This window comes from Moschus berezovskii, chromosome 4 (genome assembly GCF_049115385.1).
Source record: "Moschus berezovskii isolate FMDL1 chromosome 4, NW_MosBer_1.0, whole genome shotgun sequence".
Classification (NCBI taxonomy): Eukaryota; Metazoa; Chordata; class Mammalia; order Artiodactyla; family Moschidae; genus Moschus; species Moschus berezovskii.
The window spans coordinates 67,897,549-67,969,637 of NC_142463.1; the positions used below are offsets into that span (position 1 = coordinate 67,897,549).

The 72,089-nt window shown below is 39.2% G+C and overlaps 1 protein-coding gene across 1 annotated transcript; it reads right to left on the bottom strand.

The window, feature by feature from the left end:
* Nucleotides 1-910: 910 nt before the first annotated feature.
* Nucleotides 911-30,269, bottom strand: GBP6 (guanylate binding protein family member 6). The gene is made up of 11 exons (XM_055403150.2): nucleotides 30,113-30,269; nucleotides 24,768-24,976; nucleotides 23,850-23,977; nucleotides 18,223-18,332; nucleotides 17,843-18,039; nucleotides 7,848-8,093; nucleotides 6,285-6,565; nucleotides 5,381-5,593; nucleotides 4,296-4,398; nucleotides 3,764-3,957; nucleotides 911-2,083 (listed from the first exon to the last, which is right to left on the bottom strand). Exons 2-11 carry the CDS (start codon nucleotides 24,955-24,957, stop codon nucleotides 1,862-1,864), a joined length of 1,884 nt encoding a protein of 627 aa, XP_055259125.2. The 5' UTR covers nucleotides 24,958-24,976; nucleotides 30,113-30,269; the 3' UTR covers nucleotides 911-1,861.
* Nucleotides 30,270-72,089: the final 41,820 nt, after the last annotated feature.

A 72,089-nucleotide genomic window follows, 5' to 3' on the forward strand; every position in this document is an offset into this window, starting at 1 on the left:
CAGAATTTTCTCTGGTCAGATCCTGAGACCTGGCTTCCACTCCAACCATGTTGTGGACTGAATGCTTGTGTTCTCCAAAATTCATTTGCAGAATCCCTAACTCCCAATGTACTTGGAAGTGGGGCTTTGAGAGGAAATTAGGTAATGAGTGTGGGGCCTTTATGAGTCTGATTAATGCCCTTATAACAAAGAAATATGAGGCATTCCTTCTATCACTCTTCCAAAACTGTGAGGACACAATAGGAAAGTTGCCATCTGTGAAGCTTCAAGAGGACACTTAAAAACAACCCAGCAGTGCTGACACACACTTTTGGACTTACAGCCTCCAGAACTGGGAGAGAGAAACATTTCTAGTCTAAGTCATCCAGTCTGCATTAGTTTGTTATACAGCCTGAGCTAAGACAAACCACGATTCTCATCACTATCATGTGGGTACTTGACTTTTGATGTTTAAATGCCAACACCTGGCTTCCGTGTATCAGCGTCCAACAGCCCCAGCACTGTCAGGGCAGCCGGTTCTTCATGGTACATCCCTCATTCTACTCTTGCCTGCAGCAGAGAGCCACCAATGGACTTGCAAGCATGATGGAATTCCTCTCACCAGGGCATATTCCTAATGTTTAGTAATTTTCTTCCAACATCTTACAAGTGTACGTCATAGAAAGTAAAGGCAAAGAGTCGGACAGAACTTGGTGACTAAACCACTACTGCTAAAGGTTCCTCTAGCTGAGATATCAAGGGGTAACAGCAAAGTTTATACCTTATATTTGAAGCAAATGTAAGGGATTAAAAACCAAACCAAGATGAAAACAAAACTAGGATTCAAATTTTATGCCTTCTAGTGTTTTGCTCCAACTCATTGAACAGGCTAATATTTCTAGAAACAATGAACAATTTTATCATCTAACAGTCAATTTCAAATTCCATTTATTATCATTTTTAGTATTATACTTTATTCTTTCTTTGTTATTTGAGAAATGACAATAAAGCTTTATAGAAATGAAAAGATAGACGATATAATGAAAAACATGTATCCCTTCCACCCTTAATGCCAAGCTGTCCCTCCCCAGAAGAAACCAGTGATATCAGTTCTTCAAGAGACATTCCATGCATCCATATAAATGAGTGCATGTAATAACTGCAGTTTTTATGGTGAACAGATAATGCAAACTGTTTTCTACCTCAGTTTTTTTCATTTTACAATACATCTTCAAGCTTTTTCTATATTTATGCAGATAGACTTCCATTGTCGATTTATTTACTGGCTACATAGTATTCCAGTATATGTACATGCAAAATGTATGTTATTAATACCACCTATATAGATAGATATTTAAGTAGTTTTCAGTCTTTTGCCATTAAAAGAGATGCCTCAATGGACCTCTTGTATGTATATGTGCATGAAGCAGTAGTAGTGCTAGTTGCTCAATCATGTCGAGCTCTTTGCAACCCCATGGACTACAGGCTGCCAGGCTCCTCTGTCTATGGGATTCTCCAGGCAAGAATACTGGAGTGGATTGCCATTCCCTTCTCCAGAGAATCTTCCTGACCCAGGGATTGAACCTGGGTTTCCTGCATTGAAGGCAAATTCTTTACCATCTGAGCTACAGGGAAGCTAAATGTGTCTGTGTGTGTGTGTGTGTGTGTGTGTCATTTTGCACACATATATTTCCTAAAAGTGAAGATGCTGTATCAAAATGTCTATGCATTTATTCTATCTAAGGTGGGCCAGGCACTGATGTTTTTAGTAACCATTTATTATATTTAAAGCCTTGCTAAATGAAAGTGAAAAGCATTCACACCAAACATAGGCCAGAGCATATACATACATTATATATCTCTAATTTCTTTAAAAGGAGATCTACTTTTTAAATAGGGAGCTCACGCCGCTCACAATCTGACCAAGAAGTTTGCCTGGAGCACACAATACTGAAGCAATCTCTCTGCCAAATTTGTCCAAGACTAGTGCAACCCAGGAAGTATTATCATTAGTATTATCAATCATATTTCTCAAATGATTTATCTCTGCACTCATCTTCTCAGATTCCTGTCTAAATCCTTCTTCAAGCAGAAGTTTCTGGACCTAAAAAAAAAAAAGAGTGAGGAGAGGAGTAAAAATTTTAAATTCCTATTTTTCTCGAGGATTATATTTTCTCAAACTTTAAAACTTAATCAAACTGTCTTTGTTTTATTCCTAAAATTGTTCTCTCTTACTCAATCAGAAAGTGAAGAAGAACCAAAGAGCCTCATGATGAAAGTGAAAGAAGAGAGTGAAAAAGTTGGCTTCAAGCTCAACATTCAGAAAACTAAGATCATGGCATCCGGTCCCATCGCTTCATGGCTTCATGGCAAATAGATGGGGAAACACTGGAAACAGTGGCTGACTTTATTTTTCTGGGCTCCAGAATCACTGTGGATGGTGATTGCAGCCATGAAATTAAAAGACACTTGTTCCTTGGAAGGAAAGTTATGACCAACCTAGATGGTATATGAAAAAGTAAAGACATCATTTTGTCAACAAAGGTCCATCTAGTCAAGGCTATGGTTTTTCCAGTAGTCATGTATGGATGTAAGAGTTGGACTATAAAGAAAGCTGAGTGCAGAAGAATTGATGCTTTTGAAATGTGATGTTGGAGAAGACTCTTGAGAGTCCCTTGGACTGCAAGGAGATCCAACCATCCTAAAGGAGATTAGTCCTGGGTGTTCATTGGAGGGACTGATGTTGAGGCTGAAACTCCAATACTCTGGCCACCTGATGCAGAGAGCTGACTCATTTGAAAACACCCTGATGCTGGGAAGATTGAAGGCAGGAGGAGAAGGGGATGACAGAGGATGAGATGGTTGGATGACATCACTGACACAATGGACATGGGTTTGGGTGGACTCTGGGAGTTGGTGATGGACAGGGAGGGTTGGCGTGCTGCAGTTCATGGGGTCACAAAGAGTCAGATAGGACTGAGCGACTGAACTGAACTGAACTCAGTCATGGAAGGAAAATTTTGTAAACAAAATATCTACCAGTTTGGACCTGAACATTAAGAGAAACTGTAGTTTACAGCCTTGCTACTACTCATACACCATTGGATTTAGCCTGTGAAGCTAAGCCTGACATGAGGACAAATACATGTTCTAGGCAAAAGATGCCAGGTATGATTACACTAAGTCTCAGCCCCACTCAGGATGGTATAGTCACCCAAATCATAGACATCTGTTCTAAACACACCCAGATGGACAGTGAGAGAATTTCCCTTTTGCCACATGATAGCTTGGGTATCCACCCCTGGAGACAATGCAGCATGTTTAGAAGCTGTCCCTGCCCTGTGTTTTTTAAGTCTGGGCATTGCTGATATTCTATGTCAGCAGAGATCCACCTCAGGGCTTTTGGGTGGTAGCAAGGTAACTGGCAGTGACCCTCATAAAGCAAACCAGTTAAACACATGTGGTTGGAATATCCATTTAACCAAGCCTCATGAGATCATTTTAAAACTCCCGAAATTTTATAATAGGGTTTATAAATACAAACCCTATTTATATTCTCTGATGGCTTGCAGAGGCCCTACGCCTCTTGAAGTCTCCAGCGTCTACTTACAGAGTAGAACTCAAAGACTTTGGAAGGATTCAAAGTCTTTGGGGTTTTAATGAATCACAGGCAGTAAAGGGAATGGTGCTTCCCTCCATGGTCTTGCTGTAACCTTTGCCCATCCCTTCCTGAGGTCCCAGGGCAATGACCATCGAGCACGAATAAGGTCACAGCCTGACTTACCTGCAGCTTATGCTCCAACATCATAGTCTGCTCTCTCAGTAGGTTTTCTCTTTCCCTCGCCAGCTTCCCTGTCAGCTGGGCTATGTTTTCCTGGAGACTCCTCTGTTGTGCCTCCATCTCCTGCTGCTGCTCCTGCAGTTTCCGTCTTAGCAGCTCCTGTTCATTCTCAGCTATCTCTTTCTTGGCCCGCTCCTCTGCCCCAGGAAGGTTTCAGAGAGGGAAGAAAATAAGGTAAGAATTGACCTCTACCCTCCTGACCTCAGAGACAAAATAAAGTTGGAAAGGGAGGTGGGAAATCTCTGAATTCCTTGCCTTGTCCATATCACCAAGAGCATATTCCAGAATGTGATGGGAGTCTGCCTGCTGTCTAACCCCATTGTGATTGCATAATTCCTTTCCCTGTTTTCTGATGTAGCAGAGTTGTTCCACAGAGGGAGAGGACGCTCCTTGTACCAGGGCTTTAGTCTCACACCTGTCAGAGGGCACTGCCCAAGTCTACCCATTCCCCTGTGAGCCAAACCCTACCCCGTACCTGCTACAGCCTTCTCCCCATCAGTGAGGGCTTTATCTGCTTGCAGGATGGATTTCTCGACTGCCATCTGTGACTGCAGAAAGCTCTGGAGGACCTCATTTTCCTGAGGAACCAAGGAGGAACACAGAACTTAGATTTCCATTGGGGAAATTAGTGCAAAAACAATCACGTCCACATACTTTTTCTTATGTTTAAAATTCCACAGTAGTTCCCTACAAGTCTAAGCTCCTTAGAGTGACCTGTCTTCCTTCCGTCTCCCTCCCAGTGCTACTTCCTTCTAGCCACTCCAGACTCCAGCCAGTCAGAACTATCTTCAGTTCTACAAACCCAAGATCTCTGGTACTTTTATATATTTGTCTTCCCAGTGTGAAATATTGCCTCTAAACTGTGCTGTTGTTTTCCTCTGCTACTTGCTGGCTAAAACTTATGGCAACTTTGTTTAACCTGCTAAGCATCTCAGTTCAGATCTTTAAGATGATGACAATAAGTGTAGATGCATCTTAATGTCATTTGAAGGATTAAAGAGTCTAAGGAAAGATCCAGGAATACCATTCCTGGGCATATACTCCAGGAAAACCAAAATTTGGAAAGACACTTGTACCCCCAGTGTTCATTGCAGCACGATTTACAATAACCAGGCATGGAAGCAACCTAGATGTCCATCAACAGAGGAACAGATAAAAAAGATATACATAAATAGAATATCACTCAGCCACAAAAAAGAACAAAGTAATGTCCTTTGCAGCAATATGGATGGACCTAGAGACTATCAAATTGTGTGAAGTAAGTTAGACACAGAAAGCAAATATCATATGATATCACTTATATGTGGAGTCTACAAAACCAACCAATATAATATTGTAAAATAATTAGCCGCCAATAAAAAAAATTTTTTTAATTTAAAAAATAATAAAAAGGTACAAATGTAGTTATTAACGAATTTCATACAATGAATCTTAAGACCTAAAACTTTGATGATATCCCCAAGTTCTCTTATTACCCACACTTGGTGTTTTGCTCTCTGATTTTCAAGAGACCCTCTGGACTCTATTCTGTAGGCTCCCCATGCTCCCCTTGTTCCTCACCTTTACTCCTTTCCTGGGCACTTGGCAATAGTCCTGTTGTAATCTTTCCATTGCTTTCCTGTAGAGTTTGTGCCCTCCAGGAACAGAGAAAGCACCTGCTGTTATACTTTCCATTAGGGCCTTGGAAAGCTCATCAAGTTTAGCCTGGCAGTATTTGATAGATGCCTCTTCATTCTGCAGCATAAAACCCTCCTTCTTATTCTTTATGACTTCCTGCAAGGGAAATATAGAGAGATGTCTGCAGAAAAGTGAAGAAGAGGAGATAAAATTTCAAAGAATCTAGTAGAAGGATTGGTCTAACTGCTGTCCTTATGAGAAAAGTATTTTTTTTTTTTTATCAAATAAAAAAGCAATCACAAGACCTGATCTATCACAACCCTGAAAACTCTCTGATAGAGCACAGGAAATTTTCTCAACCTCCCTTCAGGTTCTTCATCTGAAATGTTGGAGTAGCATTATCTCTTCTCTGTGTTTTTTTGCAGTTGCAACATTCAGTGTTTCTACTTTCAAAGATATGGCAAGGAGCAACCTAAGTTGAAATTGGCTTGGAATAAGAGTCTGATTAGAAAAATTTTAGTTCCTGATCTAAGAGTGTGTTCAAAAGAGAAAGAAATCAACTTAAGAATGACTTGTGCATGTGCTCTAGACAGCACTGGAATCTGCAGAAGCATTTACTTCAAAAGGATATCTATACTGGTTCTACAGCAGAGATGAGAGACATTTCCAGATAAACTTCCCAAGATTTGGTAGAAAAAAGAAGAAAATGTTGTCCTTTCAAACTCTATCCCTCATGTGAACACAGACTACTTCATCCTTGAGTGAGGGATGAGCCATGGGGACCATAAGGGCACTGCTAGGCTTCATTATTCAAGGGGGGGGAATGGTAAATACGAAGACAAATTACCACAAGACCCCTCTGGAATTCCTGATCTTTGTCCTTGAAGGAGCGCTCCATGAAGATGGCAATGGCTTCCCTCTCACAGGCTGTGTGCAGCTCCAGCAGCTCCTGGAGCATGTCTGTGGGTAGGTTCAGTCTCTGGGTCATTTGCTCACTGTAGTGGTCAGCTGCCTTCTGCACAGCTGCTGAGTTCTCCAGCTGGGCTAGAGTTGCCACTGCGTTCTCCAAGCAAGGTACAGCTCCGGTATTGATGGTATCCACATAGGTCACAACCAGAGTCCTCAGTCCTGAACAAGTCAGGACATTTAAGGGATAAATATTATCAATCAATAGGCATCAAGATTCTGAGACTACATTTTTAAAGACACACATGCTCACACACACACACACACACCATCCCCCTTTCTACTATCACTACCTTCATTTTCTTACTGACTTTATTTTTATGGTTTTCCAGCCCACAGGGCAGAAAAAATTGAAAATCTACCTCTATGTAACAAACTAGGAGCCATTTGAAATATTAAAAGCAAAATAGATTGCATAGGTATTAAGATGAGACGGTATATCAGATTATATTTACTCACAATTCTGAGGCTTTGAATGGATTTTTCAGTGATTTATGGACTAGTATTTATTTTTGGTCCACTCTAATCTTCCAAAAAACTAAAAGACACTTTAAATTAAAAGATGCTTGCTCCTTGGAAGAAAAGCTATGACCAACCTAGACAGCATATTAAAAAGCAGAGACATTACTTTGCCAACAAAGATCTGTCTAGTCAAATGTATGGTTTTTCCAATAGTCATATATGAATGTGAGAGTTGGACCATAAAGAAAACCGAGTGCCAAAGAATTGATGCTTTTGAACTGTGGTGTTGGAGAAGACTCTTGAGAATCCCTTAGACCTCAAGGAGATCAAACTAGTCAATACTAAAGGAAATCAGTCCTGAATATTCATTGGAAGGACTGATACTGAAGCTGAAGCTCCAATACTTTGGCCACCTGATGGAAAGAACTGACTCATTTGAAAAGACCCTGATGCTGGGAAAGATAGAAGGCAGGAAGAGAAGGGGACGACAGAGGATGAGATGGTTGGATGGCATTACCAACTCAATGGACATGAGTTTGAGCAAACTCCAGGAGTTGGTGATGGACAGGGAAGCCTGGTGTGCTGCACTCCATGGGGTAGCAAAGAGTTGGACATGACTGAGTGACTGAACTGAACTGAATCTTCCAAAATATCTTTTGTATTCTACTTGCAAAGAACAGTTATTATATAGGACTTCAGAAAATGGAAGATTCTGTTTTTATACCCTGATAGTTTTTTTCAGTAGAGGAATTTTTCAGATAAGTGGAAGCCACAGATTTCAGTGACAAAACTTGCCATTTAGGGAAGGGATTTGTAAATTCCCCAAAGTAAGATAATTATGAAGCATACACATTTCTTCATGGAATATGAGTGTCTGTAAAACCCAAATTCCATATAGAATCAAACAAAAATACTGAAAAACACATTATATAAAATATTCAGCACACATCAACCCCCATGGAATCAGGGAAAAGAGACTCACGATTCCCAGTGACAGGGATCCCCTCTTTGAGGGTCTTGACTTTTGCATTGGTGAAGATGTAAGAACAGAAGTTGTTTGTTTGTTTCAGGAATTTAGGATCCAGTTGGTCTTCAGACACATTCTCAATATTGTATAGGAGTTCTTTGTCATTTGTTGGCGAGTCAAACACAAAACACTTCCGTGTTGGAAAGAAATGCCTGATACACTCTCTGGATAGATTGGATGTTCTGGCTTTGGGATTCCTGCCTGAAGGACAGAAAAACAGATTAGAGTGGGAAGACTTTTGAAACAAGGGAGCTCATGGTGTTCAGGACAGGGATTCACGTTTCTATGCTGTCTTCTATGCTAATAACTTATTTAACATACTCAGCACGTCCTCGCACATAAAACTTACACCATTGATATAACTCTGGAGAGAAATTTAGGGAGACATCTGATTCAGTAAAAGAAACCTAAAACTGATATCCGCAGACCTGCATGCCATAGAGCCATTGTCTCTTAGATATCAGTTTTAGGTTTCTTTTACTGAATCAGATGTCTCCCTAAATTTCTCTCCACACGACTGAAGTGACTCAGCAGCAGCAGCAGTCTCATGTAGGAATTGAGCTGTGAGACCAAGAAGAAGAGCCATAAATAAGGGTTAAAGGACAATATTTGAAATATTGGGAATGACACTGATTATTTAGGGAAAACGATTTTGATGCTAAAAAATACTTGGTACAGAGTTAGCTAATTTTTAGCAAAAACCTCTGAAGGGTAAATATAAGTTAAAAGCAATTTTAAGATGTCACCACTAATCAATCAACTCTTTGACAAAAGTTATTATATTTGATCTGACAGTTGGCCTCTTCTGACTAGACAATTTCTCAATAGATATTTTGAGAAAGCATAAATAGAAAAATTAAAGCAAGAATGAGTAAATGAGAATTGATATCTCTCTCAAGGTTTCATCAGATACAGCCACTGTAAATGTAGCCCATAAAATAATTCATCAATTTGTAATTAAAGCACGGGTAAATATATGAGAATTAGGAGAAAGCTGGGATGAAGAAGGTAAAATGAATGTTCTAAAAATTATCAGAAATATTGAAAAAGCATAGATTGAAAAGACATACACTTCATTAGGTTTATTTAGAATATTAAGTCATTTTTTACATGATATTCCCAGGTGGTACTAGTGGTAAAGAACCTGCCTTCCAATACAGGAGACGTAAGAAATGTGGTTGGATCCCTGGATCGGGACGATCCCCTGGAGGGGACAAGGCAATCCACTCCAGAATTCTTCCCTGGAGAATCCCATGGACAGAGGAAGTCGCAAAGTCAGACACGACTGAAATGCTTAAGCCCAGCACTATACAGGATTAGAAAGATCCCTGTTTGAGAATAAAATCTACCTATGTGAAATGCACTTTTTTTTAAATTAGATAGATGTTTCATTATAATTTCATGCCTAACAAGTATCTGGTCAGTTGTTTTCCTCAACAAAGAAAAGCAGAAGCCAAAATAGGGAACACAAGCGTCTGGTCTTTAGAAGGCTTTAGGACTCATTGTGCTGCTGCTGCTGCTGCTAAGTCACTTCAGTCATGTCCGACTCTGTGTGACCCCATAGACAGAAGCCCACCAGGCTCCCATGTCCCTGGGATTCTCCAGGCAAGAACACTGGAGTGGGTTGCCATTTCCTTCTCCAATGTGTGAAAGTGAAAAGTGAAAGTGAAGTTGCTCAGTCGTGTCCGACCCATAGCAACCCCATGGACTGCAGCCTACCAGGCTCCTCCATCCATGGGATTTTCTAGGCAAGAGTACTGGAGTGGCTTGCCGTTGCCTTCTCCGATGACCCATTGTAATCTGGTGCTAGTTTACAAATGGTATAAAAAACAAAACTGGTTTTGAATAATTTCACTTTACCTTACACTTTACTTTTCTTAAATGAACAGAGACTCCAGTGGCTAGAGCTTTGCAACCCACTTTCCAGCCACGATTCCTACAAACTTTGATCTAGTCTCAAGTACAAATGCAACCCTGTAGTGGGAATTCCTAATAATGTAATTTCATAGCCTTGAAAAATTCCACAGAAATAGCACCTGGAAAAACAGCATATATTAAGAAACTGAATTAATGATTATCTATCATGTTTTTCTTAAGAATAATCTTCTTATTACAAACCCCAAGGCCAGACCCAGTAGTATGACTGGGATCATGAAAGCATAGACCTTAGGATCACCGGGTCGGCATTAGGCATGAACGCTGCCTATGCACTTGCTGATTGTTCCCGAGACTAGTCCAAAAGGGAACTGCCTGGGGTAAAAACAAGGAGATCTGGTCTATCTCAGTGTAGTGTCTTGGGAAAGATAAGATCAAAAATAGTCTTGTAGTCTGCAATTAGGAATAAAAGCTGGACTCAGAGTGGACTCTGCACCTCAGTCCAATAGAGGTTGCATGTCCCCTGACCCATTGCACCAGATTTCGTGTTCTGTCTTCATTCTTGTCACTCGCTCCCAGACTGTTAGGACAACAATTGGCCCCTAATGTGGGGCTGGAGCAAAAGACTGCTAGGACTGAAAGTGAAATTACAGAGACACAGAACCTGGGAGAGTTGAGAGGCCTCTGAAAATTCCTGCTGGTAAATCTTCAGGTATTTAATCAGGGTTAAAATGGTAAAACTCAGCAGTGGCCACAGGACTGGAAAAGGTCAGTTTTCATTCCAATCCCAAAGAAAGGCAATGCCAAAGAATGCTCAAACTACCGCACAATTGCACTCATCTCACACGCTAGTAAAGTAATGCTCAAAATTCTCCAAGCCAGGCTTCAACAATATGTGAACTGTGAACTTCCAGATGTTCAAGCCAGTTTTAGAAAATGTAGAGGAACCATGTATCAAATTGCCAAAATCTGCTGGATCATCAAAAAAGCAACAGAATTCCAGAAAAATATCTATTTCTGCTTTATTGACTATGCTAAAGCCTTTGTGTAGATCACAACAAACTGTGGAAAAATATAAAAGAGATGGGAACACCAGACCACCTGACCTGCTTCTTGAAAAATCTGTATGCAGGTCAGGAAGCAACAGTTATAACTGGACATGGAACAACAGACTGGTTACAAATAGGGAAATGAGTATGTCAAAGCTGTATATTGTCACCCTGCTTATTTAACTTCTATGCAGAGTACATCGTGAGAAATGCTGGGCTGGAGGAAGCACAAGCTAGAATCAAGATTGCCAGGAGAAATATTAATAACCTCAGATATGCAGATGACACCACTCTTATGGCAGAAAGTGAAGAAGAACGAAAGAGCCTCTTGATGAAAGTGAAAGAGGAGAGCTGAAAAAGTTGGCTTGAAGCTCAACATTCAGAAAACAAAGATCATGGCATCTGGTCCCATCACTTCATGGCAAATAGATGGGGCAACAATGGAAACAGTGTCAGACTTTATTTTGGGGGCTCCAAAATCACTACAGAAGGTGACTGCAGCCATGAAATTAAAAGATGCTTACTCCTTGGAAGAAAAGTTATGACCAACCTAGATAGCATATTAAAAAGCAGAGACAATACTTTGCCAGCAATGGTCCATCTAGTCAAGGTTATCGTTTTTCCAGTAGCCATTGACGCATGTGAGAGGTGGAATCTAAAGAAAGCTGACTGCGAAAGAACTGATGCTTTTAAACTGTGGTGCTGGAAAAGACTCTTGAGAGTCCCTTGGACTGCAAGGAGATCTAACCAGTCCATTCTAAAGGAGCTCAATCCTGGGTGTTCATTGGAAGGACTGATGCTAAAGCTGAAACTCTAATACTTTGGCCACCTGATGCGAAGAACTGACTCACTGGAAAAGACCATGATGCTGGGAAAGATTGAAGGCGGGAGGGGAAGGGCATGACAGAGGGTGAGATGGTTGGATGGCATCACAGACTCAATGGACATGAGTTTGAGTAAACACTGGGAGTTGGTGATGGACTGGGAGGCCTGGTGTGCTGCAGTCCATGGGGTCGCAAAGAGTCAGACACGACTGAGCAACTGAACTAACTGAAAATGGGAAATGTTGAGAGTGCAGAACACTATCACTCATGTATTTGTTTATTAAGACAGCTCTTGAAAGTGGGAGGAGCTTCAATTAGTGAAGGGGGATTATTAGAATTGTCACAAGCTGTGGATAAATATTGCTGCTGGTTCCCATCAATAGGGACCTTGGATTTAAAAGTCTGGGTAAAGGTTGGAGCCAAGTTTAAAAAAGAACATGCAAAAGGAACTCCACTCCCTATTTCTATTTGGAGTGTGTGGGCATTAATTAAGTCAGTACTGGAACCTTAGCAGACTTCTGATTCTTTTGATGAAAATGATGATAATTCTCTTGAAAAACCTCAAAGGTCAGAGTATATGGAATCTGAGGGAAAGGGCAAGCCATCTGCAAAACTTGCTCCTTTGGCTCCCGAGGAAGATGATGAGGGATTTTTTTCCCTCTGTCTCCTCCCCCTTGTCCTCCAAATCAATATAGTGAGGACAGTCACCAAATTATGTTCAATCAAGGTTATATGCCAGGATTGGCACTGGGTGAAAATCAACAAGGAAGAATTTGTCCTTTGACTACTCAAGATTTCAAACCGTCCCCTTTTCACTAGTAGCCACTGCTCCTATTAATCTTCCTCCACCCACACCTCTTAATTGGAAAACAGATCAACTTGTGTGGATAGAGCAGTGGCCTCTAAAACAAACAAACAAAAAAATGGAGGCTTTACGTGAATTAGTTAATGAACAACTTCACAAGGGACATATTATTGAGTCCTTTAGCCCCTCGAATTCTCCAGTGTTCATTATACAAAAGAAATCAGGTAAATGGAGAATACTTACTTATCTGAGAGCTGTTAATGCTGTTATTGTTCCAGTGGATGCTTTGCAGCCTGGTCTACCTAATCTTAGTACAATTCCAAGAAATTTGCATTTGTTTGCTATTGATCTCAGAGATTGTTTTTTCAATATTCCTTTACATCCTGATGATAAACCTGGATTTGCCTTTTCAGTTCCTTCCATTAATTTAAAGAAGCCACATAAAATATTTCAATGGACTGTATTACCTCAAGGTATGCTTAACAGTCCCACTATTTGTCAAAATTTTGTAGCCAAGGCTTTACATCCAGTGCGATAGCAATTCCCTCATGCATATATCATTCATTATATGGATGATATACTATGTGCCTTACCTGAAATTGATAGCCTAAGGAATGTTTTTAAAGCTAAAGGAATGCTTGGAATGTGCTGGCTTATATGTTGTTCCTGATAAATTACAATACACTGAACCTTTTTAGTTCTTAGGAAATAAAGTCACCCATACTGCAATCAAACCAAAAGATGCAGGTACGCAGAGACTCAATTAAAACTTTAAATGACTTACAAAAATTACTAGGAGATGTTAACTGGATTCGGCCTAAGTTAGTGATTCCAACTTATTCTTTATCCCATTTATTCTATTAAGAGAAAATCCAGAGCTTAATAGCTCCCAACAACAAATTCCTGAGGCTGAGACAAAGATAGCAATTACAGCACAAGCTGTATAAAACTGCCAAATAGACAGAATAGACCCTTCAGAGCCTCTTCAGTTGTCTTCCCTACCCCCACTCCCCTACTGGGTTGATTATGCAAACTCCTTTAATAGTTGAATGGATATTCTTAGCTAATTCACAAACAAAATCTATTACCCTTCACTTAGGTGTGGTAGCAAATATAATTCTAAAAGGAAGAGAGTGTGTTCAACAGCTTACTGGACATGATCCCTGCCTTATTTTCACTACACCAACCTTCAAGGAATTAAAACATTCTCTTCAAAATTCATTATCCATTATCTTGGCAACAAGCTTTAGCTGTCCAATATGTAGGACATATTGGCAACCGCTATCCTGATTTGCCTATCTTGCAGTTTTTAAAGCAAACAAGATGGATTTTGCCTAGAATTACCAGTGTCAACCCCATTCCCTCCGCTCCTCTCAATTTTACAGATGGCACTAGCTGAGCGAAAGCAGGATATACAGGTATGTTTATGCTAGTAATTGAAACACCTGGATATTCTGTACAACAAGCAAAAATTCTAGCTATTATACACATATCACAAAATATTCCCCAAGCAATTAATATCTTATCTGATTCTCAATATTCTGTACATGTCACTAAACATATAGAAACAGCAACTATTAAGGATACTATCCCATCCACATTGTATACACTTTTTACAAATTTACAACAGGTGATTCGACACTGACAGTTTCCATTCTACATTACTCATATTCGGGCTCATACTGTTTGACTAGGGGCTTTAACAGAAGGGCATACTCAAGCCGACGCCCTTTTATTTCCAGCCTTTACAGAGGCATCAGCCTTTGATGACATGACACATTGTAATTCAAAATATTTAAAAACCAAGTTTCACATCACTTGGGCTCAAGCTAAACAGACTGTGAGGACTTGTCCTACATGTCAGATGGTTGCAATAACCATGTCTCCAACAGAAACTGGGGGAATTAATCCTCGTGGCCTGAGGCCAAATCAGATCTGGCAGATGGACGTAACTCACGTTCCATCCTTTGGAAAGCTTGCTTATGTACATGTCACAGTTAATATTAACTCTAAATTTATCTGGGCAACTGCTTGCCCTGGAGAATCTACAAGACATGCTATTTCACATTTGTGTAGCTGCTTTGCTACTATGGGCCTTCCACAAAATATAAAAACAGACAATGGCCCGACTTACAGTAGTTCTGCTTTTAGGGATTTTTTAAAGGCTTGGTCTATAAAACATCATACAGGAATTCCCTGTAATCCCCAAGGACAAGCTATTGTAGAACAAGCTAACAGATTCTTAAAGAAACGTTACAAAAACAAAAAGGGGGAGATAGAATGTCACTCCCACCACAGCAAAAATTATATAAAGCATTATTTACTTAAAATTTTTTGCATCAAGATAATGATTTCACTGCAGCAGAATGACATTTTATAAAGGAACAAAAAGAAATTCACCCCAAACCACCTGTTTGGTGGTATGATCCAGTAACACACTCATGGCATAGGGGGCATCTGATAACCAGGGGAAGGGGTTTCGCTTGTGTTCCACCAGGTGATTCAGAAACACCCGTTTGGATTCCCTCACGTCATCTGAAACCGTATCATGAGCCAACTCCCATGAAAGAGATGATTCACATGGGACGTAGAGCCCCCAGTTATGAGTTTCAGAAGCCTGAGTCTGAAACAAACAAAGATAACAATTCCCCTCCCGTCGACTCATCAGAACAAGATCCCCACTTGGGGACAAATTAAAAGATTAACACAGAAATCAGAGGAGATCTTAGAAAATGAAGGGAAAGCTGTCACTCCTAACAACCTGGGTGTTGCCATGTTAGCTCTTATCACCACCGCAGCGAGTATACCCCTAGCAACAGCTGAATCTAAAAATTATACTTATTGGGCATGTATACCTAACCCCCCATTACAAAAACCTGTTGATTGGGGGTATTCTGTGATCCCTGTTTATGTTAATGATTCTTCCTGGATACCAGGACCTGAAGATACACGCCTTCCTCTTTTTAAGCAAGAGGAAGGGACTCCATTCATTGTTGCTTATGGGTATGGATCCTGGCCAATTTGTGTAGGACCAGCTACAGGAAGACTTAAATTATCATGCAAGCCTGGTTGTTAATTCTTTAAATAGCAACTATACTAAGATTTAGCTACATCCTCTCTCTGGTCTGAGTTTTGCTTATAACAACTCTGCTACCCGACAATGACACCAAATCAGACAGACCTTTAGGCGAGCATCTCAAGCTACCGGCTGAAAAACAAGATCGTATTCAGTGGGATAATTGTTGTGGAACTGAGTGAGTAATTTTGATTAATGGTTCCTATGGAATTGTATGGGACTGGTCCCCTAAGGGGTAGGCAGTCTCTAATTGCTCTCATCAAAATCAATCCTGCAATCCTCACAAAAGGCTGTGTTGGAAGCTGCATAAAGTCTTTCACCATACTAATATTACCACTCATTTAGATCATCCAATTATATGGCATGGTAGTGGCATGTCTCCCCTCTTCCCACAATTGGATCAAGGAATAGGGCAAGGAGAGATTTGGAAATTGGCTTTAAGTCTTTAAAAATTCCAAATTTGGGACGGATGTTATTCCGATAAAACTAATTATTCCTTGACATTTAATACCAGTGCAAACTGGACATTTCATATTCAGGATTGTGTGAGAGATCCTTATGTGCTCTCAAAAGGAACAATTTCTATCAATGAAAGTGTATAAAGAACTTTCTTGCCAGAATTACAAATTATATACTTGCTTAAATTCTCCACTTTATAATTCTAATCACTCATTTGTTATATGAAGAAGATGAGGAATATGGCTTCCAGTAAATCAAACCAGACCTTGGGAAGGCTTTTCTGAAACACATCCTCTTATAAAAGTTATAAAGAAAGTACTACAAATTCCAAAAGGTTTATTGGACTCCTTATGGCAGCTATTATGCGAATTGTTACCGTAGCCACGACAGCAGCAATAGCCAGGGTGGCACTTCAAACTATGTAAACGGCTACATTTGTACAGCAGTGGCACCAAAATGCAAGTTCTGCCTGGGGAAGTCAAACCCACATAGACCAAGAAATTAATGAACGATTGATTGATTTAGAAAATGCAGTTCTCCTACTATGGAACGAAGTAAAAAATTTTAAATTACAAATTCATCTTAAGTGTGATTGGACTATCTCTTCATTTTGTGTCATACCTCATAAGTATAATCAAAGTGCATATACTTGGGATCGATTATCTAAACATTTGAGAGGACACATTCATAATAATCTATCCTTAGATATTTCCCAATTACAGGCTGCTGCTGTTGCTGCTGCTAAGTCACTTCAGTCATGTCCAACTCTGTGCGACCCCACAGACGGCAGCCCACCAGACTCCAAAATCCCTGGAATTCTCCAGGCAAGAACACTGGAGTGGGTTGCCATTTCCTTCTCCAGTGCATGAAAGTGAAAAGGGAAAGTGAAGTTGCTCAGTCGTGTCTGACTCTTAGCGACCCCATGGACTGCAGCCTTCTAGACTCCTCCGTCCATGGGATTTTCCAGGCAAGAGTACTGGAGTGGGTCACCAGTGCCTTCTCCGAATTACAGGCTACTATTTCTAATATGCAGAATGCTCACTTACAATTACTCCCAGAAACTGATTTATTTGAATAAATTGAGGAAAGCTTACATAAACTTAATCCCATGATGTGGATTAAAACTTTAGGAGGAAGATTGCTTGGTACTATACTATCAGGATGTAAATTTTTAACTGTTTTGTGTCTAGTCCTCAGATGCATGAGAAAAACCATCTGAGAACTGATGAAAAAGGAAGTTGTTCAGATGGTGTATCTACTCCTGCAAAAACAAAAAAGGGGGCGATATAGTGGGAATTCCTAATAATGTACTTCACAGCCTTGAGAAATTCCACAGAAATAGCACCTGGAGAAACAGCATATATTAAGAAATTGTGTTAATGATTATCTTCCATGTTTTTCTTAAGAATAATCTCCTTGCTACAAACCCCAAGGCCAGACCCAGAAGGGAGTATGACTGGGATCATGAAAGCATAATAGACCTTGGAACACCGGTCAGCGTCAGGCATGAACGCTGCCTATGCACTTGCTGAGTGTTCCCGAGACTAGTCCAAAAGGGAACCGCCTGGGGTAAAAACAAGGAGATCTGGACTATCTCAGTGTAGTGTCTTAGGAAAAATAAGATCAAAGATAGTCTTGTAGTCTGCAATTAGGAATAAAAGCTGGACTCAGAGTAGACTCTACACCTCAGTCCAATAGAGGTTGCATGTCCCCTGACCCATTGCACCAGATTTTGTGTTCTGTCTTCATTCTTATCACTCGCTCCTGGACCATTAGGGCAACACAGTCCCAAAGATGATAGACAGTGTTTAGTAAATCCCACCCTCCACTGGACCATCCACTGCCCGGTCTTGCTCTGATACCTGGAATCAGCTTCAAGGCATTCTCTAGGTATTGATCTTCTGTGATAGGGTGACCGTTTAACTTCAGCTCCAGGGTGAAATCCCGAACAGCCCAGATAAAGTCTGGAAAGAAACTCACAAACTCTGTGGAATCTTCTACTCCATCAGGACTTGGAGAGGACTTGGCCTGGATAAGTTCTGTGAGCTCTGTCACATAGCTAGGACTTGGTTAAAGAAAAGCAACCGTCTCCTCACAATTCCTACATTTCCCTAATTAAAAAGTATTATCATCACTCCCCCTCTGCTCCACCAAAGGCAACTAAATGACAGGGAAGGAGAAATGACTCTATCATTTTCATCAAACTCGGTGAAACTTGGAGGTTCAGTTTCTGGAAGGATACTGCAGCTGTTCCAGGGCCTGGTGGTTGATGGTGCTCGTGCTATTGTAGACAAAGGTGCTACATAGAAGCACAGCCAGGGCAAAGATCCACGAATCGTTCTTAGGGTCACCCTAGAAATCACATTTCAACAAGAGGTTTAAGAGTTTACTCCTAAATTAAACATTCATTCATCCATTGATTCTATCATGCTTTCATGTATTATTTCAGTTAACATACTCACCACGCATAGACACTATTTGAAGACAGACTCAAATACAGATATCAGCTTTGACAATTACAAAGACATTGTTTATGTTTGTGATTTTTTTCATATATAAAGTGATTCTAATCTTCATAAGACTTTCTTTTCCCTCAATGGATGAAGGAAAATAACCTATACGTAATAATAGTACAGTACTTGGTATGTAACTATGTATTCAATGGTGAGTGTTAGCACTTATTCGTTCCACACATATTTATTAATCATAACTCACATAAAATAGACCATAGTTGGCATAACTGAGTTTTTAAATTATATTCAATCAATAAATATCTGCAAAAGTTACTCAATACTTTCCCACTGTTTTTAGATTTCAAAAAGCAATATTAAAAATGACAATTATTCTTTTCAGGATGCCTATTTCAAATAAGTGACAAACACCCATAATAATGAATGCAGCAAAGATGACAGTGTCTATGGAAAGCTGATATCTTAGTAATGTCTGTAAGCAGTGACACTTATAGCTATAACATTAAATTAAAATTCATGTCTGTGAAGGAAGAACCGCACTATGAAAGTTGGAGAAAGAATGTGACATGAAAGCTTCCTCCAAGTCTTGAACTGAGTATTAAAGAATTGGTAAAACGTGGACTTCAAGAAATGAAGGTGTACTAACGCATACATATGGAATTTAGAAAGATGCAAATGATAACCCTGTATACAAGACAGCAAAAGAGACACAGATGTATAGAACAGTCTTTGGGACTCTGTGGGAGAGGGTGAGGGTGGGATGATTTGGGAGAATGGCATTGAAACACGTATGCTGTCATATGTGAAACGAATCACTAGTTCAGGGTCGATGCATGTTATAGGATACTCGGGGCTGGCGTGCGGGGATGACCCAGAGGGAGGATAAAGGGAGGATAAAGGGAGGAGGGAGGTGGGCGGGGGGTTCAGGAGGGGAAACTTATGTAAACCCGGGGCAAATTCATGTCAATGTATGGCAAAACCAACCAATATAATATTGTAAAATAATTTGCCTCCAATAAAAAATAAATTAATTATTTAAAAATAAATAAATAAATAAAAAGTCAGACACAAAGAAAAAAAAAAAAGGCTTTCATGATCTAGATTACTGTGATGGTGTGATCACTCACCTAGAGCCAGACATCCTGGAATGGAAGTCAAGTGGGCCTTAGGAAGCATCACTATGAACAAAGCTAGCAGAGGTGATGGAATTCCAGTTGAGCTATTTAAAATCCTAAAAGATGATGCTGTGAAAGTGCTGTAGTCAATATGCCAGCAAATTTGGAAAACTCAGCAGTGGCCACAGGACTGGAAAAGGTCAGTTATCATTCCAATCCCAAAGAAAGGCAATGCCAAAGAATGTTCAAACTACCACACAATTGCACTCATCTCACACACTAGCAAAGTAATGCTCAAAATTCTCCAAGCCAGACTTCAGTAGTACATGAACTTCCAGATTTCCAAGCTCGACTTAGAAAAGGCAGAGGAACCAGAGACCAAATTGCCAACATCCATCGGGTCATCGAAAAAGCGAGAGTTACAGAAAAACATCTACTTCTGCTTTATTGACTAAGCCTATACCTTTGACTGTGTGGATCACAACAAACAAGAAAATTCTTCAAGTGATAGGAATACCAGACCACCTTATCTGCCTCCTGAGAAATCTGTATGTAGGTCAAGAAGCAACAGTTAGTACAGGACATGGAACAACAGACTGGTTCCAAATCAAAAAAGGATTACGTCAAGGCTGTTTATTGTCACCCTGCTTATTTAACTTATATGCAGAGTACATCATGTGAAATACTGGGCTAGATGAAGCACAAGCAGGAATCAAGATTGCCGGAGAAATATCAATAACCTCAGCTATGCAGATGACACCACCCTTGTGGCAGAAAGTGAAGAAGAACTAAAGAGTCTCTTGATAAAAATCAAAGAGGAGAGTAAAAAGTTGGCCTAAAACTCAACATTCAGAAAACTAAGATCACGGCATCCGGTCCCATCACCTCATGGCAAATAGATGGGGAGACAATGGAAACAGTGAGATACCTTTGTGACAGCAGCCATGAAATTAAAAGATGCTTGCTCCTTGGAAGAATAGTTATGACCAACCTAGACAGCATATTAAAAAGCAGAGACATTATTTTCCAACAAAAATCCGTCTAGTCAAAGCTTTGGTGTCTTCAGTAGTCATATGTGGACGTGAGTTGGGATATAAAAAAGCTAAGTGCTGAAGAATTGGTTCTTTTGAACTGTTGTTGGAGAAGACTCTTGAGAGTCTCTTGGAGTGCAAGGAGATCCAACCAGTCCATCATAAAGGAAATCAGTCCTGAATGTACACTGGGAGGGCTGATGCTGAAGCTGAAACTCCAATACTTTGGGCACCTGATGCGAAGAAGTGACTCATTTGAAAAGACCCTGAGGCTGGGAAAGATTGAAGGCAGAAGGAGAAGGGGATGACAGAGGATGAGATGGTTGGATGGCATCATTGACTTGATGAAAATGAGTTTGGCAAGCTGTGGGAGTTGGTGATGGACAGGGTAGCCTGGCATGCTGCAATCCATGAGGTTGCAAAGAGTCGAACACGACTGAGTAACTGAACTGAACTTAACTGAGTGTGTATCTGCTAATCCCAATTCCTAATTTATCCATCCCCATTTCTTTCCTCTTTCCTCTTTGGTAACCCTAAATTTGTTTTCTATGTGTGTGAGTCTATTTCTCTTTTGTAAGTAAGTTCATTTGTATCATTTGTTACACTCCACATGTAGGTGATATCATATATTTGTCTTTCTTAGCTTACTTCACTTAGTCTGATAATCTCTAGGTCATCTATGTTGCTGCAAATGTAAAAAACAGACACCCTCATAGAGTTTTCCAAATGCAGCATATTCCAATTTTTCCAAGTTATTAAGAGACAATAAGTCGTGAATATTTATTTACAAGATTAATATTTTGTCAGAAATAAGAAATAAATTTAAAAAACATTTAATAATTCTGTAAACATGTTTTTTAGGAAAATGGAAATGGAATTTTAATTTTTATATAGCTGTTTATTACCAATGCTATCCTCAGGCCAGCTAATTTAAAAGTAAAACTTCCAAGATTAGGAAACTCATATACTTGTTAAATCAATGGATTGATTAAATAAAATATAGATCTTTTTTGTCTAGATAGTCACTGTAATTATAGCTTGCATATTCTCTAATAAAGTGATTCATAGAATTAGGCACTACTCTTAGTATTTCATTTTAATGTGAACAATAATAATTAAGATTGTATCACACTTTTTCTCCAATTTAGCTGTTTTTAAATATTTGCTTTCTTTTTAATATTTGATTAGTTTTTCAGATGTGCCTCTTTATAAGTTTTAAAAACATTAGTTATGATAGAGTCTGAAACTCAAGAGCGTGAAATAAATGAAGATTTTATTTATGTATTAGCATCAAAAAAAAAAACAGAAATGAAGGTGATCCCATAGACAGAAGCACTCACAGAGGCAAAATTAGAGATGGGAGAACACTGGGGTCTTATAATTAAAATAGAATTATTTCATTTGACTGGAGCAGAGGGTGAGTGGAGAAGTGAATTTGAAGCTCTAGTGAAACCTGATGAAGGGCCTTAAAGGCCAGGCTAATTTGTTTGTACAAATCATAGCATTTTGTAAATAGTAGCATAAATCTATATTTTATTTCTACTGTAGAGGGTGTGTAAAGCTGCTGCCTAGAGCAAATGGAAAAACTGATTTATGTCAAGACAATTCTATACGGGAGTTTAGGGGAAAATAGTCTATTCATTACTTTATTTCCCCAAAACCAAGTCTTAGAAAATAATCAATTAGAAGAAGAAGTGGCATTTATGGCAAACAATCAATTATTTCAACAAGACTATATCATTGTTTGATATACGACTTTCAAGATAAAAACAGAATTTCTAATTCTCCTTTGGGAAGAAATATAAAAAGCTATAGAAATTTAGGTACTATTTCCAAATAAGTCTAAAGTTAATGAAAAAAAAGAAATATAACTTCTTTCATCCATTAGTAGAAAGCTAAAATACCAAAAAATCCATCTCAAAATGTTTCTTGTAGGACAAACATATGTTTTCTAGAACCACCACATCTAGGGGTATCTCACAGCTTTCTAAAATGCTCTGTGAGCAGTTGATGAATTTCATCATCCATTCCGTTCCATCGCTCAGTCGTGTCCCACTCTTTGCGACCCCATGGACTGTAGCCTACCAGGCTTCTCCGTCCATGGGATTCTCCAGGCAAGAATACTGGAGTGGGTTACCGTTTCCTTCTCCAGGGGATCTTCCCGACCCAGGGATCGAACCCAGGTCTCCCGCATTGGAGGCAGACGCTTTAACCTCTGAGCCACCAGGGAAGCCCGATGAATTTCATCATAGAACATGTAAACTCATCTCTTAACTCCAACCTTTAAATACACTCTTCATCTGATAGCTAAGAAGATGAATCAAAAATCCTTCCTCTCTCCCAGGTTGATGTTTTCCCTCTTTTTTACCAACATACCTTTACAACTTCACTGTAAGTGATAGAAACTGTGAAGGCCTGCCTGGATCACCTTTCAAGACTGAAGGACTTATTCCCCTAGCTGTTGAGAGTGCCAGTGAAAGAGTCTTCGGGTGTCAGCCCTATTAATTAGAAAGGCTCCCAAAGTAACTTTTCAATAATTTACTAGCACCATTGTCCCAAGTCAGAGCAACTCAAAAGGACCATTCTTGCCCAGATCTTCCAGGGAATTGACAGGAGTTGGTGATTGCAATGTAGTTAAACTTCTTCCTCTGTCCAACCTGCTTCTTTACCAATCATCCTTTATTAAATCTGACTGCACATGTGTGGTCTTTGAGAACAAGACCTTTACTTTGGTCACTGATATCTACCTTATTTGGGCTTCCCTGGTGGCTCAGTTGGTAAAGAATCCACCTGTAACGCAGCAGACTTGGGTTTGATCCCTGGGTCAGGGAAGATCCCCTGGAGAAGGAAATGGCAATGCACTCCAGTATTCTTGCCTGGGAAATCTCACGGACTGAGGAGCCTGGTGGGCTACAGTCTGTGGGGTCGCAAGAGTCAGACACAACTTAGCAACTAAACCACTAACACAATCTACCTTATTAAGTCCAAAGGCCTAGAATTCAGCAGTTCAATAATTATTTATTAAAAGAAATCAAGTCATCCATGCAGAGCCAAGAAATAAAATATTTTATTTAATATATATCTAATATTCTTTCCTAGAAGTGGGATTCAAACAAACCATAGTTAACCTCATTTACTATAGTTGACTTCTGGATTTTACAAATAGACTACAGCAGCTAAAGTTCTATGATCATCAAGCAATAAGGAGAAAATCCAGAATAAAAAGGATTTATCTATGACCTTCCACCTCACCTTTTCCACATCCCCCAAGCCCTCGGTGTCCAGAAGGACCAGAGTGTGGTTTGGCTTGGAGGGGTGGGGCACACACCACATCCAGATGCCCTTGGTTTCAGACTGCACTGTGGAGCCCAGAGGGAAACCTGCAAAGGGAGGGGAGAAAGGAATATTCAATCACAGCAGATAATCTAAGCCGCCAAAGGGTTACAAAGTCAGACTTACTAGAATGAGAGTACCTTAGTACATATGATGGTGCTGTCTCTATCTCACCAAGAATGCCCTACTTTGTGTGTTCTCTGTTTCAATGGGAAGGGGATATTAATTGCGATAATGATGCCAGCAAGGGTTCAGCATGGAGACAAAGAGGTATCCATGAATCAGATAAAACAGAGGTTATGGCTAACTGTAACAAGAGCATTTTGAAAGAATGGTGAGTTTCAAAAGTGGAGAAGTGGATTACAGTGAGATATGGGCATGGAAAAAAGTAAAAAAAGAAATTGAGATTGTATTTTTTCCAGAAAAAAATATTTTTTAAAAAGTGGGAGAGTTTGAGAGTTTTTAGCCATAATAGGATATGAAATCCAGGAAGAATTTTTAAGATGATAGATAATGAAACATCTTTATATGTTGTTGAGAATATTCAATAAAAACAAAATGTTTTGAAAGTGAGAAGACAACTGCAAGAGCACAGTATTTAATCAGGTAAGATAAGGTAGGATTTTTGCATATGTTGAAGAAATTTTGCTTTACAGGAATAAAACAGAGAACATGATAATAGATCACAATAAGGTAGTGATTTAGTGGTGAGAATTAGAAGTGGAAGATTGGCTTATTCAGAGGAATTTGTTTCTCCCTTCACATGACCAGAAAACTAAGAAACTAAGATGCCAGCTAGAATCAAACAACTGGACTGTAATGAAGTACAAAACTCACCATGGTTCTGTCCTGCAATACGGTTCATCAAGTAGGATTTGCCGGTACGATACAGTCCTACAATGGCCACCACCACCACTGGCTGAGAAATCTTCTCAAGAGTCTGTAGAGCCTTCTGGTTCACTGACAGAATCTCATTGTCATTTTCCACCAGACAAATGGGGCCCATCGTGTTGGGTCCAGATGCCATGGCAACCTAGAAGAGCTTTCTAGTAGAAATAAGATTACATGTAGAGTTATACAAGGCATCTGTCAACTTCGAATTTGGTAAGACTTCTGTACTATTCATGAGACAAAAGGGAACCTAGAATTAGCATACTACAGAGGTTTTCCTCCATCATTTCTTCAAATCTCTGATGATGTTTTTAATGAAACACAAATTATTATCACTATCTATAATTTTACTTTAATAATAACAATGATAAAATTCAAGTTATTGTTACTATGCACTGAAGGCCTACAACATACCAAAACCCCAATCCTAAAGGAAATCAATCCTGAATATACATTGGAAGGACCAATGCTGAAGCTGAAGTTCCAATACTTTGGCCACTTGATGCAAAGAGCTGACTCACTGCAAATGACCCTGATCCTGGGAAAGACTGAAGGCAGGATGAGAAGGGGATGACAGAGGATGAGATGGTTGGATTGCATCACCGATTCAATGGATATGAGTTTGAGCAAACTCCGGGAGATGGTGAAAGACAGGGAAGCCTGGCATGCTGCAGTCCATGGGGTTTCAAAGAATCAGACATGACCTAACTACTGAACAATGAACAATGATACATAAAATACATGCGTGATGCTGTTCAGTAGCTCAGTCATGTCAGACTCTTTGTGACCCTATGAACTGTAGCCCACCAGACTCCTCTGTTCATGGAATTTTCCAAGCAAGAATACTGGAACATGTTGCCATTTCCTACTCCAGGGGATCTTCCCAACTCAGAGATTGAACCCCCTGTCTTCTGCCCCTCCTGCATTGGCAGGCCAATTCTGTGCCACTGAGCCACCTGGGAAGCCCACATAAAGCACAAACCCAGCTAAGTTCATATTTAAAAGAACCAACCATGCTATTCGCCTGCTATTCAGCCTCATTCAGCAATCTCTGGGGATCAGAGAAGAGCTGAAAGTTGAGTAATCATCAATGACCAATGATTTAATCAACCATAGTTATTGAATGAGGCTTCTATTTAAAAAGCTGGAGAAACAAGCTAACTAAAATGATTTAGAGAGCTTCTGGCTTGATGAACATGGAGGTTTCCAAAGGATAGAATGTCCGGAGGGAACATGGAAACTCCACACCCCTTTCTTGCTGCTGCTGCTAAGTTGCTTCAGTCATGTCTGATTCTGTGTGACCCCACAGACGGCAGCCCACCAGGCTCCTCTGTCCCTGGGATTCTCCAGGCAAGAACACTGGAGTGGGTTGCCATTTCCTTCTCCTACCCCTTTCTTACTTTTATACATTTCTTCTCTCTTGCTCTTCCTGGGTTGTATTTTTTTTTTTAAATAAATCAGTAACCTAGCAGGTAAACTATTTTTCCTGATTTCTGTAAACCATCCTAGCAAATTATTGAACCTGAGGAGGAGATTGTGGAAACTTCCACTGTATAGCCAGTTAGAAGCCCAAGTGGCAACCTAGACTTGCAGTTTGTGTCTGAATTGGGGGGCAGTCTTGAGGGACTCAACCCTTAACCTGTGGACTGTGGAGTATGGACTAACTCTGAGAAATGAGCGTGTCAAAATTGCTTAGTATGATAATATGCCCACATAAGTGATGACCAGAAGTGAAATATGGAGAATAGAAATTTGAGAGGAGAAGCTGAATTTTTCCTTTTCAGGGTAAAGACAAACAGTAGATGATCAGAAGCCCCGAGGAGAAACTCTCTGGAAAATTAAGATATTTTAAAGCAGCACATATATGGGAAATTTGAAAAGACACACACAGGCCCAGGGGAAATGCATAAAAGAAAAGCCTAAAAAAACTTTATTGTTTCTCTTTAGCTTAATTCCAAACCTTAGAACCAAGGACAAATTTAGTGAAAGACTTCCTTGGAACAAAACTGGTATACAAAGAATTCGAAATGTGACTGGTTTTATAAATGCCCAACATCACTAATTACTAGAGAACTACAAATCTCCAGTATTTGTTATTTCTGTTTGAGGTTTTTTTTTTTTCTTTTAATAATAGCCCTTCTTTTTGACCATTTATTTTTTTTAGAATCTTACAGAAAAACCTGAACCAACTTTTTAGCCAACCCAATATATTTAGAGAGATAAAGTAAATGTAGCAAAAGATGACCACTAGGTAAATCTAGATGAAGAGGAAATGGGATTTCCTGTAACTGTTTTCCAAGGTAAAGTTTGATTTGAAAAATTAAATATTAAAAACACTATTATACCATGGATCTCTTGACATATTTTTGGTTGCTATTATGCTAAAAGTTCCCTATAATATCTATGCATGTTTCATTATCAGAATATATAAGCATGATATTATATTCAATTATCTAAAATATTGTTTTATATTTACAGGTCAAGCATTCTAGATACATTTAATACTATCAAAAGATACGTCAAAAACCAAACAAACAAACAAAAAATCACTCTATCAGTTACTGTTCATGCAGTCTTAAACAAGAAGCCCCACCTAGCTAAACTTAAGTTTTTAAGGATAATTATAGGGGTAATGCGGAGAAGGTGATGGCACCCCACTCCAGTACTCTTGCCTGGAAAATCCCATTGACAGAGGAGCCTGGTAGGCTGCAGTCCATGGGATCACAAAGAGTCGGACACGACTGAGCGACTTCACTTTCACTTTTCACTTTCATGCATTGGAGAAGAAATGGCAACCCACTCCAGTGTTCTTGCCTGGAGAATCCTGGGGATGGAGGAGCCTGGTGGGCTGCCATCTGTGGTGTCACACAGAGTCGGACACGACTGAAGCGACTTAGCAGGAGCAGCATAGGGGTAATGTGAGAAAAATTATAGATCCAGTATGGTGGATGTTTTAATAATAAAATTAGATACTATAAGCTTGTATCTAAGCATAGCACACAACACAAAATAGAATTTCAGAACGTGTTTGTTGAATTAGATGAAGATTTATCCACAAAAATTGCACTGAACAGATTGGTTCATCGGGTTCGGCATTTGAACACGATCTGTGAACTCTAGATTACTAAGAAACAAGGTCTTCAAATAAAAAATTTTTACCAAAGAAAAGCTGCAAGCAATTTCATACATTGCTCCTGCACCATTTGCTTTTGTCTACTTCTTCAGTGTGGGAATCAAGAATACAAAGGAAAACAGGATCTTCTAACAGCTACATTATAATTTCTAGAACTGTCCAGTTCCCTCCTTAAAGGGAAGACTACAGGAAGCTGCAGGAAAGTGTGAGATGAACCACTGCAAACAACTTTATATAAACCAGTTCTGTCCTCCCCTCAATAAATCATTCATCCATGCACTGTCTGTTGTGTCTCTTGGGCAGCTCCGTGGACTGTAGCCCGCCAGACTCCTCTGTCCATGGGATTTCCCAGGCAAGAATACCGGAGTGGGTTGCCATTTCCTTCTCCAGGGCATCTTCCCAACCCAGTGATTAAACCCACATCTCCTGCATCTCTTGCTTAAAAGGCAGATTCTTTACCACTGAGCCACTTAGGAAGCCCCCTACACAGACTTCCCTCGATGAATATTCTACCTCTAATCAAAAATACCCCATCCATTCAATGATAAAAATAAGAAAAAAGATGAAATCAAAAAACCCTACAGGGAAGCCCCCACACTGTCCTCTGAGTGTGTCCTTTTGCTTTTGCCTCAGTAAACTGCTTCTTTGTTCCCTTTGCTCAAAAAACAAAAAAGCAAACAAATAAACAGAAAAACCCACAGATCTGTAGATCTCTGATTTCTTACTGTGAATGGGCTACAAAATTCTGAACTTCAAATTAACAAAGTGCAGCTGTTCAGTCCTACTCAGGATTGGTTTTCAAAATTTGATCTACAGAAGAATTATCCAAAGAGATTGTTAAACCCAGATGGTACAGATTTTTTTTTTTTTTCACAACCTGATTTCAACATCTTGTTAAGTAGTGAATTTGAAGATTAATGATTCTCCTTAGCATAGCTGCATTTGTTCTTAAAAGTATATATATATATATTTTTTTATTTCTAAAAAAGAATTTTATTAAAAAAGCACAAATGCAAAGAAATGAACAGAGGAAATTTATGCGTCGAACCTGGACTGGTCACTTATGATAATATACATGCTACAATTCCATTCTCTCCAATCATTCCACCTTCACCCTCTCCCACAGAGTCCCAAAGACTGTTCTAAATGCCTATGTCTCTTTTGCAGTCTCTTATACAGGGTTCAGGTTACCATTTTTCTAAATTCCATATATATGCGTTAATATACGGTATTGATGTTCTTCTTTCTGGCTTACTTCACTCTGTATAATTGGCTCCAATTTCATCCACCTCATTAAAACTGATTCAAATGCATTCTTTTTGATGGCTGAGAAATACTCCATTGTGTATATGTACCAAAGCTTTCTTATCCATTCATCTGCAGACGGACATCTAGGTTGCTTCCATGTCCTGGCTATTATAAACAGTGCTGCAATGAACATTGGAGTACATGTGTCTCTTTCAATTCTGGTTTCCTCGGTGTGTATGCCCAGGAGTGCGATCGCTGGATCATATGGCAGTTCTATTTCCAGTTTTCTGAGGAATCTCCACACTGTTCTCCATAGTGGCTGTACTAGTTTGCATTCCCACCAACAGTGTAAGAGGGTTTTTTAAATGCTACAAATAGCTCCAACTTCATAACCATGAAAAGCAAACCAACAAACACAACAGATGGGAGAGGAGAGAGAGGAGAAGAGAACGAAAGTTTTGATGAGATTTTAAATCTTTAATTATTAAACATCAGCTATGTGGGTACTAAATTTATCTGTACATAGATAAATTTTCAGAGCCCTCTCTGTGAAGCTTTCTTAAGTGTGACTGATATAAAGATGAAAAGAAATGATCTTTTTAAATGATAATTGCCTGTAACCTCCTTGGCAGGAAATATCTTGTTCTCTGAATTCAAATGCCAGCCACAGAGCTTGACAAAGAAGCAAGACTGGCAAAATCCCGAAAGGGCTCTTTCTAGAAGCAGCACATCAGGAAGACAGTGTGCCTGTCACTTTGCAGCCCTACTGATCCAAACAGAGACGCTGTAGCTCCCCAAAATAAAGCCAGCTGTAGACCTCTGCACTCCAGACAATAAGCAATCTGCCCTTCTTCAATTGTCACACTGAATCAGAAATCAATCTTAGACAGCACATAAAAGACGGACATACCTGCTCCACACTCCAGGAGTCCAAGAATCGTTCCAGGCTCCTCTCACCCTTTGCTCACTTGCACCTTCCACTCCTTTGTCTCTCCTTTATCAAAGCCAAAGGAGACCGAGCAAGCCAGTCTTCTCTTCCAGTATAGTGATGTGTTTAAACTGAAACTGAAAGTAATTCATGCTCTTTCTGAGGTAGCAGAATCATGTCAGATCCTATGACTACAGCACAAATATGGGTGTGTGGAGCAGAGTGAGAGGAAATTAGAAAAAGCCAGTCCAGAATGACTGAATTAGGATTGCAGAATGTGAATCTTAGCACATTCCACCACTTTTCTATGGTGGAATTTCAGCCACGTTAAAGGCTTCCATGGCCTCTCTTCTCTCCTGGGTGTAAGATTGCTTGAAGTGAGTGAAATTGAGCTGTGTAAACCAAGTATATTTCAAGCACTTTTTTCTCAGCAAAGATTTCTGGGTACTGTGTTAGTGAAGAACTCTTAAACATTTTAAATCTGTTCCTTAATACATATATTTAATGAAACAAGTATCTTTTAAAATAAAAAGATAAGTAAAGATGAAAATGAATAACCCTTCATGGTATTATCCAAGGTGCTCACTACTGGCTGGACATTTTCATACTTCCCCAATACATGGATCCTCTACTAACATATAGGTATCACCCCCCCTTTTTACAGAAATTTAGCCAATTGGACCAGTTTCAAAGGGGTTTATTTGATCAGGTAAGAAAGTGATTGGGTGTACCTGTTTGTTAGTGAGGAAGGCAACGGAGCCATGTAGAGAGAAAAATAGAGGTTTGGTAGGAAGATGCCCAAGGAAGTCAGGCTGTGAGGCTCCTTCCGCCTGATCGCCATTGTCCTCACCATTCTCCTTGTCTATGGATACTTTCCAAAAAAGGCCAGATAGTAAACACTTTAGAATTTGCAGGCCATAGGTCTCTGCACAACTTTTCAGCAGAAGCATACATAGACAAAGATAAACAAATGGGTGTGGCTATGTTCCTATCAGCCTTTATTTATAAAAGTAGGCAATGGGGCAGATTTGGCCTATGGCCATAGTTTGTCCACCCCTGGTTTAGTTAAGTATGCTGCTGCTACTGCACGCTAGGGGTTGTCACCTTCTCATGTATGGTTGTCTTACAGGATAAATGGAATGGCCCAAATCCAAGGTCTCAGGCTGAGTGTCTACTTCTATGGCAATTTGGGTCTAAGTATCCTTATCATTTTGGAGCAGAGAGACAGAAAAGGAATATGCTTTCTGTCCATCTGCCTGAGCATCATCCAAGTGAGTTCCTGCCTGGGTCCTTCAGCCATGCATCCACATGTCTACACAACTAACTGTCCAACTCCCAACAATAGCACTGCCAGTAGCTCCTAAACAGGCCTAAGAGAAACAAGGGTGATGGCAGAGTGGTAATGGGGAAGAGGCTGGTTTGGTCGTGGGAGTTCTGTTGCGGGTCTACCAGCCTCTTTGATCGAGTGAGGAAGCCTAACATCTGGGAACATGTCAAGGTGATTTCCTCCAGCCTGAGTAAGCTGTGCTTTGCTGAAATATATACAGACTCTCCTGCCTGCATTTGCTAGACTGTTCATTCCAAGCACAGATTAAAGAACATAGTTGCCATGGAAGCAGCACAAGGCCAGACCTAAGATATAAAGACTTCAGACACTGCCACCATGTGGCAACTCAAAATCTTGATCTATCCAGTAATATATGAATTTTCCTGCGACAAGATCTTCGTTGAATTCAATATAGAATCCATAGAAATTCAACTATAAGAAGTGTGAATCCACATATACAAATATATCACATGCATGCAATGATAATTTTGATTCCACACGTTTCTTAACATAAACACTGGCTATAATGTAAGTTCTCCTGGTTTTAGTCGCTAAATCATGTCTGACTCTTTTGTGACCCCATGAACTGAAGCCCACCCTCTGTCCATGGGATTTCCCAGGCAAGAATACTGGAGTGGGTTTGCCATTTTCTTCTCCAGGGGATCTTCCCAACCCAAGGATAGAACCCACATCTCCTGCATTGGCAGGCAGATTCTTTACCCCTGAGCCACCTGGGAAGCCCCTATAAGTTCTCTAAAGGTTAATTGAAATGAAGAGAGAAGTAGTAAGGTCTTAAGCTCCTTTGGAAAGAATGTTTATTCTTGGGTTCTCCCTCCCATTAAAGAGACATGGATGCACACAGTTTATTTGAGAAGCAGTGACAAGAAGCCAGAAAAAGGGTGAAGGGGGATAGTGAGAGTAAGACAGGGAAAATGGAAAAAGTCAAAAAGGTGAATTTTTGAGCTTGTTACCCTTGTGGGAAACTGCAGATCAATCTCAAGATGGATATTCTGAAGAATTACACTGAATGCGTTTCCGAAGTGTCCCTTTGAAGGATAACGTGAGGACTTTTCCAACAACTTATGCTTCCCTTCAGTTGAGAGTTACCTTAGAGGTCTTTAACCCCTCTAAACTTCTAGGCAGTGCTTGTGTAAAATGAGCTGCATTTCATAGCTTGAAGAAACGCCTGAGAGAGGATGGATAAGACACTCTAGTAGGACATAGAAGTATGCTACCTGGTACCATAAGTGCAGTGGGTTTGAGAATGAAGGCAAGAGGCAGAAGGAGAAGATAGTAAGTACTGGAAATTACTGAAGCCTAGTAATTGCAAAATAGTGACCTAATCTGAATAATCTTTTCAGACAAAGCCTTGTACTGAAAACAAGTTAAAATTCTGCATTTAAAAATGTATCTTTTTCACTTCAGTTCAGTTCAGTTCAGTCGCTCAGTCGTGTCCGACTCTCCGCGACCCCATGAATCACAGCACGCCAGGCCTCCCTGTCCATCACCAACTCCCGGAGTTCACTCAAACTCATGTCCACAGAGTCGGTGATGCCATCCAGCCATCTCATTCTCCGTCGCCCCCTTCTCCTCCCGCCCCCAACCTTTCCCAGCATCAGAGTCTAAAATTTTTGCAAGTTAGTAATGAATGACATCATCAGGTCAAATTTCACAGGAAAGTGAGCGTTGGGTGGAGCATTGAAGCTGCTCTTTCCCAATAGCATTTGCCAAACAAGGGAATGTACCATCAGTTTTGAAGGCATTATGAGATAAAAGGCCAGAGTTCAAAAGTCAGAACTTGTCCAAAGAGTCTATGGGGATATAATACACTATGGTTGCCATGGTGACCATAGTTAACAGCACTGTATTGTATGTTTGAAAGTTGCTAAGAGAGTAGATGTTAAAAGTTCTCATTAAGTGAACATAATCTATATCATGCGATGAGTTGACTCACTGGAAAAGACTCTGATGCTGGGAAGGATTGAGGGCAGGAGGAGAAGGGGACGACAGAGAATGAGATGGCTGGATGGCATCACCGACTCGATGGACATGAGTTTGAGTGAACTCCAGGAGTTGATGATGGACAGGGAGGCCTGGCATACTGTGATTCACGGGGTCGCAAATAGTCGGACACGACTGAGCGACTGAACTGAACTGAACTGAATCTATATTTAAAAAAAAAAAAAAAACTCACAGCAAACAAAAGGCCAGAACCAAATGGCATCACTGGGAAATTATACCAAACATACAAAGAACAACTTACAGCAGTCTTTCTTAAACTCTTCCAAAGGATTGAAGAGGAGGAAATACATCCAAAGTCATCCTATAAGGTCACCATCACCCTGACACAAAGATACTACATAAAAAAAAAGAAAAGCCTAGGCTTAAATTCCCACAGGCGCTTTATAACAGCCAACGTGTGTGTGGTTGTAACTGCAAAAATAAAACCAGTACTATTAGGGTGGGCATATATTAATTCATGGGTTTGAAGCTTATTTCTTTTATTTATATCATGGGAGTTAACAATTCAATACTTCTATAATGTTATAACATTTTCTATCTCTTCGCTCTCCTAGACTATTTCCTCAAAGTCTGAAATCATTGTTGTTTATCATGATACACAGAATCAGTTCAGTTCAGTCACACAGTTGTGTCTGACTCTTTGCAACCCTATGGACTGCAGCACGCCAGGCTTCTCTGTCCATCACCAACTCCCAGAGTTTACTCAAACTTATGTCCATCAAGTCAGTGATGCCATCCAAACATTTCACCTTCTGTTATCCCTTCCTCCTACCTTTAATCTTTCCCAGCATCAGGGTCTTTTCCAATGAATCAGTTCTTTTCATCAGGGGGCCAAAGTTTTGGAGTTTCAGCTTCAACATCAGTCCTTCCAATGAATATTCAGGACTGATTTCCTTTAGGATTGACTGGTTGGATCTTCTTGCAGTCCAATGGACTCTCAAGAGTCTTCTCCAACACCACAGTCCAAAGCATCAGTTCTTCAGTGCTCAGTTTTCTTTATAGTCCAGTTCTCACATCCATACAGGACTACTGGAAAAACCATAGCTTTGACTAGATGGACTTTTGTCAGCAAAGTGCTGTCTCTGTTTTTTAATATGCTATCTAGGTTTGTCACTGCTTATCTTCCAAGGAGCAAGCATCTTTTTTAAATTAATTATTTATTTTAATTGGAGGCCAATTACTTTACAGTATTGTATTGGTTTTGCCATACATTGACATGAATCAGCCATGGGTGTCATGTGTTCCCCATCCTGACCCTCCCTCCCACCTCCCTCCCCATCCCATCCCTCAGGGTCATCCCAGGGCACCGGCCCTGAGCACCCTGTCTCATGCATTGAACCTGGATTGGCAATCCATTTCACATATGGTAATATACATGTTTCAATGTTATTCTCTCAAATCATCCCAACCTTGCCTTATCCCAGAGTCCAAAAGTCTGTTCTTTACATCTGTGTCTCTTTTGCTGTCTCACATATAGGGTAATCATTACCATCTTTCTAAATGCCATGTATATGCATCAATATAGATCATGGCATCTGGTCCCAACACTTCATGGGAAATATATGGGGAAACAGTGGAAACAGTGTTGGACTTTATTTTTGGGGGCTCCAAAATCATTGTGGATGCTGATTGCAGCCATGAAATTAAAAGACACTTACTCCTTGGAAGGAAAGTTATGACCAATCCAGATAGCATATTAAAAAGCAGAGACATTACTTTGCCAACCAAGGTCCATCTAGTCAAGGCTATGGTTTTTCCAGTGGTCATGTATGGCTTTGAGAGTTGGACTGCGAAGAAGGCTGATTGCCGAAGAATTGATGCTTTTGAACTGTGGTGCTGGAGAAGACTCTTGAGAGTCCCTTGGACTACAAGGAGATCCAACCAGTCCATTCTAAAGGAGATTAATGCTGGGTGTTCATTGGAAGGACTGATGCTAAAGTTGAAACTCCAATTCTTTGGCCACCTCATGCGACGAGTTGACTCACTGGAAAAGACTCTGATGCTGGGAGAGATTGGGGGCGGGAGGAGAAGGGGACGACAGAGAATGAGATGGCTGGATGACATCACCGACTCAATGGACATGAGTCTGAGTGAACTCCAGGAGTTGGTGATGGACAGGGAGGCCTGGCATGCTGCGATTCATGGGGTCGCAAAGAGTCGGACACGACTGAGCGACTGAACTGAACTGATACTGTATTGGTGTTTTTCTTTCCGATTTACTTCACTGTGTATAATAGGCTCCAGTTTCATCCACCTCATTAGAACGGATTCAAATGCATTCTTTTTAATAGCTGAGTAATATTCCACCTGTATATGTACCAAAGCTTTCTTATCCATTCATCTGCTGATGGACATCTAGGTTGCTTCCATGTCCTGGCTATTATAAACAGTGCTGCAATGAACATTGGGGTACACATATCTCTTTCAATTCTGGTTCCCTCAGTGTGTATACCCAGCAGTGGGATTGCTGGGTCATATGGCAGCTCTATTTCAAGTTTTTTAAGGAATCTCCACACTGTCCTCCATAGTGGCTGTACTAGTTTGCATTCCCACCAACAGTGTAAGAGGGTTCCCTTTTCTCCACACCCTCTCCAGCATTTATTGCTTGTAGACTTTTGGACAGCAGCCATTCTGACTGGCATGAGATGGTACCTCATTGTGGTTTTGATTTGCATTTCTCTGATAATAAGTGATGAGCATCTTTTCATGTGTTTGTTAGCCATCTGTATGCCTTCTTTGGAGAAATGTCTGTTTAGTTCTTTGGCCCATATTTTGATTGAGTCATTTATTTTTCTAGAATTGAGCTGCAGGAGCTGCTTGTATATTTTTGAGATTTATTCTTTGTCAGTTGCTTCATTTGCTATTATTTTCTCCCCTTCTGAAGGCTGTCTTTTCATCTTGCTTATAGTTTCCTTTCTTGTGCAAAAGCTTCCAAGTTTAATTAGATCCCATTTGTTTATTTTTGCTTTTATTTCCATTACTCTGGGAGGTGGGTCATAGAAGATCCTGCTGTGATTTATGTCGGAGAGTGTTTTGCCTAGGTTTTCCTCTAGGAGTTTTATAGTTTCTGTTCTTACGTTTAGATTTTTAATCCATTTTGAGTTTATTTTTGTGTATGGTGTTAGGAAGTGTTCTAGTTTCATTCTTTCACAAGTGGTTGATTAGTTTTCCCAGCACCACTTGTTAAAGAGATGCTTTCTCCTTTGTATATTCTTGCCTCCTTTGTCAAAGATGAAGTGTCCATAGGTGCGTGGACTTATCTCTGGGATTTCTATTTTGTTCCATTGATCTATATTTCTTTGTTTGTACCAGTACCATACTGTCTTGATGACTGTAGCTTTGTAGTATAGTCTGAAGTCAGGCAGGTTGATTCCTCTAGTTCCATTCTTCTTTCTCAAGATTGCTTTGGCTATTCAAGGTTTTTTTTGTATTTCCATAAAAATTGTGAAATTATTTGTTCTAGTTCTCTGAAAAATACGGTTGGTAGCTTGATAGGGATTGCACTGAATCTATAGATTGCTTTGGGTAGTATACTCATTTTCACTATATTGATTCTTCTGATCCGTGAACATGGACTATTTCTCCATCTATTTGTGTCATCTTTGATTTCTTTCATCAATGTTTTATAGTTTTCTATATATAGGTCTTTTATTTCTTTAGGTAGATTTATTCCTAAGTATTTTATTCTTTTCATTGCAATGGCGAATGGAATTGTTTCCTTAATTTCTCTGTTTTCTCCTTGTTAGTGTATAGGAATGCAAGGGATTTCTTTGTGTTAATTTTATATCTTGCAACTTTAGTATATTCATTGATTAGTTCTAGTAATTTTTTGGTATAGTCTTTAGAGTTTTCTGTGTAGAGGATCATGTCATCTGCAAACAGTGGGAGTTTTACTTCTTCTTTTCTAATTTGGATTCCTTTTATTTCTTTTTCTTCTCTCATTGCTGTGACTAAAACTTCCAAAACTATGTTGAATAGTAGTTGTGAGAATGGGCACCCTTGTCTTGTTCCTGACTTTACGGGAAATGCTTTCAATTTTTCACCATTGAGGATAATGTTTGCTGTGGGTTTATCATATATGGCTTTTATTATGTTGAGGTATGTTCCTTCTATTCCTGCTTTCTGGAGGGTTTTTATCATAAATGGATGTGAATTTTGTCAAATGCTTTCTCTGCATCTACTGAGATAATCATATGGGTTTTCATCTTTCAATTTGTTAATGGGGTGTATCACATTGATTGATTTGTGAATATTGAAGAATCCTTGCACCCCTGGGATAAAGTCCACTTGGTCATGATGTATGATCTTTTTAATATGTTGTTGGATTATGTTTGCTAGAATTTTGTTAAGGATTTTTGCCTCTATGTTGATCAGTGATATTGGCCTGTAGTTTTCTTTTTTTGTGGCATCTTTGTCAAGTTTTGGTATTAGGGTGATGGTGGCCTCATAGAATGAGTTTGGAAATTTACCTCCCTCTGCAATTTTCTGGAAGAGTTTGAGTAGGATAGGTGTTAGCTCTTCTCTAAATTTTTGGTATAATTCACCTGCGAAGCCATCTGGTCCTGGGCTTTTGTTTGCTGGAAGATTTTTTATTACAGTATCAATTTCTGCGCTTGTGATAGGTCTGTTTAGATTTTCTATTTCTTCCTGGTTCAGTTTTGGATGGTTATACTTTTCTAAGAATTTGTCACACTTTTCCAACTTGTCCATTTTGTTGGCATATATTTGCTGATAGTAGTCTCTCATGATCCTTTGTATTTCTGTGTTGTCTGTTGTGATTTCTCCATTTTCATTTCTAATTTTGTTGATTTGATTCTTCTCCCTTTTTTTCTTGATGAATCTGGCTAATGGTTTGTCTATTTTATTTATCTTCTCAAAAAACCAACTTTTAGCTTTGTTTCGTTTTGGCTATGGTCTCCTTTGTATCTTTTTTATTTATTGCTGCCCTAATTTTTATGATTTCTTTCCTTCTACTAACCCTAGGGTTCTTCATTTCTTCTTTTTCTAGTTGCTTTAGGTGTAAGGTTGGGTTATTTATTTGATTTTTTCTCTTATTTTTTCAGATAAACTTGTATTGCTATGAACCTTCCCCTTAGCACTTCTTTTACTGAATCCCATATGGTTTGGGTTGTTGTGTTTTCATTTTCATTCATTTCTATGCATATCTTGATTTCGTTTTGGATTTCATCTGTGAATTGTTGGTTATTCAGAAGCGTGTTGTTTAGCCTCCATATGTTTGTATTACCACATTGTGATCAGAAAAGATGCTTGAAATGATTTCAATTATTTTGAATTTACCAAGACTAGATTTATGGCCCAGAATGTGATCTATCCTGGAGTAGTATCCATGTGCAGATTGTTTTGGGGTAAAATGTCCTATAGCTATCAATTAGGTCTAACTGGTCTATTGCATCATTTAAAGTTTGTGTTTCCTTGATAATTTTCTGTCTAGTTGATCTATCCATAGGTGTGAGTGGGGTATTAAAGTTTCCCACTATTATTGTGTTATTGTTAATTTCCCCTTTCATACTTGTTAGTATTTGCCTTACATATTGTGGTGCTCCTATGTTGGATGCATGTATATTTATAATCGTTATATCTTCTTCTTGGATTGATCCTTTGATCATTATGTAGTGTCCTTCTTTGTGTCTTTTCATGGCCTTTATTTCAAAGTCTATTTTATCTGATATGAGTATTACTACTCCTGCTTTCTTTTGGTCTCCATTTGCGTGAAATATGTTTTTCCAGCCCTTCACTTTCAGTCTGTATGTGTCCCTTGTTTTGAGGTGGGTCTCTTGCAGACAGCATATATAGGGTCTTATTTTTGTATCCATTCAGCCAGTATTTGTCTTTTGGTTGGCACATTCAACCCGTTTACATTTAATGTAATTATTGATAAGTATGATGCCAATGCCGTTTACTTTGTTGTTTTGGGTTCGAGTTTATACACCTTTTCTGTGTTTCCTGTCTAGAGAAGATCCTTTAGCATTTGTTGAAGAGCTGGTTTGGTGGTGCTGAATTCTCTCAACTTTTGCTTGACTGTAAAGCTTTTGATTTCTCCTTCATATTTGAATGAGATCCTTGTTTGGTACAGTAATCTGGGTTGTAGGTTTTTCTCTTTCATCACTTTATGTCCTGCCATTCCCTTCTGGCCTGAAGAGTTTCTATTGAAAGATCAGCTGTTATCCTTATGGGAATCCCCTTGTGTGTTATTTGTTGTTTTTCCCTTGCTGCTTTTAATATTTGTTCTTTGTGTTTGATCTTTGTTAATTTGATTAATATGTGTCTTGGGTGTTTCACTTTGCATTTATCCTGTTTAGGACTCTCTGAGTTTTTTCAACTTGGGTCACTATTTCCTTCCCCATTTTAGGGAAGTTTTCAACTATTATCTCCATAAGTATTTTCTCACGGCCTTTCTTTTTGTCTTCTTCTTCTGGGACTCCTATGATTCAAATGTTGGGGCGTTTAACATTGTCCCAATAGGTAGCCCAGCTAGCTCAGTCAGTAGAGCATGAGACTCTTAACATTGTCCCAGAGGTCTGTAAGGTTGTCCTCATTTCTTTTAATTATTTTTTCTTTTTTCCCTCTCTGCTTCAATTATTTCCACCATTTTATCTTCCACTTCACTTATCCTATGTTCTGCCTCAGTTATTCTACCATTGGTTCCCTCCAGAGTGCTTTTGATCTCGGTTATTGCATTATTCATTATTGATTAACTCTTTTCTATTTCTTCTAGGTCCTTGTTAAACATTTCTTGCATCTTCTCAAACCTTGTCTCCAGTCTATTCATCTGTAAGTCCATTTTGTTTTCAAGATTTTGGATCATTTTACTATCATCATTCTGAATTCTTTTTCACATAGACTCCCTATCTCCTCCTCCTTTGTTTGGTTTGGTGGTCATTAATCATGTTCCTTTACCTGCTGAATATTTCTCTGCCTTTTCATTTTGTTTAGATTGCTGTGTTTGGGGTGGCCTTTTTGTATGCTGGAAGTTTGTGATTCCTCTTTATTGTGGAAGTTCCTCCCTGTGGGTGCGGTTGAACGAGTGGCTTGTAAAGGTTTTCTGGTTAGGGAAGCTGGAGCAAGCATCTTTTAATCTCAAGGCTGCAGTCACCATATGCAGTGATTTTGGAGCCCAAGAAAATAAAGCCTGTCACTGTTTCTGTTGTTTCCCCATCTATTTGCTCTGAAGTGATGGGACCAGATGCCATGATCTTCATTTTTTGAATGTTGAGTTTTAAGTCAACTTTTTCACTCTCCTGTTTCACTTTCATCATGAGGCTCTTTAGTTCTTCTTCGCATTCTGCCACTAGGGTGGTGTCATTGTGTAGCTTAGATTATTGATATTTCTCCTGGAAATCATGATTCCAGTTTGTGCTTCATCCAGCCCAGCATTTTGCATGATGTACTCTGCATATAAGTTAAATAAGCAGGGTAACAATATACAGCCTTGCCATACTCCTTTCCCTATTTGGAACCAGTCCATTGTTCCATGTCCAGTTCTTACCATTGCTTCTTGACCTGCATACAGATTTCTCAGGAGGCAGGTCAGGTGGTCTGGTATTCCCATCTCTTTCAGAATTTTCCAGTTTGTTGTGATCCACACAGTAAAAGGCTTTGGCATAGACAATAAAGCAGAAGTAGATGTTTTTCTGGAACTCTCTGCTTTTTTGATGATGGCAATTTGATCTCTGGTTCCTCTGTCTTTTCTAAATCCAGCTTGAAAATCTGGAAATTCTTGGTTCAAGTACTGTTGAAGCTTGGCTTGGAGAATTTTGAGCATTACTTTGCTAGCATGTGAAAAGAAGTGAAAGTTGCTCAGTCGTGTCCGACTCTTTGCAACCCCAAGGACTATACAGTCCATGTATTCTCCAGACCAGAATACTGGAGTTGGTAGCTTTTCCCTTCTCCAGGGTATCTTCTGAACCCAGGGATCGAACCCAGGTCTCCTGCGTTGCAGATGGATTCTTTACCAGCTAAGCCATAAGGGAAGCCTGAGAGTACTGGAGTGGGTAGCCTATCCCTTCTCCAGTGGATATTCCCAACCCAGAAATCAAACCGGGGGTCTCCTGCATTGCAGGCAGATTCTTTACCAACTGAGCTATCAGGGAAGCCCTTGCTAGCATGTGAGATGAGTGCAGTTGTGTGGTAATTTGAACATTCTTTGGCATTGCCTTTCTTTGGGATTGGAATGAAAACTGACCTTTTCTAGTCCTGTGACCACTGCTGAGTTTTCCAAATTTGCTGGCATATTGAGTGCAACAGTTTAACAGCATCATCTTTAGGATTTTAAATAGCTCAGCTGGAATTGCAACATCTCCACTAGCTTTGTTTGTAGGGATGTTTCTTAAGGTCCACTTAACCTCACACTCCAGGATGTCTGGCTCTAGGTGAGTGATCATACCATTGTGGTTATCTGGGTCATGAAGTTCTTTTTTATATAGTTCTTCTGTGTATTCTTGCACCTCTTCTTAATTTCTTCTCCTTCTGTTAGGTCCATACCATTTCTGTCCTTTATTGTACCTATTTTTGCATGAAATATTCCCTTTGTATCTCTAATTTTCTTGAAGAGATCTCTAGTCTTCCCATTCTATTGTTTTCCTCTATTTAATAAATATTGAATTCTTCATCATCCAAAATAAAAGAGATCTCATTAGAAAAAAATATATATTATAGCTATCTGTGGTAATAGATGTTAGCTAGACTTACTGTGGTCATGTATGGATGTGAGAGTTGGACTGTGAAGAAAGCTGATCGCCGAAGAATTGATGCTTTTGAACTGTGGTGCTGGAGAAGACTCTTGAGAGTCCCTTGGACTGCAAGGAGATCCAACCAGTCCATCCTAAAGGAGATCAGTCCTGGGTGTTCATTGGAAGGACTGATGCTAAAGCTGAAACTGCAATACTTTGGCCACCTCATGCGATGAGTTGACTCACTGGAAAAGACTCTGATGCTGGGAAGGATTGGGGGCGGGAGAAGAAGGGGACGACTGAGAATGAGATGACTGGATGGCATCACTGACTTTATGGACATGAGTTTGAGTGAACTCTGGGAGTCGGTGATGGACAGGGAGGCCTGGCATACTGCAATTCATGGGGTCACAAAGAGTCGGACACGACTGAGTGACTGAACTGAACAGAACTGAGACTTACTGTGATGATAATTCCACAAATATAGGAACCCGCCTGCCAATGCAGGAGATGTAAGAGATGCAGATTTGATCCCTGAGTGGAGATCCCCTGGAGGAGGGCATGACATCCCACTCCAGCATTTTTTTTTCCTGGAGAATCCCATGGACAAAGGAGCCTGGCAGGCTATAGTCCATAGGGTTGCAAAGAGTCAAACACAACTGGAACAACTTAGCATGCACACATACATGCACCAAACATCAGAGTACATATATACATAAATATTACCAGCTATTAAAGGAGATATTGACAATAATACAAGAAACAGTGAGGTACTTTAACACCTCACTTACATCAATGGATAAATCATCCAAACAGAAAATCAATAAGGAAACATTCGCCTTAAACAACACTTTAGACCAGATGTACATAGAACATTCTACCCCCAAACAGCAGAATACATATTCTTTTCAAGTGCACATGGAGCATTCTTCAGGATATATCACAATTTTAGGCCATGAAACAAATTTCAATAAATTTTAGAAGGTTGAAATTGTATCAAGCATCTTTTATAACCACAATGGTATGAGAATAGAAATCAATTACATAAAAGAGAACTGGATAAAAACACAAGCACATGGAGACTAAACAGCATGCTTGTGAAAACTCTTTGGCTCAACAAAAAAATCAAAGAGGAAATTTTAAAAATACCTTGAGACAAATGAAAATGAAAGCACAACATCCCAAAATCTATAGGTTTTGGCAAAAGCAGTTCTAAGAGAAAAGCTTATAGTGATACAAGTCTACCTCAGGACACAAGGAAAATATCAAATAAATGATCTAACTTTACACCTAAAGGAACTAAAGAAGTAGATAACAACAAATCCCAAAGTTAGTATAAGGGAGGAAATAATATTATGTGATACTATCTATAGAGAAATTCAGACTCCACAAAAAATTATTCAAATTGATAAATGAACTCAGTAAAGTTGCAGGATTAAACTTAATATACAGAAATCACTTGTGTTTCTATACACTAAAGATAAACTGACAAAAAGAGGAATTAAGAAATACAACCCAGTTTACAATTGCTTTAAAATGAATACACCTAAAAATAAACCTAACTAAGGAGGTAAAAGATATATACTCTGAAACCCAAAAGATATTGATGAAAGAAGTTGAAGACAATATAAATAAATGGAAAGATAAACCATGGTCATGGATTGGAAGAATTAATATTGTTGAAATATCCATACTACTCAAAGCAATCTACAAATTGAATGCAATCCTTATCCAAGTGCCTGTAGCATTTTTTATGAATCTGGAACAAATAGTCCTAAAATTTCTATGGAACCACAAGAGATCTCAAATAGCCAAAGCAACTGGTTTTTTTCTTAACATATATATATTACTGAAGTATAGTAGACTTACAATGTTTCAGGTGCACACTGAGGTTATTCAATTACACAGAGACACATATATTATTTTTCAGATTATTTTCCATTATAGATTATTACAAGATATTGATGATGGTCCCCTGTGCTATATAGCAAATCTTTTTTTGCAAAGCAATCTTGAGAAAGAACAAAACTGAAATACTACACACCCTGTTATCAAACTACACTACCAAAATATAGCAATCAAAACTGTATAGTACTGGCACAAAAGCAGACATATAGATCAATGGAACAGAATAGACAGCCCAGAAATAAACCCATTTATACAGCCAACTGATTTACAACCAGTGAGCCTAGAATATACAGGGAGGAAAAGACAGTCTCTTCAATAAATGTTGTTGGGAAAATTGAATAGCTGCATGTGAAAGAATCAAACTGGAACACTTTCTTTTACAGTATATAAAAATAAACTCAAAGTGGATTAGACACTTAAATATAAACCTGAAAGCATAAAACTCTTAGAAGAAAACATCAGGAGTATGCTCTTGACACTGGTCTTAGAGATATTTTGAGGGGGTTATCTTCTCAGGTGAGGGAAGCAAAAGCAAAAAAGCAGAACTACATCAAACTGAAAAGCTTTGTACAGCTAACGAAACCACCAAGAAAGGAAAAAGCAATCTACTAAATGGGAGAAGATATTTGCAAACCATATACTCAATAACTGGTTAATATAAAAATATATAAAGAATTCATTACAACTCAGTAACAAAAAAATAAACAGTCCAATTGAAAAATGAGCAGAGGACTAAATACATGTTTCATTGGAAGACATAGAGATGACGTGCAGACATGAGAAGATGCTCAAAATCACTAATCATCAGGGAAATGCAAATCAAAACACAATGAGATATTATCTCACAACTGTCAGAGTGGCTATTCACGGCCATTGTCAACAAGACACACAAATAACGAATGTTGGTGAGGATGTCGAGAAAAGGAAACATCCATGTACTGCTGGTGAGAATGTAAATTGGTGCAGCCACTATGGGAAACAAAATGGAGCTTTCTCCAAAAATTAAAAATAGAACTACCATACAATCCAGAAAATCCACTTCAGGGTATCTATCCAAATAAGACAAAAACACTAATTTGTAAAGATATATGCACCCCTAGGTTCATTGCAAAATCATTTACAGTGGCCAAGATATGGAAGCAACATTAGTGTCTGCCAATAGATGAATTGCAGTTTGGGTTGGGCCAAATAGGTGAAGGGAAGTAGCGGGTATAAACTTACATTTATGTAATAAATAAGTCACGGAAATGTAACATACAGCATAGTGAATATAGACAACAATATTGTAATCACTTTGTATAGTGATGAATGATTAACAGACTTAACAAAGTGATTAACCTGTAATATATATAAATGTTGAATCACTATGTTGTACACCTGAAACTAATACAATATTTTATGTCAACCATACATCAGTTTTTAAAAATTTAAAGAAGAAATACTGGAGGATAATTATTTTCCAGAAATATTGAAAGAAAACCAAACCACAAATTTGAGACCAATTAATCAAAGAAATTAATTTCCAAAAATGTCCATATAGACACAACATGGTGAAACTGCAGAACCACAAGGACAAAAGTAAAACTTTAAATCAGGTGATAGAACAACTAAATATAAAATCAGCAAGGATATAAAGGACTCAGCGTCACTATCAAACCACTCGACCTACCAGACAACTGTAGAGTAGTTTTCCCAACAGCGACACAACACATGCTTTTCTAAAACACACCTGAAGCATTCTTTAAGGCAGACCATACACAAAGCCACAAAACACACCTCAATAAATTTTAAAGGACTGAACTTATGTAAAGTATATTCCCTGAACACAATGGAATTAAATTACAAATCAATAACAGAAGGAAATTTGGGGATTAACAAATATGTGGAAATTAAATAACGTGTTCCTAAATAATGACTTTGTCAAAACATCACCAGAGAAATTAGAAATACTTTGAAATAAATAAAAATGTGACTTCAGCACAATATATCAAAATGTACAATTGTGGCAAGAACAAAGCTGATAGATGTAACACCTCTATCAATGACTTTTTTTAAAGGCTCCCTTATTTCAAATGAGAAATATACACGAGAGCAACAAAAAGTGAGTCTCTCTTAGCCATTGGCATAGCTCTGCAAGATTAGGACATGACGCACAATTCTGGGACTTCCTCTTCATGAGGGAGGGAGAGAAGAGGCGCACACTCAATGGCCAGGCTTTTCAAAGCACTGCCCTAGGAAAAGGGACAGGTGGTTTATGGAAGTCACACATGTCTGTGAGTTTGGGAGAAGGAGCATAACCTTGAGATTTCTCCCTCAGATGGGAGAGAGAGGAATAAGGCATGAATCCAATATCTGCCCTAAGGAACGAGGGGGTGGGGGGGATGGCAGCTCATGGTGGGTGATAGCACAGCTCTGCAAGTCTAGGGGGAGACACACAGCCCTGAAACTTCTCTTCCAGGAGGAAGATGGGGCATGGAATGTGCACATCCATAGAAAATGTTTGAGAGCTACCAAAACTTCTAGCCAGGAAAATTGCTGAAAGCTTGTCCCTGCCATAGCCAGTTCATTAAAGCTACAAGGGGGAATTACTTTTTCAAATCACAGAAGCCAATGCAAAGCTCCAGGGAGCACAAGTATCAGCGAAATATGACACAAAGTAAATCTCCAGTAATTTATCCTAACGAATTTGAGATTTCAAAATAATCATCTTAAAGAAGCTCAGGGACCTTCTAGAGAACAACAAATTTTTTTAAAAAAAGAGAAAGAGAAAACAAAGAATATTGAAACTGTACAAGACCCTGAGTTCTTGTCTTTTGAAGTAAAATGCTGACTCAAGAGTTAGAGATTGGGGATTGTGAAGCTGTAGAAACAAAGGGTAGCTCTTGAGCTGGGGAGCTGGTAAAAAATTTAGAACATAATTCTGCCACATAGCAGAATCACCAGATTCCTAGTTCCCTTAAAAATATAGATAGAGGCCTGACACACATTTCTAAGTTGTTTCTGCAAGAAATATACCAAACCATAACGTGCAAGACAAATTATCTAAGCTCAAACACCAGTTCATTGAGCCCACAGACCTTTTATAGAAGAGTCCACATTCTTAACAATAACTCATAGGGACATCTGTGATTTAAAGATAAAACTACAAAAATAGCTAAAACTCCCAGACCTCACAAATTCTATTCCTGCAGAGACTATCGTGTGTTTAACTCCCATCCCCTGCACCCTTCCTAATTTCCCAATTTTGAGATGCCACCTGGTGCCCTATTGTATACATTTTCCCTGACTACAACCAGCAAAATAAAGCTTTTTCCTTGGTGAGTTTTGATCAGTGAGTCTTTAAAATAAAGATATAAAATAAAGTAAGTTAAGAAAAATCTTTATAAATTTGAATTGAAATTTTTTTATGTATGTATATAACAATTTGGCCCACTGAAAGGTCCTGGAAACAACAGAACTCTAATAATATTGAGTAAATACAGCACCCAAATTTTTCTTTTTAAACAATTTTTGTTCATTTAAAAAAAAATAACAGCAAATAGCACACCTTGGAGAAACCAGAGGTTGCAGGTATAGGCAGAAAACATAAGGTGTGGCTGTGACATAGTTCTGTGCCAAAAAGCAGAATCACACTCAAAGATTAACGAGTTTATATCAAGGACAAGGAGGCTGGCCAAAGGGACACCTCATGGACAAGTTTGGGACAATTTTAATATCAAAAAGAATCATGACTATGAGTGATTATAATCATATAATCCAAGGCAGTATCCTGATCCAACTTCAGTGACAGGAAACATGGGGGGAAGAAAAACAAGAGTAAATGAAACTGCAAGAAAATGGACAGGCAGATTATCTGGAGTATTCTATAAGAAAACCAATCTAATTCTTTACAAATTAAATGTCAGGGGCTTCCCTGGCATCTCAGTGGTGAAGAGTCCACCTGCCAATGCAGGAGACACAGGTTCCATCCCTGGTCCAGGGAGATCCCACATGCTGAGGAACAGCTGAGCCCGGGCACCACAACTGTTGAGCCTGTGCTCTAGAGCCTGGGAGTCGCAAATACTGAAGTCCAGGTGCCCTAGAGCTCATGCTCCACAAGGGAGGCCACCACGGTAAGAAGCCCATGCACCATATCTAGAGAGTAGCCCCCGCTCTCCACGACTAGGGAAAAACTGGGACAGCAACGAAGACCCAGAAAAGCCAAATAAATACATAAGTAAAGAATAATAAAAACTGTTTTAAAAAATCTAATGTCATTTTTAAAAAATGAATCACAAAAAATCATAAGATGGCACTTCTAATAGATTGATCTAGACAGATACAACATACAAATAACCACAGCGCATGCTGCTGCTGCTGCTAAGTCGCTTCAATCGTGTCCGACTCTGTGCAACCCCATTGATGGCAGCCCACCAGGCTCCTCCATCCCTGGGATTCTCCAGGCAAGAATATTGGAGTGGGTTGCCATTTCCTTCTCCAATGCATGCATGCATGCTAAGTCGCTTCAGTCATGTCTGACTCTGTGCGACCCCATGGACAACAGTCCACCAGTCTCCTCCTTCCACGGGACTCTCCAGGCAAGAACACTGGAGTGGATTTCCATTTCTTGCTCCACTATAGGGCATGAAACTTGGTTTATTCTGATTCAAAAATATAAATAAATAAAACAGTTATTAAAGCATTTTTAGATACAGTTGAGAGGATTTGAATATAGGATGACCTTCAGGTTATATTAGAGAAATATTCATCATTATTAACTTTTTTAGGTGTGCTAATATCATGTTTTTTTTGGAGAAGATACTTATTCTTGAGAGATGCATGCTAAAGTGTTCAGGGGTAAAGTGTTGTGAGGTCTGAACTTTTAAAAGGTTCATCAAAAAAGTATACAGAGAGAGAAAAAGTAAATGTGGCAAAATGTTGCATTAACAAATTTTTAATCTTGATGACAAATATATGGGTGTTTGTTGCATTATCCTTTCTACTTTTCTGTATGTTTTAAATGTTTCAATTTAATGTTGGGAGGTAACAAAGAAGGGTTCAAGTGCACAAAGTCATTCTTCCAGTGCTGTTGAAAATATTAAAACATAGAGTACCACCTAAAGGCTCTGCAAAAAGAAATGACAATCTCATTTGGTACAGCCTTAGAACAAATTCTGTCAGTCGACAATTATTGGCCAAGGAAATTCTTTGCAACACATACTATCCTAAGCCCTGAGGATAAAAGATAGAGAAGGCCTTGGTTCTCAGGAAAAGCCTGAAACAAGCGAACAAAGAAATGAACAAATTCATTATCAATAGGACTGACAAGGCATGCTACATGAAGGAAATGACAAACGAGAAAGCTCCCTGTGTTGAGGGATAGGGAAGACCACATGTGGTTGGCAGTATTTGAGCTGAGGCAACAAGGAGCTGCCAGGGGGAACACCTCCTAAATCTTCCCATCCTCTTAAGGGAAAGCTGAGTGCAAAGGCACTGAGGCTATGCAGCATAAAAAGAATGATATAAATTGCACAGCACAGCACAGCAAAATGATTGCATGTGCTGTGTGAGAAGAAGGATACAGAACCACTCCTATACTAGCACACAGCTCTTCAGAGAGATATATACACATGTGGGATGACAATGCAAACTGCCAAAAGCTTGTCAGTGTGTTGACATTATAGATGACCTCTACTGTCCTTCTTTCACTATCTGATTCTTCTAATGTGCAAATGAACATGTCACTTTTACTAAAAAAAAAAAAAAAAGGAAGTGTCCCACCTTGGAGGTAAAGAAAAGCAGCAGCACAGGTTCAGTTCAGTTCAGTTCAGTCGTTCAGTGGTGTCCGACTCTCTGCGACCCCATGAATCACAGCACGCCAGGCCTCCCTGTCCATCACCAACTCCCGGAGTTCACTCAAACTCACGTCCACAGAGTCGGTGATGCCTTCCAGCCATCTCATTCTCTGTTGTCCCCTTCTCCTCCTGCCCCCAATCCTTCCCAGCATCAGAGTCTTTTCCAGTGAGTCAACTCGTCGCATGAGGTGGCCAAAGTATTGAGTTTCAGCTTTAGCATCAGTCCTTCCAATGAACACCCAGGATCGATCTCCTTTAGAATAGACTGGTTGGATCTCCCTGCAGTCCAAGAGACTCTCAAGAGTCTTCTCCAGCACCACAGTTCAAAAGCATCAATTCTTCGGCGATCAGCTTTCTTCACAGTCCAACTCTCACATCCATACATGACCACTGGAGAAACCATAGCCTTGACTAGACGGACCTTGGTTGGCAAAGTAATGTCTCTGCTTTTGAATATGCTATCTAGGTTGGTCATAACTTTCCTTCCAAAGAGTAAGCGTCTTTTAATTTCATGGCTGCAATCAGCATCCGCAGTGATTTTGGAGCCCAAAAAGTAGAGTCTGACACTGTTTCCACTGTTTTCCCATCTATTCACAGTAACCCCCTGGTACCCAGAATGAAGGTCAATCTGGACACCTGAGAAGACCATTCTAATCACTGTTTGTAACAGTCCAGGGAGAGGCAGGTTGCTCATTCAAAGAAGGCATCCACTCTGCACCCACTCTGCACAGGGAGAAGATTCTTACATTTATGAAATGCTTTGCTTTCTTCCCTGACTCCAAACCTTGGGACTGAGACAGAAAAATAGGGGAAACTATTCATAAGCTGCCAATAACAGAAAACTTGCTGACTCTATCCAGTTAAATTAAAAAACAAAAAACGAGTGTAGCTGTGACTGTGGGTAAGTGTCCTGGCTCCTGCCAGAGAGGAAAGCAACCTACAAGGAGCTCGTCGCTAGAGCTAGGTGATGATCCCACCCATTTCCACACCAGCGATCCAGCCAGTTTCAGTAGCTTTGGGGAGCATGCCTGGTGTCTGCAGATGCCCGCAAGAGGGCAGCAGAGGAGTTTTTCTGAAAGTGCTGGAGCACTAAGACTTGACAGGACAGAGGGAGAAGGCCAGGAAGAGAGAGGTGGGGAGATTTTAAATAAATTTTACAATAAGCCATATTTGGTAGAAGAAAGGTGTAAGAAAATCAGATTTTACTATTATTAGTAAAATAATAATACTGGTGGCTCAGACAGTAAAGAATCTTCCTGCAATGAGAGAGACCCAGGTTTGATCCCTGGGTTGGGAAGATCCCCTGGAGAAGGGAATGGCAACCCACTTCGGTATTCTTGTCTGGAAAATTCCATGGCCAGAGGAGCCTGGTGAGCTACATATAGTCCATGGGGTCGCAAAGAGTCAGACACGACTGAGCAACTAACACAGAATAGGAAAACAAAAAAGAGGGGAAGTCAAAAATAAATAGAAATCAACTTTCAACTTTTGGGGAGATGGCAGGAAATATTAGTCAGCAAACCAAATATTCCAGGATATTGTGTTCTGGGAGGTTTTTTATTCACTTGGGGAAAGCTGCATATATAGTGGCATTTGAGAGACCCCAATAGTCCTATCTGTCTATAAATATCTCCCCTTCAAGTGAAGAAAGGTTTATTTCTATATTTCTTTCTTTTGGCCACACCACCCGGCTTACGGGATCTTAGTTCCCCCACCAGGGATCGAGCCCTTGCAGTCTCTTGCAGTGGAAGCATGGAATCTAACTCCTGGACCACCAGGGAAATCACTGGAAATGTTTGGTTTTTTATGTTATTAATATGATGAGAATTTTGAATCAGAGCACCTACAAATACTTGAATATACTTGAAATATAGTTGAAAATATATATTTTAAGCCTTGAAGAATTTCTTTTTTTTCTCCCCTTCCCTATATTTTCTCCCTTCCTCTTCCTCTTTCAAACAAGTAGCTGGCTCTATGCTGGCTCTTCATTACCTTCAGAGAGGTCTGTAGCAAAGCCAAAAGCAGAAATTTCCAGGTTTTATTTCACAAATTCTAACACAGAAGGATTTAGAAAGTGTGGGGAAGATGAAAAGTAAAAAAGAATTTACATGCTGAGAATCTTGGAAGAAGTAGCAGAATAGAGGGACTGTCCTCAGCCCAGATAAAAGACTTGCTCTGGGAGGGGGGAAATAAACCAGAAGACAAGTGGGTCCCTGAAGACTGGGGGCCAGGGAGGAGGCAAGATCCCAGAGAGCAAGAACTGTCCCATTTTTGACAAAGGAGAGCAAGGCAGGAGTTGCTGCAACAGGCCTTGGGACAGAGCCTGAAAAGACCACATGGGCCCAGGGGAGGCCTGGACAGCCAATCTTGTCAGAAAGCAAAAATGTGCTCTTTTGAGGGTTTAAATGAAACTGATCCGCCACCCAGTTCCCCTGGTGGTGACCACCTCACACTGCCTAATTACAATGGGGTCATGCTCAAAGACCCACACCAGCTAGGGGGTGGGAAGAACAAAAGGGTGAAGGAGCCAGAATCCCATCCTTCCCCAATCGTGTCTGTTTCTGAGTTTTCCCCAGAGGTGTCTCATCCAGGTATGAAATACATTGCCCCTTTGCTCTCTACTCCAATCTCAACCCATTTCTCTGACCACAAAGCAGAAGTGCTAGAAAAGAAGGGTGGGATCACTCAGGGTGAGAGCTCCCTCATCAGAGTCTAATGGGAAAGAGTGTGGGAGTGATGATCTACTAAGTAGATGTGGGTGCAGTCTATGAGTTTCATTCCCCCATTCCCTGCCCCCTCACTGTCCCTATTGCTAAGTGCCAGTGAGGTACCAGCGAGCTCCCCGCATCTTACTAAATGTTTGATTAAAAACTGATTACTGCTTCCTAGACTGCCATAAATCCAGCAAATCTGTTTGTTCTCATAGTCTAGCAGGCCCAGAGGTTTGAATATCAGCTTGGGTAGAACTGTCTTTCTGACCTCTTCTAATCCATTTTCCTTTAAAGTATCTCCTTCTCTTTTCTCTATCCTTAAGCCCCAGACATCCCTTCTCCTGCCTATTTCCATTCCTTCCTAACAATGACATTTTTTGGATCCAGTGCTAGGTGATAGAAACCTTGTCTGATAAACTAACATACGTGTTCAGTCACTTCAGACATGTCCGACTCTATGCGACGCTATGGACCGTAGCCCACCAGGCTCTTCTGTCCATGGGATTCTCCAGGCAAGAATACTGGGGTGGGTTGCCATGCCCTCCTCCAGGGGAATCTTCCTGATCCAGGGATCGAACCCATGTCTTTGATGTCTCCTGCACTGGCAAGCAGGTTCTTTACCAGTAGCACCACATTCTTTGGTTTCTAAGGTGAATGGCTATAAGTTAGAGAAGGCTTACCCCACCCCTCACAATGAACTTACATCTGCACATCCTTTCACACTGAGAAGGCCTCCAAACATAGCCAGATTATGAAGCTGCTCCCCTGCATCAGTCTACTGATATTATCCCATCACTTAGCAAATATTAATTAAGCATTTACTGTGTGCTGGGCATTGTGCTACATGTTAGGGAGTTAAAACAAGTAAGCCATTGTCTGTATCTCTAAGGATTTCCAGGTAACTAGGAAGGGACTAAGAGAAATTATTCAGCTCCATGATTAACTTTCTGAGACTTTCACTGAAAACCAGCAAAAACATGTCAAGAATCCACTGTGAAGTGTGGTTATTCTCCTCTTGACCCATGGCTGAGAAATGCATTCTTGTCAGTCAGGGCATGTTTGAAATGGTTGACTGTGTCCCCAATACACAAACAGTTTTGTTAATCATTTTGCCCCACTTAATCCGTGGGCAGCCTGGAAGGGCAGAGTTTCTGAAAGCATGCCCTAAACCCCGAGTTGAACTCAGTCTGACCCTTGCTTCCTTTTTCCCATTGGCTCCTTGTAACCCCAACACAGCTTTGGAAAATTCAGTCTACTTTTGGCAGAAACTAGGTGCTGACTAATTATTGACCTAAGCCTTTTTCAAAGGTTAAGTTGGATCCTTTTGAGTAAAGTTCAACCAAAATAACTGTCATATTCCTTACAGATGAACTGCTATATTAAAGTGATATTTCTTCTGAATTTACTGACTTAGCTGGAAGGAGGCTCTTCTGTGACTGATGACTTCTCAGGAAGGCTAAGATCATGTTTTCCTTTGAAAAAGCTGAATACCTTCCATATGAATTATTTCTGTAGACAAATGTAATTGTTTAGGACAAATTCAAAGACATGACCCTTGGAGTCCATGTCTTAGATAGGCTTTGAGCCAATGAGCCCAAGCTGCGTTTGGGTGGATCATGTAGGCTTCCTGGAACCCTCCTCCATGCTCGGATGCCCCCTCACTCTCCTGCAGGAGCCCAGAGGAGAGGAGAGTGGAGACCAGTGACAACCTTGACACCCTTCGCTGAGAGGCTCACTGCAAATCCAGCCCTTTGGGGCTGGAAGGACAGGACAGCCAGGACTTGGAGTTTTATATTTATTACAGATAACCTGGTAACAGTACATTTAAAAAAATTTTTTGTTGGAGTATATTGCTTTACAATGTTTTGTTAGTTTCTACTGTACAGCAAAATAAATCAGCTATACATATACATGTATCTCCCTTTTTTTGGATTTCCTTCCCATTTAGGTCACCACAGAGCAAGTGGCAGAGTTCCCTATGCTTTACAGTAGGTTCTCACTGGTCATCTATTTTGTACATAGTATCAATAGTGTACATATGTCAATTCCAATCTCCCAGTTCATCCCATCCCACCTTCCCCCTTAGTAGCCATACCTTTGTTCTCTACATCTGTGTCTCTATCTCTGCTTTGTAAATAAGATCGTCTATAGCATTTTTTAATTCCACATTTATCTGTTAATATATAGTGTTTGTTTTTCTCTTCCTGACTTACTTCACTATGTATGACAGTCTCTAGGTCCATCCACGTCTCTGCAAATAACACAATTTCATTCCTTCTTTTAGCTTAGTAATATGCCATTGTATATTTGTACCACATGTTTTTTTATCCAGTCCTCTGTTGATGGACATTTAGATTATTTCCATGTCCTGGCTATTGTAAATAGTACTGCAATGAACACTGGGGTGCATATGTCTTTCTGAATTATGGTTTTCTCTGGATATATGCCCAGTAGTGGAATTGCTGGGCCACGTGGTAGTTCTATTTTTAGTTTTTTAAGGAATTTCCATACTGTTCTCTATAGTTTATGGCATGGTGTGCATGCTAAGTCACGACCAACTTTTTTGCAACCCCATGGACTATAGCCGGCCAGGCTTCTCTGTCCATGGGATTTCCCAGGCAAGAATACTAGAGTGGGTTGCCATTTCCTTCTCCAAGGGATCTTCCCAACCCAGGGGCTGAATGTGTGTCTCCTGCATCTCCTGCATTGATAGGCAGATTCTTTACCACCGATAGTGGCTGTATCAATTTACATTTCCACCAACAGTGCAAGAGGGACAAGTCTAGGATGTTCGTTTTGTTGGCATCTTTTCCTTAGTTCTAAAGTTGAGATTGTGCATAAATGGAATGTGAATCATAATTTTAGGGTCTTCAGAAAGGATCACTGCCTACTTTGCAGATCCATGTCACTAGTTTGAGACCAGGGCTTCTATGCTAATGCAGGCATCACTGAGAGTGCAGGACAGTATGTCTTATGACCACTTATGCCTCGATCTGGATGACCCTCTGATTACTTCCTGAAGCCAACTCACCAAGGACAGGAAAGACCTAAGTGGGAAATGGACACAGATCTATACAAAAGATGGGTACTGGAGGCAGGTGGGGCTACTGCCAGGCCCGCTGTATTTGGAATAGAGCAAAATATTTTCTGGCTGGCACTTTTCCAATGGTCACATTTTTTCAAAATACTTGTTTCTGGAGAAAGAGATCTGCTTTGGTGAGATAGCCAGAGATCTTATGCACTATGGTAATATTTAAATAACTATGCTTCCAGAGTTAAGTAAATGTTTAGATTACCATAGATAAATCACCCAAAAAGTGTACATTTAATCTCCATTAAGGCTTTGGACTAAAAACACATCAGAAGGAACCTGATAGCCCACAATGTTAACATTATGTAGAAATGATCAGTGACCACAGAATTGCTTAAGTTGGGCGCTTCTGTTTGCAACTGTGAATGTACATGGAGGGACTTCATAAAATGTTACACAAATGCTATAATTTTACGACTATAGAAACATTCTCACAACATTGCACCTTTGCTGTGATTGCAAGTTAAACAAAAAGCCACAGTTTACATTTCAAAGATACTCCCCAGTCCCTATGCATAAATGTACTTTTCATCCCTCAATAATTTGTAGTAAATGTTAGAAATAGCTCTCTTGTATACATAGACATTTGTCTTCATGTCTCAGCCAGTGCAAAAATGAAAGATTATACTTGTCATTTTAGTGAAATCCCCACCAAAACTACAGTAGAAATTTTAGGGGACCTCAGCCATTTAGGACATGGAAGAATAAAAATTCATGAATACCAAACATTGTTCTTTAAGTATAAAAAAGTGAAGGGACTCTGCTCCAGAAATTAAGTTACACTATGTATCCTGGTGGCTCAGACAGTAAAGAATCTGCTACAATGCAGGAGACCTGGGTTTGATCCCTGGGATGGGAAGATCCCCTTGAGGAGGGCATGCAATCCACTCCAGTATTCTTGCCTGGAGAATTCCCATGGACAGACGAGCCTGGCAGACTACAGTCCATGAGGTCGCAAAGAGTTGGACATGACTGAAGCAACTAAGCACACACATATATCCATAGTAGCAGTTCTTTTAAATACATGGTATTCACATAGGGACAAATAGACCATTAAGCTAAATATCGAGTTCAGAAATAGGTCCAGGTGCATATGGAAACTTGTGATGGGTACAGTACCAAAGACGAGGAGGGAAAGGATGTGCTATATGTGAGATGGTGTTAAGAAATCACCTAGGAGAAAAATAAGCTGGATCTCTACCTCATACCATCCACAAAAGTGAGCCTCGAAGGTTTAAGAAACTAAAAGTATGAAGAACTATGTAAAGTTAATAAACAAAAATACAGGAAAGTATTTTTGTTATTTTGGGATGGGGAGAATATTTTTAATAGGACCCCCAACTCACACATCATAAGAGGGAAAATGATTGAGTTTCTTTTCATCAAAGAAAATCTCAAAATCTTGAAGAACATGTGATTAGGCAAAGTTATTTACAGCATTTATTATTGACACGAAATCTACATATATCTCCAATACTTTCACCACCTGATGCAAAGAGCTGACTCATTTGAAAAGACCCTGATGCTGGGAAAGATTGAGGGCTGGAGGAGAGGGGAAGACAGAGGATGAGATGGTTGGATGGCATCACCAATTCAATGGACGTGGGTTTGGGTAGACTCCGCGAGTTGGTGATGGACAGGGAGGCCTAGCATGCTGCAGTTCATGGGGTCGCAAAGAGTCAGACATGACTGAGTGATTGAACTGAACTGACTGATAATAGATATTATAGAGTTAACAGAAAAATGAAGATTTGGACAAGAAATTCGAAATGTCTAACCCCCACAAAGAAGTAGCATCTAGAACATTCAAGGGACACCAATAAATTAACAAATAACAATAAAATCTGACTGAGCAACTGAACTGAACTGAACTGAAGCCAAGAGAGAAATTTATCATATAAATTATGTATATTATTTGTATCCATAGAACAGAGAACTCTGTAAAACCAGCTAGTATATAAAGCTATGCTTAAGTCCAATAGTGCTTAAGAGAACTGAAAAATAAATAATAGCTTTTTGTACCCTTCAGACGGCAAAAATCAAAGTCAGAAAATACCAAGTGAACAGGAACACTTGTTCAAGTGGTGGAAGAAATGATACAGCCTTTTTATAGTGCAATCTGTCGGTACTTATCCCATGACCCTTCTTCTAACTAGCGTGTGTATATGCCAGAGAAATTTCTGCACAAATCTATGAAGATTCATGGGCTTCCCAGGTGGCTCCATGGGTAAAGAATCCACCTGTAGTACAGGAGACATAGGAGACATGGGTTCAATCCCTGGGTTGGGAAGATTCCCTGGAGAAGGGCATGGCAACCCACTCTAGTATTCTTGCCTGGAGACTCCCCATGGACAGAGGAGCCTGCCAGGCTACAATTCATAGAGTCTCAAAAAGTGGGACAAGACTAAAGCAACTAAGCACGCATGCATGCGTGAAGATGCCTATAAATGGATATTCATCTGTAGTCAGGATAGATGCCCATCACCATATGAGCTGGGGTGGACAAATCCTGAACAAGACAACCAGTAAGTGAAAAAAAAGTAAGCAATAAACACACTCTAGAGCAAATATATAACATTTAATTAAAAACATGTACATGGGGGGATCAACCTGCCGGACTTCAGGCTCTACTACAAAGCCACAGTCATCAAGACAGTATGGTACTGGCATAAAGACAGAAATATAGATCAGTGGAACAAAATAGAAAGCCCAGAGATAAATCCACACACCTATGGACACATTATCTTTGACAAAGGAGGCAAGAATATAAAATGGAGAAAAGACAGTCTCTTTAACAAGTGGTGCTGGGAAAACTGGTCAGCCACTTGTAAAAGAATGAAACTAGAACACTTCCTAACACCATACACAAAAAGAAACTCAAAATGGATTAGAGAGCTAAATATAAGACCAGAAACTATAAAACTCCTAGAGGAGAACATAGGCAAAACACTCTCCGACATAAATCACAGCAGGATCCTCCATGATCCACCTCCCAGAATATTGGAAATAAAAGCAAAAATAAACAAATGGGATCTAATTAAAATTAAAAGCTTCTGCACAGCAAAAGAAACTATAAGCAAGGTGGAAAGACAGCCTTCAGAATGGGAGAAAATAATAGCAAATGAAGCAACTGACAAAGAATTAATCTCCAAAATATACAAGCAACTCCTGCAGCTCAATTACAGAAAAATAAACGACCCAATCAAAAAATGGGCCAAAGAACTAAACAGACATTTCTCCAAAGAAGATAAACAGATGGCTGAAAACATATGAAAAGATGCTCAACATCACTCATTATCAGAGAAATGCAAATCAAAACCACAATGAGGTACCATTTCAGGCCAGCCAGAATGGCTGCTATCCAAAAGTCTATAAACAATAAATGCTGGAGAGGGTGTGGAGAAAAGGGAACCCTCTTACATTGTTGGTGGGAATGCAAACTAGTACAGCCATAATGGAGAACAGTGTGGAGATTCCTCAAAAAACTGGAAATAGAACTGCCATACGACCCAGCAATCGCACTCCTGGGCATACACACCGAGGAAACCAGAATTGAAAGAGACACATGTACTCCAATGTTCATCGCAGCACTGTTTATAATAGCCAGGACATGGAACAACCTAGATGTCCATCTGCAGACGAATGGATAAGAAAGCTGTGGTACATATATACAATGGAGTATTACTCAGCAATTAAAAAGAATGCATTTGAATCAGTTCTAATGAGGTGGATGAAACTGGAGCCTATTATACAGAGTGAAGTAAGCCAGAAAGAAAAACACCAATACAGTATACTAACGCATATATATGGAATTTAGAAATATGGTAATGATAACCCTGTATATGAGACAACTAATCATCGAATGTATAGGCATAAAGTTGTTTCTATTATTTATATTCTTAATGGTTCTATGAGTTATTCCCATTTTGAGTATTGTTTATTTGCAAGATTTTTCTTGTTGATTATTGTTACCTGATGTTTCCCTTTTAGAGAAGCTTTTTAAGGCAGTTTTGACTCTGTTGAGCTTCTCAATTTTATCTTTATTTTTATTGCATTAATACCTAATATGTATTAGTTGCTTTCTTTTCTTTGTGATTATTCTGTTTATTTTGCTAACTTCTTAAACTGGCTGTATACTTGTATACTCATTGCTTTTCTTTTTTATGTAAAGTCTACTACATTTAACGCCTCAGTGGATGTTTTCCATATCCTGTAGGTTTTAAGACTTTGTATTTTTGTTCTCTTTCTGTAATGATGTTGTTTTTAAATGCCATGTATGCAGTGAGTGATAGAAACATATTGTAAATTTCAGTTTTCTAATAAAAAAATTTTTTAATTTAAAATAAAAACATGTACATGGTGGCTCAAATGGTAAAGAATCTCCTTCCAAATAGGAGACCTTGATTCAATCCCTGTGCTGGAAAGATCCCCTGCAGAAGGGAATGGCAACCCACTCCAGTATTCTTGCCTGGGGAATCCCATGGACAGAGGAGCCTGGAGGGCTACATCCATAGGGTCGCAAAGAGTTGGACACAACTGAGCGACTAACACACACACATACACACATGTATTATACCATACTGTGTATTTTAAAAGAATATATATGAATTCAAAGACACATAGAAAGCACATTAGACACATTAGAGAGGGTTTGTTGAGAAGGCAGTGGAGGAAGTGGGAATAAGAACCAGAGGAAGAGAAAGAGTATTGAAACTTGACTAAATGAAAATTAAACAAAAGTGATACTGCCCCAGAAAAACAGTAAGGAGTACAATGATCTCAACTATGCACCCAAGACCCACATTTTAAAAAGAAAAAGAAGTTAGGGGGAGAATTTTTCTGAGATCACACACAGAATTAGAAGCAAGACGTGGGCTTTAATGGTGTTGTTGACAGCCTCATTTACTGAGACCTTAACTTGTACTAGTCATTATTTAATAGCTTGACTTTCTGTGCATTATCTGATTCAGTTCTCACACACACACACACACACACACTATTTTATTATTCCCATTTTAGAGATGAGTAAGCAGAGAATCTTGACTAGAAGGACCTTGGTTGGCAAAGTAATGTCTCTGCTTTTTAATCCGGGAGTTGGTGATGGACAGGGAGGCCTGGCGTGCTGTGATTCATGGGGTCGCAAAGAGCCGGATACGGCTGAGCAATTGAACTGAACTGAACTGAACTGAAGCAGAGAATCAGAGAGGTTATGTCATTTGCCTAAGGGCACAAGAAGCAGCATAGCTGGAATTTTAATCTAGGTCTATATGACTCCTGAATTCATTCACTTTATTTCCTGCCAGTGCTCACAAATATAAGAAATAAATGAAGTTACCAAAACCAAGTTAATTCTTTCCTACTCTACTCCTCAGTTCTCTATCACTGACCGATTTGTTACTGTGGTAAGTAGAATAATCCCCCCACACACAGATATGCCACATCCTATCATCTAAAACCTCTGAATGTTTCCCTATGTGGTAAAAGGGACTTTGGCCTGGAGGACTCAGGTGGATCCAGTGTAATCACAGGGGTATTTACACAAACATCGGAGGAGGCAGAGAGAGGAAGAGAGGTGATCATGGAAGCAGGAGATGGGAGTGATGCCAGGGAATATAGGGAGCCTCAAAACGCTAATTTTCTTGATGAGATCTTTTCCCATTTTCTTGTTTCATTTTCTTGGGCTCCAGAATCACTACGGATGGTGACTGCAGCCATGAAACTACAAGATGCTTGCTCCTTGGAAGAAAAGCTATGACAAACTTAGCGTATTAAAAAGCAGAGACATTACTGTGCCTACAAAGGTCCATATAGTCAAAGGGATGGTTTTTCCTGTAGTCATGTATGGATGTGAGAGTTGGACCACAAAGAAAGACAAGCACTGAAGAATTGATGCTTTTGAACTGTGGTATTGGAGAAGACTCTTGAGAGTCCGTTGGAGATCAAACCAGTCAATCCTAAAGGAAATCAGTCCTGAATATTCATTGGAAGGACTGATGCTGAAGCTGAAGCTTCAATACTTTGGCCACCTGATGAGAAGAAATGACTCATTAGAAAAAGACTCTGATGCTGGGAAAGATTGAAGGCAGGAAAAGAAGGGGATGATAGAGGGCAAGATGATTGGATGGCATCACTGACTCAATGGACATGAGTTTGAGCAAGCTCTGGGAGATGGTGAAGGACAGGGAAGCCTGGCGTGCTGCAGCCCATGGGCTGCAAAGAGTCAGACTTGACTGAGCAACTGAACAGCAACTAGATGCTAAAAACAGCAAAGAAATGCATTCTCCTGTGAACCTTCGGGAAGAACCAACATCTTGATTTTAGCCCCATAAGGCCCATTTATGACTTCTGGCCTCCAGAACTATGAGAAAATAAACCTGTGGTTTAAAGCCACTGTTCATGGTGATTTGTTAAAGCAGCAATAGAACTACTACAAATTCACTTCAGGATCTTTAGAGCCAGCAGGTGGGGGGCGGGGATGGTAGTAGATGGGTTACCAACAAGGTTTGACAACTAGTTAATACTGAATGTGGAACTAGAATCTGGGTTTCCCGATGCCTTAGCGTTGGACTCTTCCTTTTTCATCTTTCACTGGAAACACACAAGTCTCTGGAGTAATAGCAACAGGGAATTTGAAATCAAGTAAGCAGACACTGAATGTGGGTGACTTGTTTCCACGGGGGCACAGGTTTAGACACCAGGCACGAGACCGTATAATCCCTGTTGTCCTGTTACAGAGAATAGTTCAAGGTATGAAAAGAAATGTTTCTAGGCTTAAAGCCCTACATCTGGCTATTGGTGAAGTGGAACAATTCAGTTTGATTCAACTGCTCTAATAAAAATCAGAGGGAGGATAAAGGGAGGAGGGAGGTGGGAGGGGGGTTCAGGAGGGGGAACTTATGTAAACCCGGGGCGAATTCATTTCAATGTATGGCAAAACCAACCAATATAATATTGTAAAATAATTTGCCTCCAATAAAAAATAAATTAATTACAAAAAAAAATCACTTTCACAAGGCAAGAGAGGTATAAATAATGCTGCTATTGATTGGGTAATAGTTTACTGTATATTTTTTAAAGTTTACTGCAATATTGTATGGAGAAGGCAATGGCAACCCACTCCGGTATGCTTGCCTGGAAAATTCCATGGACAGAGGAGCCTGGTGGGCTGCAGTCCGTGGGGTCGCTAACAGTGAAACATGACTGAGCGACTTCACTTTCACTTTTCACTTTCATGCATTGGAGAAGGAAATGGCAACCCACTCCAGTGTTCTTGCCTGGAGAATCCCAGCGATGGGGGAGCCTGGTGGGCTGCCGTCTCTGGGGTCGGACAGAGTCAGACACGACTGAAGCGACTTAGCAGCAGCACCAGCAGCAATATTGTAAAATTGAGCTTCCACGTGGCTCACACTGTAAAGAATCTACCTGTAACACCAGAGACCCGGGTTTGATCCCCAGGTCAGGAAGATCCCTTGGAGAAGGAAATGGCAACCCATTCCAGTATTCTTGCCTGGAGAATCCCATGAACAGAGGAGCCTGGTGGGCTACAGCCCGTGAGGTTGCAAAAAGTCGGACAAGACTGAGCAACTAAGCACACAATATTGTAAAAAGACTGCTGGAGTTGAAATCAGAATTGGGTTCAACTTCTAACTCTGCAGTTAGCTCTGTGATCTGGGCAAGTTAGCTTGCCCCTCCAGGTCTCAGATTCCTCACCCATGGAACGACCTGCATCATCCACCACAACTTGTCCATGCTAGGACCAAACCATTCAGTGCTCTCCATGGGGCCAGTGCCGTCCTGACACCAGCCCCAGGCTGGGAGCCAGAGGGAGGAGCCCTGACATTTACTGAGTGCCTGCTGAGAGTCCGGTGCTGAGCTTCAGACTTCACCTGTGTCACATTGGTCAATGTTCACGGCTCCACAGGGTCACATTATGATACATATTTCACAACAGAGGAAACAGAGACCCAGAGAGTTCAAGTAACACACTCAAGTTCCCACAGCACATGTTAGATAGAGCCAGATCTGATTTGACCTGTTGTAATCTCCAGCACTGTGCCGTCTCCCATCTCTTCCCCAGAAGTTAAATAGTGTAACTAATGCACACAGACACTTTTAGTGTCAGACACTTCCACAGTCAATGGTTCACTCAGTCCGAAGAGCAATCCTCTGACAAAGCCAAGGCAGATGAGGAAACTGCCTCAGATATTTTTAAGGCACTTGTCAAAAGCCACAGAGCTGGGAAATGGGAAAGACAATGGAACATGAATTCGAGTCTCTCTGCCTCCTTGCTTTAACTACGATGCCCCAGGACCCTACTCTGCCACCACCAAAGGGGTCCTGGGTAAGTCACTTAACCTCTCTAAACTTCAGTTCCTTCTCCTGTAGTATTTCAATTATAATACCTCCCCCTGAAACCATCTTGAGGGCTAGATAAGTCTGAGAAAGTGTTTTGCAAGCGTTTAAGAATGTACAAAGGACAGGAGTGTTTCAGCTTGCCTTGAGCAATGACTATTTGTGTCATCTAGTTTAACTCTTTTCTTGAAAGTTTAGACAGAACTATCATAACATGTCAGGAACTAAATAGCTCTATGAAATATAACTCTATAAAGCCTGGTACAGGCTGAGGGCTTATGTGTTTGCTATTGTTAGTAAGAGAAGAGGCTTAATCACTAGTTGTTCAGAAAGAGAATCCCAGCAAATGCTCAGATCATCAACAACAGCTTCTAGGGCAGTAGCCAGTCCATTAACTAGTTTTGAAACCACAGTTCCACATCACTGAATTTCAGGGCAAGGGCAGAATCCATTTGCCATGAATAAAGTTCAGTATAATAATGAACCTGCTGTGGGCTAGATAAACCTAGAATGAGTGCCAGTTTGCTATAGTTGGAATAATTTTGATTTCAGAAATCTTATAACTAGCCAAGAGCACTGTTTTTTTAAATCTTTTTTTAATGATAGATTTATCATCAATTTTGGTGAATTTCTTTGACTAGCATTTTGTTCACTATAATTATGAATTGATAATGTATATATTTAAAATAAACCACAGATTCATGATGAAAAGTTGCTGAAGAATCACAGATGGTGCATTTTAAAAGAGATGTTACCAAAATTAATTAGAAAATTTGAAATATATAGAGTCATTTCAAATTATTTATAATAATAAGAATTAGGAATAATACAGATCCCCAAAGATGATTCTTCTAACAAAACTTTTATTATTGCATAGATTCGGGAGTTTGAAAGAAGCTCACTAGAGTCCTACATCTGCCATTCACTTGCTAATGCTTAAACTCTCTGAGTATTTCATTATCTGTCATATGGGCATAATGATAATACTCTAAGGGCTTATTTTTATCAAATTTTGTAATGACTATGAAAATATGATATGAATTGTAAATGTTAGTTGGTATTGAATGTTAATAAATTACAAGATGCATATTTTGTTCAAATTATAATAGAAGCTATGAGCCTTAGAATTCAAAGAGATTACTCATATTGTAAGTTCTTCCCCATTGTATTACAATATTGAGAAAGCAAAGAAAGGTATTTCAAATACCCAGCAAATGAAAGGCATGACTGGGTATAATTGAATCTGAAATACTGATGAACTCTAAAAATTGTTACCAGATAATTTCTCAAGTTAACTCTATAAGGAATGTGTTAATACAATTCAGATTAAACTTATAATACTCTACTACATTTAGGTGACAGGCAGTGGTGTGTATTATAGAAACAAGGAAGATGACCAAGGTAAAATCTCTACCTTTGAGAACAAAGAGTAATGAATAGTCTTTAGTCATTCATCATCAGTTGGAATCATTGTTTATGAAATTAATTATTCCCTTCCCCCTCCCTTCCTCTTTCTCTTCCTCCTCCATTCCCTCTGGTCTACATGTTTTGCTATGTAACTATATACATTTACATGTGTGCATGTATATATATGAATATATATGTACAATTGAATATATGTTTATCATCTAATAGCCTCTGGGATAATTTCTTACCCAGAAAATTACTTGTCCCAAAACATACTCTTGCCTCAGTCTTTTTCACTAAATAAATGGCACCACCATTCCCCTAGTTGCTCAAACCACAGGGAACCTTGAAAAATAAGAGCAAAAATAAACATATTTTTATAAATGATCTTGAAGCCATAAGAGAAGATATGATAATAGTTAATAATATTGAAGGCTTATACATCAGATATTGCCCATCTCATTCAAACCTCAGAACTATGCTATAGTTACAAAAAGACCTGAATAAACTTTTTGGCCAACCCAATAGTTATTTCTGTAAATCCAGTTTGCAGGTAAGGAAACTGAGAATCAGAGAATTTATTAGCTTGCTCAAATTCATACAGTCAATGTGTGATAAAACCTAGAATGAAAACCTAAATCTGTCTTATTGTAATCATTTTTGTGCATGTGTTTGTATTTCATAAAAGTCTATGTAAATATTACAAAAATTGGAATAAGGAAAGCGTACATGCTCAGTGGAGTCCAATTCTTTGTGACCCCATGGACTGTAACTATCCAGGATTCTGTCCACGAAATTTTCCAGGCAGGAATACTGGTGTTAAGTTGCCATTTCCTACTCCAGAGGACCTTCCTGACCCAGAGATAGAACCCATGTCTCCTGTGTCTTCTGCATTGGCAGGTGGATTCTTTACCACTGTGCCACCTGGGGAGCCAGTAAGGAAGCAAACTTGAGCATTTAATCTGAAATGTGAAAAGTAGAAAAAAACCTTCTGTGTATATTGATGGAAATCAGATAAAGATTAAAGGCCAGATTCCATAAAAGGACATATTTTAAGGGAATGAACTGATCCTTTTTTAGGAGTAAAGGAGCTCATCAAAGAGATATTTTAATAGACTGATCTTGCAGTCTTGATGTGATTAATTACTTCTAAAGAGGGCCGCTTTCTTCTCATCTCTGTGTCCATGACACTTCATCCTGAGGAAGGGGAGTCTACTTTTCCTCCCTTTGAATCTGGGTTGTCCTTGTGACCGGTTTGTCAAAAAGATTACAGCAGAAGTCATGTTTTGATAGTTTCAGGCCTAAATCTTAAGAAACTGGTAGGTTCTACTTTAATTCTCTTGGAAGATAGTAGCCATACAAAGAAGTTCAACTGCCATGTCAGAGAGGAGAAGCCTCTTGGGTGGATAGGTGCATGGACAAATGGGTGGCTGGCTGGCTGACTAAATAGATAGATAGATAATGATTGATAGATGGATAAATGCTGGCAAGAAGATAGATAGACAACTATGTCCATAGAAGGAGGTCCTGGATAACAAGAAAGTTTGAAAGAAGAGAGAGAAGACCAGCCAGCCCCCAACTGATTCAGGCACTCCAGGTTATCAATATGTAAGTGAAGCTTGAATTACCCCAGTCAGCACCACATGGCTCAAAGAAAATACATCACCACCGAACCCTCTTCAAACCCCAGAATAAGGAGAAAATGAACAGGTGTTATTGCCTTTTGTTTTAGTTACCTATTGCTCTGTAACAAACCACTCTAAATCATAGACAAGGCATAACTGAAACACCTAGAAAATTGTTTCATAATACATTTTACTTTGAGCAACAGAACCAAAACTCATGACTGTATAATGACTTGTGCAGTTTTTTAATCAAGCCGAAGCTGAACAACAAATTCTTATTACTTGCAGCTTAGTGGTAACTATAAAAATGTGCTAATATAGTGCCAGTAGTAATGTATTTTTGATATTCAAATTTGGAAATTGCAGGACTCTGGGCAAACATCTCATTTACCTCTCAAAAGAAATATAACAGATTTTAAAAGATAAAAAATCTTGAGTCTTTTTGAAAGGTTAAAAAAAAAACAACAACTTGACTCTTGAGAGATATGATTAAGAAGCCAGGCTACCTAAACAAATTATAAATAGAAAACATTCATCCCAAAGTCTTTTTCATTTTATTTAGTTTAAAATATGATAAACTGAATTTGGTGAAGCTGAGAATTTGAAAAGGAGAATAAGAAAGTTTTGTTTTTCTTTTAAATCAGAAACCATTTTATAGTAGCTAGAGACAGAGTGAAGTCAATTTGTGCTTTATTCCTGCCAACCTAGAAGACAGAGATGGAAGAGCTCCAAAACCACCCTTCATCCTCAGACTAGATATTAGTTTCAGTCCACTCAAGTTCAACAAGAATAGTTTAAGGAGAACAGTATTTCCTTAGATTGGATTTCAAATCCCTAGTCATCTAGTGCAATTGAAAATGGCCAGAACATAGACAAAGCCAAACATTAGGAAGAGTTTCTGGATATCAAGACATATTTTAAATGACCAAAAAGTTGACTCAGAAAAGCTCTGTAGAAATTCTGGAGGTAAAAGCCATTAGTCTGCCACATGTGTCACTCCATTTATTGCCAAGGTTGATGGTTGATTAAGGTGAATGAGGGCCCCATCCCCTGTCATTAAGTCACATATCCCTACAAATGCTGCCAGGTCAATCCAGGAGGACAGTATTCAACATCAAGAAGAGATGAGTAGGTGTACTTCCCTGCTCCATGCCCTAGAAAGCTCTCTGTTTGTTGCAGGAAACATTTGTGATAGTCTAACAAACATAAACTACATAATGAATTTAAGAAATAATCAATATATTCTCCAGCCTCTGAGTGAGAGCGTAAATATCAAAAGCAAGAACTTTCTAATAAATAATAAAACCAAAATAGTTCACAAATGCTTAAAACCTCTACCTATAAAGATAATTTGTTTGCACAGTGATCTCATTATTGACTATTACTATCAGCACAAAAAGTGTTTTATGTTCTGTCTTCTGCCGAACCAAGTTCTCTGATACAAATTGAAATAACAATACATTATATTTTTCTTAAATTCTATTTGTTTTATTCTTAATAGCTGAAATATTCCTATGGAATATTAAAAAGAATGCATATATGTGTAAAAAATTCATATGGTCCAAAATTCAAATGAGGAAGTAATGTTAAAAGTAAAATTTCTATCCTGCCTCCTCACCACCCAGTTCCCCTTCCTAGAGTTTCTTGTGTATTCATCTAAAGATATTTTATGCCTGTAAGGCTTATGTTTTCCCCTTCCCATGTTTATAATATACAAATGGCTACCTTATAGTTGTATATTTTTCTATAATATCCAATAAGATAAATTATGTTAAGCCTCAAAACTCCTAGAGGTAGGCATTTGCTCCAATTTTACAATGAAAGTGAAAGTTGCTCAGTCATGTCTGACTCTTTGTGACCCCATGGACTGTAGCCTACCAGGCTCCTCTGTCCATGGAATTCTGCAGGCCAAAATATTGGAGTAGGTAGCTGTTTCCTTCTCCAGGGGATCTTCCCAACCCAGGAATCAAACTAGGGTCTCCTGCATTGCAGGCAGATTCTTTTTTTTTTGCAAGACACACAGCGAGGTTTATTTCCTGCAGGTAGATTCTTTACCAGCTGAGCTACCAGGGAAGCCCAGTGAGGACCCTGGGAAAACATTTGAAACACTTGACCAAAGTTGAGATGACACAAAAACCTAGATCTGTTTATTTCAATCAACATTCCTTTCACTATAATCCAGTATTCTTGTTTATTTGTTCATCTCTCCATTCATTTTGCAAATATATATTAAACTTTCAGTGCATTCAAAATATATGTTAGATGTTTTGGAGTGTATATATTTTGTGGTTGTGATTTAGTCACTAAGTCTTTGGTGAGACACAATATCTTCTCCCCAAAAGCTTTAATTTTACAGTGGAAATAAAATCAATTTAGATGAGGTAGAATCTTGCAGTGTAATTCTGCCAATTAAATCTGTATGTATCTAATAATAATAATGTCTCAGATGATATAGAGCAAAAATTGACCAAACTTCAAGGAAAAATACATAAATCCAATATGCCTACTGGGAAATTTTACCATGCCTCTCTCATTAACTAGAGCAATGGGACAACAATAGTAATATGTCTAGAAAAGTTTTAACAATAATATAATAATGAATTGATATATGAAATGCTGCACAAAACAACTACAGATATCCTTTTTTAGAACATTTTCTGGGTCATAAAATTAGTCAGAAATTTCAAAACTTGCAGGCGTACAGAATGCTGTTTCTTATCACAATGGAATTAAGCTAGAAATCAATAATGCAAAGATAAAATCCACACATATTTAGAATTTTTTAAATACTCTTTGTAAATAACTCATGGGTCAACAAGGAAATTGCAACAAAAATCATAAAATATTTTGAACTAAATGATAATGAAAACAGTCAATGCCAAAACTTTTAGAACGTAGCTAAAGCCAAACTTTTATGCTCTTAACACATACATTAGAGAGAGCAAAAAGTAAAAAATCAATGAGTTAATTACAAAATTGAGTACAGCCACTATGGAAAACAGTGTGGAGATTCCTTAAAAAACTGGAAACAGAACTGCCATACGACCCTGCAATCGCACTCCTGGGCATACGCACCGAGGAAACCAGAATTGAAAGAGACACATGTACTCCAATGTTCATCGCAGCACTGTTTATAATAGCGAGGACATGGAAGCAACCTAGATGTCCATCTGCAGACAAATGGATAAGAAAGCTGTGGTACATATACACAATGGAGTATTACTCAGCAATTAAAAAGAATACATTTGAATCAGTTCTAATGAGGTGGATGAAACTGGAGCCTATTATACAGAGTGAAGTAAGCCAGAAAGAAAAACATCAATACAGTATATTAACACATAAATATAGAATTTAGAAAGATGGAAATGATAACCCTGTATACGAGACAGCAAAAGAGACACAGGTGTATAGAACAGTCTTTGGGACTCTGTGGGAGAGGGTGAGGGTGGGATGATTTGGGAGAATGGCATTGAAATATGTATATTATCATATGTGAAACGAATCACCAGTCTGGGTTTGACACATGATACAGGATGCTCGGGGCTGGTGCACGGGGATGACCCAGAGGGAGGATATGGGGAAGAGGGAGGTGGGAGGGGGATTCAAGAAGGGGAACACATGTACACCCGGGACGGATTCATGTCAATGTATGGCAAGACCAACCAATATAATATTGTAAAGTAATTAGCCTCCAATAAAAAGAAAAAACTCTATAATAATCTAAATGGGAAAAAATATTTGAGAAAGAATTTATATATGTATATAAATAACTAAATCACTTTGCTGTACACCTGAAACTAACGTAACAATGTAAAACAGCTATAATACTGAATAAAAATTGAATTTAAAAAAAAAGAAAAAAAATTACAAAACTGAGGAAAAGAATAGCAAATTAAACCCAAAGAAAGTACAGAGGAAAGAAAGGTAAGAGCAACTAACAAAATCAAAAAAGAAATGTAGAATAAAGAAGATCAACAATGCCTAAAACTTATTATTTGAAATGTATAAAAATAATGATTGATCCCTGGCAATCAAGAAAAGAGAGAAAGAAGGTGCAAAATAAATAATATTGGAAATTACAAAATGACATCAGTATGAATCACAAAGACTTTGAAAATATCATTAAGAGGATATCATGAGAAATAGTATTCAAGTGTATTTTAAAATTTAGGTGTAAATCAGTATATTTCTTTAGAAAAACATAACTTTCTAGAATGACACACAAAAAAATAGCAAATCTAAATAGTGCTGTAAAAAAATTGTGTGTAATTTAAACATTTTCCATAAAGAAATCTCCAGACCCAAAGGATTACCAAAAACAAATATTTTTTTACTGTTTTACCAAATACTCCACAGGAAAGGAGACATTTAAGTTTTTCTTATTGATGATCATTGACGCAAAGATCCCAAACAAAATATTAATAAAAGCAAAATAAGCACAACAATATATTAAAAGGATTATATATCACAACTAATTTGAGATTACTCAAAGAATGCAGTTAACATTTTTTAATGAATTAATATTATTCTTCACATTAACAAAATAAAAGAGAAACCCATATTATTATCTCAATAAATCCAGAAATTTCAATACTCTTTCATAACTTAATACAGCAAACTACAAAGAGAATCTTCCTTAATTTACAAAGGGCAATTATAAAAGGGCCACAGAAAATACCATACCTAATGATTTGATGCAAGTAGTGGATCCTGCAAGAATAGAAATGAAATTAAAAATACACAATATACCCACATCTATTCCACATATTTGGAAATCCTAACCAGTAAAACAAATCAAGGAAAAGAAATAAAATAATAACTGGAAATTTGTCATTATTTGCAAATGGCACAAAAATATAAACAAAATAAACAAAAAGCTATATAGATCACATATACAGGTCAATATTACAAAACTCAATTCTATTTCTGTTTACAATACATGTGTATATGTCTGTAAAAGCTAGAAAATTAAATTTCATATATATTAGCATA

Coding starts and splice junctions, on each gene's coding strand:
- GBP6 (XM_055403150.2), bottom strand. CDS start 24,957: ATGGCATCTGGACCCAACACGATGGGCCCCATTTGTCTGGTGGAAAAT. Junction 18,333..23,849: donor GCTTGGGGGATGTGGAAAAG/GTGAGGTGGAAG, acceptor TGTGATTTCTAG/GGTGACCCTAAGAACGATTC. Junction 3,958..4,295: donor TGGGGAGAAGGCTGTAGCAG/GTACGGGGTAGG, acceptor TTCCTGGGGCAG/AGGAGCGGGCCAAGAAAGAG.